The sequence below is a fragment of the Periplaneta americana genome, chromosome 1, assembly GCF_040183065.1.
Source record: "Periplaneta americana isolate PAMFEO1 chromosome 1, P.americana_PAMFEO1_priV1, whole genome shotgun sequence".
In the NCBI taxonomy this organism is placed as follows: domain Eukaryota; kingdom Metazoa; phylum Arthropoda; class Insecta; order Blattodea; family Blattidae; genus Periplaneta; species Periplaneta americana.
In genome coordinates, this window is record NC_091117.1 from 100988090 (window position 1) to 101060178 (window position 72089).

A 72089-nucleotide genomic window follows, 5' to 3' on the forward strand; every position below is an offset into this window, starting at 1 on the left:
CACCTCACTAATATCGTTCTTCATTTCTGCTTTTCACCTCACTAATATCGTTCTTCATTTCTGCTTTTACGTCACTTATGTCCTTTTTCAGTTCCTCGATGGCTTGCAGGATCTGCTGTAGGTTCTCCATTATGTCGATAATATCTCGCTTCCAACACCAATTGTAACTTTCAATTCAAACAATAATGTAACTTTTATTGTTACAACAATAATCACTTTCTATAATTGAATTTAAACACTCCCGTCAACAATGGGATTTGCACTCCACACTGCAACACAGTATTCGTTATTGCACTCCACAGACGACAATGGCAATTCACTTGGACTATTGAGAACAATGTACTGCTAATCTCAACTAATGTTCACAAAGCACTATTTCCAAAACAAAACTGTCAATTCCAGTGTTGCCAAGTCAGCGGTTTTGTAGCTAAATCTGGTGTTTTCAGGACTATGGTCAGCTACAAAATTTTACCGTCAGTGGCTAGCTATTTATTTCGCTTTTCTTGATGATTCCGACAGAAGGAGACGATATTTTTTAGTTTTTTTTTTTGTAAAGATATAATTGTTTTTATATGTACTTGCAGACAACAATATTAGTTAATCATAAACCAGAGTTTAATAAGGTAATATCACAATTTTTCATTGTGCGAGTATAATGTTTTATGTTAACTCGATTTGGTACAACCATGTCCATTTCCTGCCTCATCCATTGTTGTTGTACAAATAAGGTATGCCACATTTGTTAAACTCTTAGTCTAATCATGTATGCAGTGCTTTTGTAAATGAATTTATATATTTAATCATAAAGAGTAGATAAAGAACTGAATTATTATTTTCATTTTATCATTCCGCATTATAGTTTATGTAACACATACACTATTTAAAATTTAAAACCAAACTCATTGTTGGCAGACACATCTCCATCAGATTATGAACCGACAATCACACCAGTCGTGGTGTGATTGTGAATGTGATTGTTTCCGAAGTGTCCAGTATATTCTTGAGCTATTTCATTCAATTCTGAAGAAATGTGCCCTGTAAAACTCCAAACGTTCTAAAGTTTAGAGACGTGTGAAAAAGAAAAACATGTGTTGAAAGATAGGGTGAAAGAAGTTGCCGGTGATCGCTGGAAAGCTTGATGTAAATGGTGTAAGGTGATATTGAATGCAAAATATTCAGATTTAATATTGTCCATACCATTTTCCAAAGAGCCTACAAAGTGATACACACTTTCCATAATTTAGTCTACATTTTTATAAAGTCCTCCAGAATAGTTTGTATTTAAAATTTGGACGTAACGTGTTAAGAAAAATTTGGAGGTTTTCAACTACAGTTTAGCGGTTTTTTTAAGCTCGTGCAGCAGCAAATGATATTTTGAGTTGGCAACACTGGTCAGTTCTCAGTTCACAGTTCGTTGCCTTAGCTAGTGCTTCTAGCCCATTCACTCGAGTTCACAGTTTATCGAACCCAAGACTTCCCGAGACAGTCCACTGAACTTCGAACTTAGGTCCCCCATCTGTGGTCCACCACACGTCGAACCAAAGTCTCCGGATACGCCGCACTCGCCAGGACGTTCCCACAGTTGCGGACACACTCAAATCGAACTCCGGTCTCGAAGCTGGCTTCACTGCTTCACAAGACTGACTGGCTTGCTGTCCAAAACTGAACTAGCTGTCCAATACCAACCACAACTGACTTGCTCCTTGTTCGCGTCTCCTATTTATCACTAAACCATAGTTTCTAGAAACTACGATTTCGCGAACAATCTACAGATGGCGAGAGGATGGCGCTTCCTGAAACTTCTCTGGATTTCTCCCCTCAGTTGCAGTCACTTTACCTCCCCCTCTCTGCCGCAGCCCAGCGTGCATCTCGTCTCCCGCGCCCTGTCGGACGCGCGTTCGAATCCCAAGATAGCTGTCACAATATTTTTCCCTGGCAGGGAAGAAATTTTTCTTTGATGAGAAGGGGAAATTTTCCCCACATCCCTCTCATTAATTCGAACCCTGCTTCATACTCACTTTGACTTGAAGGTTCCTGTTGCTTTAGAGATGAAAGTCTTCCACTGCTGGAACAGTCAACTTCAGGTACAGACTCTGCCTGTCCTTCAAAAATCACTGTACCTATCCAGTGTATTGTCATGCATTTGTGTCATTGCCATTGTATTTTTTAATTATTATGCTATATAACATATTCGCGAACTTCATATCCTCAACTCTTAAGGTATATGTATACATTAGGGGGTGAAAATTTAAATTAGGCAATATTTAGGGCTCTCAATATTTTTAGCTACAAGAATACATTGTTATTAAGAGATTTAACTATTTTTAAACAATTGTTCTTTGAAATTGTTTATAATAATATTTTTTTTTGTTTAAAAAGTTTAATAAAACGGTAAACATGATATCCTCTTTTCTAATGAAGCTATTTTCAAAATTCCTTCACTGTTTTATAGGAAAAATGTTTGTCTAGTGCCTGAATAAACTTTGAATAACATTTTGCTGTAATTTACCATAAATATCTTAAATTTTGTAAAATATTAGACAAAAAAAGTATGCAACCTTGAAGAAAAAAATTTTTAATGGGACTGTGAACATGTAGATCAAATTGTTATTTGATTCATGCACTAGATTACATTCCAAGCTTCAAAATTATACCAGAATCATACCTCTATCTTTTTTCTTGGATGAGATATGATGTTTTCCTTAAGCCAATATGTCAAGAAACTGTACTTACGGGAAACGGCAGTTGAAAGTTAGGCTGTCAAAATCCTCCTGCTTCATACGTTATACCCTCAGCAGTAGTCTCGCGATCCACCTTCATTTTTTTTCTTCCTCTCAGGTATCTTCTTCTGCTTCTTGCTTCTGGTGTAGCCTGATTTCTCTTCATTATATCCTTTACAACCTTCGTAGCCCGTAGTTGTGTTCAGTCCAGGTTCAATTCCCATCTTCCTTAGGATGTCCAGCTCCACTTCAGGACCACGGTTGTAGTGGCACACTGCATCCATTACACACAAATTCAGTGTTGCATGTCCCACATAGGTTTCTTTTGGACACCTTTTCCAGATCATCCCATTGAAGGACTCGTTAATGTTCTGGGTCTTCCCATGCAGGCACTTCTGCAACATTTTATCGTCCGTCAGTCTTTCGTAGACCGGTTTCATTTGTCTAATCACTGCAATGGGAATACCAGGACCTTCATGCTTGTAAGGGATGCCTTTTGCTTTGGCCACTTGATAAGTGCACCAACTGTCTTCACCTAGTGGACACTTTGCATGAAGTGGCTGGCTGTCATTTGCTGCGACATGGAACAGAGAGGCCCAGATAGCTCTTTTCATTTTTTCTACACTTTCTGTGTTAGACCTGAGGGCAATACCAAAGTAATTTTGAAGTTTGTCTATGAGGGCTTGAGTCAGTTTCCCCTTTCCACCGATCTTTTTGGTCTTAACTAATTGCCTAAGACCTTTGCCTAAACGCTTTTGGTAATGCCCCACACATTCTAATTTCACAATCTCTTTCCCATCATATGGGTCAAGTTCAGATACAGTTTTGAAACTTTTTGAGTCGCCATCTCCTAAATATTGAGTATAAAGTAATCCTCTATTTTGGACTGACCTCAAAAAGACCCTACCTGCCCCAACAGGTTCCATGTTAGGTGAAGATCCCTTGTAGTTACAGGAGCATACTGGTACATGGTCTGCTAGCCAAGTCTGATATGAAGGTGATTTTTTGTCTTCCTTAGCATGCATTCTGCAAGACATGCAGCTTTTGGACATTACCTCCACATCGAGAACTTTACCAGTTTTTACTGACATGGCTGTCACAACACCCGACAAAGAAGAAAATCCCCTCCGTTGCCACGTTCCATCAACTGACACTGCACATTCATTGCTACCAGTATTTTCACATACTTCATTAGCAGCATCATTCATTGTATCATAAGCAAGCTGTGTTACCACTTTGTTTACATGCTTGATATGACCCTGATAAGAATTTTTACTGAGGCCACATGGCAAGCCCAGAAGGTAACATAACCTGTTCAGTTCACTATAGCCACAACCAATTTCTCAGCTCGCATAGACAATTCTCCTGTTTATTTCAAAATATTTTGAAACTTTGTGGCTTGAGAATAATTCATCAGAATTATACCCACAGGCTGAACAAGCTAGTTTCACACATACTGCCAAACCATTTCTCTTGCCACTATTCAAATGTAATGAAACTGAACCCACCATAAGACATTCTGGACAAGCCAGTAGTAAAATTAATTTTGTTAAATATCTAACATCAAAAAGAATAAAGCCATAATGTTCTGTGTGTTCACTTGATGGTGGACAATGTCTATCTGTAGTTACATTTGTTTCCTTCTTCTTCCCATAAAATTTCCTTTGCTTCTTCCTGCTTGTATTACGTTTGTTAGCCATCACTGCCACACAGCACTATAAAATAACACTAAACTAAACGCACTATAATAACTAACACTAAAATAAATATGTAAAGAGAACACTAAACTGAAACTAAAGGCACAAACAGCTGGAAATAATACTCATAACCTGTGTAACCACGTGTATGAAACTTGTACATAAACAACTTTTCTTTCTGCTGTTTTATTTATAATTTCTGTTCATAGATGGCAGGAAGGGCTAGAACTGTGCACTATCTCTATCTATGAGTTATTTGTGAACTATTAGAAATTCCAGAGTACTTTGAAATGGGTAAAAATGGCTTAGTATTTCAGGAAAAAAATCTGACATTTTGACAGATAAAAGGGGGTGTAACCATTTGTTACTATCATAGAAAAGTGCCATTATCTACAAAACTACCAGTCAGAATTAAATAAGCAAACCAGCAAATGAAAGAAGAAGAAATGCTGCATCCAAAACATACTGTTTCAAAAAATGCCATTTTTCATAATTTTTTGTGTTTCTAACGTATACATATACCTTAATTACATTTCCATATTTGGAATGTCACAACTTTGCCTCTAAATATTTTGACGATATTCATGGAATTAATGTGCTTCATGATCCAATGTACACTTTTTAGAGTCTGACTCAAAACCGAACACTCCAAGAGACGAACTTCTACTGCAGCTATACCATTCACGCAATTAGAGTGAGTTGTTAGTGCCACCATCAAATGGTGCTAGCAGCCAACTGCAGAGTTTGATGGGAAAGGCCATTATTTTTGTGATGAGCGATTTTTATTCTAAGCATGTTTTTGTGCAGCTCTCTGTGTTCGAAGTCTAGCACATCCCTTATAAGTTATTATAATCTAATTTGAGATTATTTTGTAACAAAGATATGCCATGAAGGTATTTGGAGAGCATGGAGGTAGAGCTCCATGCTGTGACTGCCTTTTACCCCTGGGAAAGACCTGGTCCCAATTTGATAGAAGGCTGAGTGAACTTCAGCCATTCTGAAAGTTTTGACGAGAAAAATTCTGGCACCACCTGGAGTTGAATCTGGGACCTTCCAGTCTGTAGCCAGTTGCTCTACCAATTTACATATTGTATCTTTCTGGAAGTTTAAATTATTACATCACTAGTGCTTCAGATTTCTCTTAACAAAAAAAAAAAAAAAATAAATAAATAAATAAATAAATAAACTTAATGGAATTTCTGTACTTAAAGGCATGGCCTGATAACAGAGATTAGATTAATAATTCACTTATCACGAGAACTGCACCTTACATCAACTCATGGCTCTCTGTGTATCATTATTATTTCATTATTCCACTATATACTCGGAATTCAGAGAGGATATCTATTTATCAGGGTGCAGATTGTATTTTCAGGTGTAATATTTAAATAGAGGGTTTTTTTAGTATAATATTGTGATAGAGTGTTTTTTCAAGACATAAAAATAATGAAACATTATCTAGTTACGTGAATTAATTGCTTTGTACTGAAAAGCATACTTCAACTTCGAATGTGGACAGAGGTAAGAAATCAGTTTAACCCCACTGCACATACTGTAATTAACATGCTTCTAAAATAGAACTAATATGGCAGAAAAACGAAGGCACAATGATGTAACAAATGAACTGGACAGGACAAAGTTATGTGAGCTGATATTGACAATTCCAGCTAGCAGTGCTTCAGTGGAACGTAATTTCTCAAAATTGGAAAGCATTAAAAACTATGAAAGCAGTACAGTACTCAATGATAGAAAAGATTTACAAATCTATTTTTGATAGTACTAAAGGAAGAGCTCCAGATAAATTTGTAATAGGACTCCCAATTGTATGACTGTGTCATAGAAAAAATCCACCTACACTTTAAGTAAGGTTAAGTAAACACTACATTTTAACCGCATCTTTGTTGTAGGTCTGTGTGTGGGTTGATGCTAACATCTGTATGTACAATTATTGCATCAGACTTGAGATTGCTTATTGTAACAGAATTCTTGCCTCCTATTACCAAAATTAGTTTGTTACATTAGATACCACTGGGACATTGGTGACTCCAAGTAAATTAAGTAAAATAAACATTATTTTTAGAACGAAATTATTATTTATTTATATGGGTAGGGGAGAGGCTGTACCTTGGACACTTTTTTTTTAAGTCAGTATTTCTCGGAGTTGTGTAGGTTTACACATATGATATACTTGTTAAATTATCATTGAGTATCTTGGGATTATTTTCCCAGGTAGTCAATAAGCACTCCAAATTATTTTCCAAGAAAACATACAAATGTCTTAAGGTACAAGACCATCTTGTAATGTATCTTGGAACCAGGGGCGTATTTTGCGGGCTACCGGCGGTAGCCCAAGGAAATTACAAAAGAAAAAGTTTATAATATAACATAATGTAATAATTTTGTATTATTAGTTTTACCATAGTAATTAAAATTAAAGTAATTGTTAGATATATTTTGTGTAATAATAGGGTCAGCGGTAGCCCAAACCCTTTAACCAGTATACGCCACTGCTTGGAACATGGGATGTAACTTAGCACTGATAATTGTTTTTCATAGGGTTTAAAAGCATTCTGACATAAAATTTTACTATTACAATATAACATTTCTTATTCAGCAATGCAATCATCAAAATTCACACTAAAGGGTAAAAATCTACTTTGTCTTGCGGTAGCACCAACATTAATAGGAGCAGGAAATTTATATAAAACATCATCAGTTGTCATTTCGTCGATTCTGTCACTGCTGTAAACAAATTTGTGCCCAGTTGGTTTTGAATCTTTTTCAGGTAGGTAGGCATACTTTACATGTAAATCACTATATTTCTTGATAATAATTTCAGCACTGTAGAAATGTTCCTTCTTTCCCTGAACACTTACTAATGCAAAATCCTCGTCACGAATTTCGCTATGTCTTGTTTCTTCACACCATTACATTCTTCTGAATCGCTACATTCCTCCACTGATTTATTGTTTGTGAGAGAAAGGTCTTCATCTTCTGAAGATCTAAATAATGCCAGATTTAATAATGTGAATAAATGCAACAAAACAGATAACAGTGCCACCAAACCAACAACAAGATAATGGTGCAATGTCCCAACAATATCTTGTTATTGTTTGGTTGGCAGCACTAATATCTGCTTTGTTATCTGTTTTTGTTGCATTTATTCACATTATTAAAACCGGCATTCTTATTGGGACTTCCTTTAGAATTGGTAATTATTATTTTGCACTTTACGGCTGACTTTGTTTGAGCTAGACTTTCTTCACCTTTGCCTTCTGAGCTCCTCTTCAACTTGAATTTTCTTAGGTGTGTCAGTCAATATGCGACATCTTCCTTTTTTTTTTTTTGGTCTCATGCTCCACCCTTTCCTCTTTGGAGCTTTGGGATAAGGTCTGATCTGCTGAGGAGAAAGTAGACCACGGTGCTGGGTCCTGACACAGTTGCTTCTTGACCACATTAATTTTGTCTGAGTGTTTTTGATATGCCTGGTCTAAGTTGAACACAGAGACTTCATCGATTTGTTACATAGGATGGTAAGAACTCATCATCTCTGAAAATATTTTCGTTCATAGCTAAGTCGATCTGTTACATAGGATGGTAAAAACTCATCATCTCTGAAAATATTTTCGTTCATAGCTAAGATGGCCATATTTTTTATACAAGAAAAGGGGACAGTTTAAAATGTTTTCTCAATGAAACAAGGGACAAACAAGGATGCTTAAAATTGTTTCGTCATGAATACGAAGTTCAGAAACTAATAATAAGTAAATAAATAAATACTGTGTAACTTACATCATACAGTAGCACTGAATTCACTCCAGCCAAACAATCCTGTAGAATTATTAATGCAGGAGTCATTTCTCATTAATATTTTCCTGATGAATAGATCTTCTTCAGTAAGTCCATTTTACCACACAATATTTTGTAAAAATTCACACAAGTGTGATTAAAGTTCACCTTATTAATCAACATAGCTTTCAAAGTCTGTACTGAAAGAGCGTTCTTGTCATTTATCCACAAATCATTCATATGAGAAAACACTAGTTCAATGGGGGCGTTAGTTCCAGGTAAACAAAGAAGAAATTCCAATATTTTAAGAAAATTGGTATAAGGCACATTGTTCATGTTAAAATGTAAAATAATTCTACCCAACAGTCGCAAGGTAATGTTTTTTTTCCAGTATTTTCGGTGATATGTATTGTTTAATATACACATACTCATTATACAGACCAGTATCATCTATTATAATTGAAGGAACCATTTCACGAATGAAATCTTAGTCTTTTGTATATCCTTCCTTGAGTGTTACCCAACTGCAGTCCTGCAAACCCTCAATGGGTTCAAGCTATTTATTTAAATATTCAGCTGCAGTTTGATAAAATGTATGGACATACTGTTTAAATTTTGAAATCTCTGATGATAAACCCTCATTTTCCAATTTACCAAGAATTGATCTGACATTGGATGTTATGAAACAATCTTCACCCTTGGAAACTAAATTAGCTTTTAAATCATTTACAGTAACACAGAAATTACTTCAAAAACTGTAATTGTTTGACCCTCTACTTTTTGAACTGCAGTATGAAAAGCCGATGCTTGGTTGTGAAGAAAGTACAATCAAGCTTCTGATAAAGGATTTTCAAAGAATGATTTGATAACAAATGGACATTTATTTTGAGAGTCAAAATATGATTTCAGAGGAACATAGTCAGAAGACATTTGACCGCAGGGAGTAAAGCAAGCCACCTTGCTTTGCTATACTCTAAAACTTGTTTGTACTCCTGGTCTACAAATTCACAAAATTCTTAAGATTTTCAACCCTTACAGTATACACATAGAAATAAGAATATATTTTAGAAACAATGCCTTCAATATCAATAGGAAGGACATGAGCAGGCATCTGGATAGTATTGTGAATTATATGAGCAGAATACCTAACCCCAAATAAGTTATGACTTAAATAAGGTTTGTGAAGACGTTATTGACGTTCTTTCTACCTCCAAAATTGCAGTTCGTATTATCTGCACAAAGAGCAATTGTTTTTTCTTTTAAGTTATTATTTTTCACACACTCACTCAAAAATATAGCAGTGATTTCTGAAGTTTCTCCAGGCAAAGATTTAAGATCCAATATTTTAACTTGAATCCCCTCATTAGGATTAAAGTACCTAACAAGCAATGGAAATATTTTTATGTCCTTATGGTTTGATGCATCCGTCATTATTGATATAAAATTAGCTTTCTGTAAATCAGATTCTAGTTGAAAAATGGCAAATGGGATTAAAACATTCAATATAATTGCCTCGGTTTTGCTACGGCCACAAGTAAATTTTGGTTCAAAAGTACATTGGATAACAGTCCATTGATCTGAAAGATTGATTGTGGTGGATAGTATGGTAAGCAAACGCTCCTTCAACAACTGCTAATTTCATATCTTTGTCACCAAAACTTTCACTTTTAAAAAAGTTAGTCAATACAGTGCTAGAAGCACTTGCACACACCATTCTTTTATGTTTTTCACTGTTTATATGTTGTGATATATCCGATTGGCCTCATGGCTTATACTGAAAGTAAATGCACACTTATTGCATCGAACATCTGAGTCAGAAATTGTTTTTTTTTTTTTTTAAATGTATGAATATTCCTTTTGTAGGTCACTATTAAAAACACACTTCCTTTTCGGTGGTGGCATATTATTAATTTCAAGTGGTTAGCACTCGCAGTGTACAAAAGTTCACTGTATTTTATTATTTCACAAATGCAGAACACAATACTGTCTTCTACCAAAGTCAACTGTAATGAATTTCTTTTGACTGAAGCATATGCGTTTACAGTTTTCGTTATTATTGGCAGCATTCACACCAAACAGAGTGATTACGATTGGTTAGTTGGCATTTCTTACCATAGTGAGCACAGAGTGCTACAGCTCAATTGTCGCCAACTGTACTTTCCCAAGCAAAGTCTCCACACGGTTTCAGGTGTATATGCATTGTATATCCAGAATATAAACAGCACTTTGCTTTGTCAGTTGTTAGTACTTTTAAATTTTTCATCAAACTGATGCCTGCAAAACAGTACATTTAAAATTTTTTAGAACTATAGTTAACAGCGTTTTATGCTGAGAGGAGAGATATTCGATCTGGTGCTATGGATGAACTTTGGTGTAGCTCAATATTAGAGCGCTTGGTATGTAGAACCAAGGACCCAGGTTCGATCCATGGTGCCGGAGCAAATTTTTTTCCTCTTAACATCAATTGTTACCGTAACAGATGTATTCTGTAGGACCAAAAAAATTAATCTTTACGTAGATTCTTCGAGCAACAGTGCATATTATTGTGGAATCCCGGCCACCGACTCATCCGAGTGCACTTCTTGTATAATGACAGTTGACATAATATAAAATGTCAACATACATGTCGAACTTGGAGTCAGACCACAAAGGGAAAAACACTGAAGGAGAGGGATTCTATCTGGTGCTGTGGATTAAACTTTGGCGTAGTTCAATGGTTAGAGTGCTTGGTATGTAGAACCAAGGACCTGGGTTTGATCCCCGGTGCCGGAGCGAATTTTTCTCCTCTAATATCAATTAGTAGGCTTTGTTCATGTGAAAATGCAGTAAATAGTTTGCATTTCTTTTTTCTCAGAATTGTCTTAATGGGATACGTTGATATGAGAAGTTACCAGAGACAGTTGCTCTTACAATCATATGATCGTAGTGTCTTGGTCGATTTATTTACAGAGTGGTTAGTAGCAACTAGGGCTGTCAGAATGCTGCTCCTTACTGTAAGAATTCAGACTTAATCATGAGGTGAAATAGACACTGAGTCATGCCAGTCATTTTGGTGTAGAGTTTGTTAGTGAGTTAATGTGTTACACAATTGTGTGTTAAATTTGCTATCATTGTGTGTTTGGTTTAGAATTCGTTAGTGACTTCTTCTTCTTCTTCTTCTTCTTCTTCTTCTTCTGCTGCTGCTGCTGCTGCTGCTGCTGATGATGATGATGATGATGATGATGAAAGGGTGTATATTTCACCTATATTACTTAGGCGCAAATGGCCCATTGTACACCCCATGAGGTGGAAATCAAGGTAGAAGACCACAATGCAACACCAGCCTTGCGATAATATTGGATTTAATTTCCTGAAATTCCTCAGGAAACAATACATGTTTCCCGAGATAATGATGAGTGATTTGGCTTAGACTGGGCAATCCAGCAGATTGCGAGGTGATGACTTAACCTCCATCCCACGTTTCCTACAAGTTGAGTCATCACCAAGGTCCAAAATGTGTAGGTGGACTTGACATGTTAGATCTGTGAAGGACAACAGTTATCTTTGTGTGTAAGTTACATTGTTCGTTGTTAATTATAGCATGACAGAAGTATATTGTAGAACAAAGAGCAGTATTATAAGTAAAATAGTGATATTGTTCATTGTGCTAAGTTGGACTTTGATGCAACAGTACATGACTTCCATGCCAGGGGTACACACACATCTAGATGGGACCAAGGGTGGCTTTAGGGCCAATTACAGGAAAAGCTGGCAAAAAGTCCAAAAATCAAATCGCGTAATTATTTTAAAGATTTTTAAAAATTCAAGAAAGCTAAAGACCACCTGCAACATATATTGATAAGGAAATTACATAAGAAGTAACCTACTCCTAACTGTGGAGGTCAGAACTTACATGTTGCACTGACGACTCATTGAGTAGCTGATAAGCAGAAAGAGCTCTCTGTTTTCAAGTTGATATCATTTTGCTGTGTGTTCATTTAATAAATAGTAATTGTCATGAGTCTTCACTTGGAGGTATGCAGTTTGCTGTTTTACTATTTCTAAAGTAATATATTGAGGAAAAGACTTCGAAATTACAAATAGAAACACCACATGTTGTATTGGAACAAAAATCCAGTTCATAGCTACAGTATATTGTTACGATTTCAGTTATGTTCCAGGCACGTCCGGGCTATAATTTGAACTTCTTCTGGTACACAAATTAGTCATGTTTTAAAAAACATTAATAACATTTTGCGGATATTGCGGAATTCTGCTGTACAATATAACACTTTCTTTCGAGCGTGTGTCAGCCAGTTATTTAAAATTATTAGCGAAATACATTCTTTTCTTTAATATTTTCTTCAGGATCTGGCTGTAATGATATTTTCTTAACAAGAACGGACCCTGTACGACATAATAAATTCTGGCAATAAAAAGTTGAAGATAAATTGTGATCTTTGAAGGAATTTATGCAGAAACACAGTAAATAACTGGAAAATCTGAATTCGGATTTAAATAAGAGGCTATTTTATTTTGTCTCTGATTTCAAAAAGAAGTGGCAGGAGTCCAGCGGAAAAGAGTAAATATTTCTTCAAAGTAATAGAAATTGTCTGAAAACTTCAATTAGATTCCTGAACTACTCAACTACTGAAAGAAAGAAAATTGGTCGACCACAAAAAATTTCGAAGTTATTAATGAAAGATTCAAACGTCAGAAAACTAGAAATATGCTGCTTCAACATTCTTTTGGGGAGATTTCGTATGCTGCTCAAATGAATCTTCGTTCTGTTGGTCATTTGGAAGCTTCCAAAGTCGTTAAAGATGTTATGATGATTTCATCAAAACGAGCTTCAAAATATGAAACTGCATACAAGCAGGTAAATAGTCAAAGGACCCGAAAACTCCCAGCAGCCGAAGCATTATCAATGTTTATTTAGGCTAATCTTACAAGAGAACAGTAAAACATAATTGGGAAAAAAGGTTTGTCTCGATTTCCTTCTTACAAAAGAATTCAGTCTGCCAAAAAAGAGTGTTATCCCGAAAAAGAAGCAATTATTATTGTCACTGAAACTTCTTCTGAAGTAAAACTACAAGTCCTGTTGGATCATCAGATTCACGAATTGTACAAACTCAAAAAGATGTTTTAATGAATCAAGGCAAATGCCAGGTAATCTAGGCAAATGCCAGGTAATTTAGGCAAATGCCGGGTAATCTTTTGGCAAATCCTCGGACCTCACCTCATCTCACTACATCTCGCCAAAATATTGTAAAAAATTGCAGAAAATTGTAAAAATTGTAGAAAATTACTAAATTGTAAAACTGTAAAAATTGTAAAATATTGCAAAAATTTGTAAAAATTTTAATTGTAATATTGTAAAATTTTGACTTGTTCCACATCTTAAAGCTTCATTGCTCATGTAAGATCTATGGAATATAATAAATGAAGGATTAGAAAGGATGGGGAAAATGTATTTGGTTAGTAAATGTGGATCTGATGTATCTAATCAATCAGTGTACAAGCAGAGATTATGACGAACCCCGAAGAAACTAATGCAAATATATTCATTTCATCTCAAGTGCCTTTGCGACTCACTGTAGATAAATCTGGGACGAATGAGGAAATTTTAATTTGGTAAAATAGAAGGTGTTCATTGACGAGATTCTGTAGACCCATCAGATTTCAGTTTCAGCAAAGAAGCACAAGAGGCCAGTAATAAAGTGTTCAAAAGATACAGAGAACGTTTCACGAGAAAAATTTCTCGAGAGAAGACTAATTAAGATGTGCCTAATAGGCTATTGATTGCATTTGATTTGTACATTTCAAGCATGGAAGAATTGCACATTACTAGAAAGTCATATTTTGATAAAAAAGTGTTAGATATGGTACTGCCACTAAACATTAACTATAGTTCCGAAAATTAATCAAGCAATGGTAATTTCAGATTCCACATGTAATCTTTGTTATTCCCTATTTTTGCATGTTTAAATGTATACCTATATGTTTAGTCCATTGTAATCGTTATTCTTAATTATTTTGTATAATTTAAATCCAGTAAGTTATAATTTTATTTTAAGATTTTTATAACTGTAATATTTTGCCAATAAATTTATCAGAAACTTGACTATTGATAGGTAATAAATGTTATGATTATTATTGTTATCATTATTATTTTGTTATACATATATATTTTTGCCCATTATCTTACCTAAAAAGCGCTGGCCTTCTATGCCCAAGGTTGCAGGTTCGATCCCGGCCAGGTCGATGGCATTTAAGTGTGCTTAAATGCGACAAGCTCATGTCAGTAGATTTACTGGCATGTAAAAGAACTCCTGCGGGACAAAATTCCGGCACATCCGGCGACGTCGTTAAATGAAACGTAACATTTCTTACCTAAAATCGACTAAAATAATTTTTGCCAACTTTACCCCCTCTTGGCCCCACTGTGCTGTGGTGCAAAGGGAAAGAGGAAAGGTCTTATCTGTGCCATTCAGTTGACAATTCGATTCGAAATGGCAGCACTAAATAACGAATATTTGTTCCATGTCAGGGCTAACTTTCTTGCTGGCAAATATGTTATTGAAAAGAGCGCGAGCATAAGGAAAACAGTGCGGTACCTGACATCATATATTATATGCATGTAATTGTGCTATGTTGATGAAAAACAATAAATTATGAATAAAATAAATACTCCAATATAAAATACACTTTCTTAATCATATGAAGATAAACAGAAAGTAAATACATATGGAAAGACTAATTCTAGGTTTGAACATAAATATCTAAATAAAAGGTGCTCAAATATTTATGCAGAAAACAAATGAATTTGTTTGATGCAATATTACAGATTCTTTCTTCTGTTTTCCTTGTGTTCTTTTTGGTCATATCTGGCATTGGTCTAAGAAAGGTGTGATGGATTTAGTTCACATCTGGTAGCAAGATCGCCAATTTTATACAGAAAGCTGTTGAACTCTTTACTGAAGTTATTATTATTATTATTATTATTATTATTATTATTATTATTATTATTATTATTATTATTATTTAATAGTCGCGTTGCTGTTATTTCTGGCGTGACTCCTCCTCTTTGTTTACGCCTTAGGAAGTGAAGAAGGCTCTATAAAATCTTGGTTGGTAGTAAGTATTGTACACCATTTTTGTTCTTTTGTTGTTGAGCTACCAGATGAGGAATCTATTTTCCGCACCGTTAAACATTATCATGTTGTAGCTCCTATGATAATAAATCAAAAGCACTGTAATTGAGTAAATAATTGAGTGTGTGCTTCCTGCAAGTGCCAACAAAAGAACAAAAATGGCGAGCGATTATATTAAGCATTTACCGAGCCTTAGGGAGTGCATGTCATCAGCAGCGAATGACAGGACCCACATGTTTAATGTAGCTGACCTGCAACGTGACTGGCTGCTGGAAATAAGAGGGACTTTAGCAGCAGCAGCGGAGGCAGATATTCACAATATAAAACAATTCATTATCGTTACTTTTTGTTTCTGACTTGAATGTTCTTACAAAGTGACTTCAGCCACTACTGGATGGGACTCCCCTATCTTTACTGCTCTGGCATAAAATGTAACTCTGTGATGGGAGACTTTTAATGTAGACTACATATTAGCCAGTCATGGTCAGTTAGAAGGTGGCAAGAGGCAACAACTGTTTTTCGTGGACCATCTAAGAATGAATTTTTTTTTTTTTTTGCAATGATACTATTGGTGTAGAGTTACCAGTTACCATACATGCCCTTTTTAAGTAAAAAAAAAGTGTCCGGGCAGATTTTAGGAAAAAGGGTGATATGTTCTCTTTTTTTTTTCACTCAAGGAAAAATAACTACTTTTAAGGGGAGAGTGTACGTCCGTAACTTACAATAAATAAATGTAGAAAAATAGGCATGTGTAACATACCTTTATGTATTCAACTGGTTCAATGAATTTAAAATTCCACTGAATGGTTAGAAAAAAAAATCACTGATTACTTTTTTGCATTAAGAATTACTACAAATTATTATTATTATTATTTTTTATTTTTGCTGAAGATAGAAATAATCTTAATTTTTTTTTTTACCTACTATGTAAAATGTCATCATATTGATATTGTATATTAATTTCAGCTTTCTGGGTACAATATTTTCTGAGAAAAATACACCAAACGCCCCACAGGGGAGTGTTTTGGGGCCTATTCTATTCCTGGCTTTTGTAAATGATCTGCCAGTTAATATTTTGTCTAGGGTTCGCTTATTCGCGGATGATTGTATGGTATACAGGGAAATAAAAAGTTATGAAGATACTACTCTTCTTCAGACTGACCTAAATAGAATAAATGATTGGGCAATAGCCAACAAAATGAAAATAAATTCTCTAAAGAGCAAAGCCATCAGCTTTACAAGGAAAAGAAATAAAATAGTCGCATTGTATATGTTAGGGAGTGAAACCATTCCGGAAGTTAACAAATGTAAATATCTCGGAATAACATTTAGCAGCAATCTCGGCTGGGGGGAACACGTTACGGACACAGTGGGAAAAGCATGGAGAGCGTTACACTTTGTGATGAGGGTATCACAGTCTACTATATACAGTCGCGAAGCTTGAGGTGTTTTTTTGCAAATCTCGTGATAAAGCGCTCCAAGCGGTTAGCAACTAGAAACAATAGACTGTCCATGGTCGACTTTGGACTGTGTCGTATTTCTATCGAGTGATAGCTCGTTGCGTATTTCACATTGATGCTTGTGAAATGTTTGTTATTGGTTGTAATGAAAAGGTTAATGGCTAAAATATAATAATTGGAATAATAATATGGGACAAGGAGGAGACGTTTGTAGTGCTATAAATTGAAGCAACAGTAAGAGAAAGAGGCAAGAGTTATCCTTTATCCGATTTCCGAAAGATACAGAAAAGTTCCAGGGTTTCCACAAGAATGCTGTGCAGAAACAAATCTCTTAATTTTGAAGTTCTTTGTGACTGTTAGAATACATTATATCCTTAAATTTCACAATGAAATGTTTCAGTCTAACCAAAAGGACATTAGATACTGGTTAAAGTTCTGTCACTTAGGCAGCTAAATTTCCAGAGAAATAAAGTTTAGGTCTACTTTTTTTTCAGAGGATATATTTTTAATTGTATTATTATTTTTATGTGTTATTTTACTAAAGACGTAGAAAAATTAAGTTTATTTTAATGAAATTTATTGATCACGTTTTATTTTCAATTCTGGTGGGATTATTATTGCTTAGGCCTACTTTATTTCAAAGGATATGTTTTTAATTATAGTTGTTAATTTTGTTGTTATTTTTATTTGTTGCTTTACTAGAGACGTAGAAAAGGTCTGTTACAATAAAATTTATTGATCACGTTTTATTTCCAATTCTGGTGTGATTATTATTGCTTAACCTCATCCCACTTTAACTACATAAGCCTACACTACAAGTACCGGTACACGTAAGTTACTCCATTAATTCATATTTCCATTATTATTATTGTTGTAAAGGAAAATGCAAATTAATATTTATTGGTTTCATAGTTAATTATCGCTATAATCTTGAATGAGTGAAGCCATTATAGTAAATTTCAGTTCGTTTTGCACAAACAAAAATTATATTAACTTATTTCTTGCAGGTATCTTCGAGTTTATGGTGGAATTTAATATACTTCATTAAAATAGTAAATTAACTTTATGCATTTAATATTTCAATAATGGAAGGAAGGTGTTAATTTTTCCAAAAGAACACAACGAAAGTGTAACATATTTTGTCGCCTACTAGGAGAGAGATCTGCGATGATGAGGCGATAGTAGCGATCCTAGTGGTGGGCAACTACCCATGTTTGCATTTTTACTACATATTGAGCTTCGCGACTGTATATAGTAGACTGTGAGGGTACTAAGAAAAGGGTCTGATAAATCCAAAGAGATTGCATATAAATCACTAGTACGTCCAGTAATGGAATATTGTGCTGCATGTTGGGATCCTTACAGATTAGAACATATTAAGACACTGAAAAAGATTCAAAAACGGGCTCTCAAGTGTTGTCGGAAAAATTCACCATTAAAATGGGACACACTCACGGACAGGAGAACGCGAATTCGATTATGCGCACTGTTCAAAACATACAGAGGTGAGCCTGCCTGGAGAGAAATAAAAAATAGGTTGCAACCGCCAAATTACTCTTCAAGGAACGACCACTCATTTAAATTGAGGGAAAGAAGACAGAGGACGGACACTGGAAAGTTTTCTTTTCTCAATCGTACTATCAGGGACTGGAATGCTTTACCTGCAGATTTACTAAAGGCTTTACCAACAACCAAAAACGTATTTAAAAATAGGCTTAAGGACTTTACTATTATACGATAATTGTACACAGTATGTAAAGGATGTAAATGATATTTTGTTATTGAAGTGTTGTATCAGTGAAGAATTATGTTGTGTCAGTGAAACGTGTTCCTGTCAGGGAAGCTTTATAGTTTATAGTGGCAGTGCAAAGTATTTGAACAGTGAAATGTTTTTGAAGTGTTAGTGAAATCAGGATAGAATCAGTGAAATGTGTCGTAGTTCCAATGCAGTGAGTGAGTTGACAGCGAAATGAGTGTAATGTGGAAAGGTACTTGTGCAGATATGAACATATCATACTCGTGGGTTTTAGTTCGAACTTAGATTTAAGATACAAATTAGATTTATTTTAAATGTTATTTTAAGTGATAGTGCTTCATTTAATTTAGGATATTCCCTATTATTATTATTATTATTATTATTATTATTATTATTATTATTATTATTATTATTATTATTATTATTATTATAAATTATTGTTAGTATTAATTATTGGTATTATTATTAAGTGTATTTTAATTAACAAGTTTATTATTGTCATTATTGAGTGTAATTAGTTACCACTGCCACCGGGTATATACCCATTGCAGTGTGAATAAATACATACATACATACAATGTCATAAAAATAAGAAAGTGCAGAAAAATGGTGTCGAAGTTTCCATATCTTGTAATTAGTGTTAAATTTCTCAATTTTGGGAGCACTTTTCTCAGAAGTGATGAAAGATACAAATGTGGAAAAAATGGGTATATGTACAGTAATATACTTTTATGTATAGAATCGACTGAATGAATTTAAAATTCCACTGAGTGGCTGACAAAAAAAAAAAAATTCATTGATAACATTTTTTGCATTAAGAATTAATACAATATTTTTGCTGAAGATAAGGCTAAAAACTGACAATTAGAAAAATAAAATCATATTATCATATTACACATATTAAACTACCGAAAAACGATAAAAACCAAAATTTCATTTTTTGACAAAATTCTGTGTACAGATTCCCCTTAAATGCAATTTTGCTGTGTTGCATACAGATTATTAAATATTCTGCGCTTTTGTTGGCAAATAGAGTTCCAAAACGTTATCAAAAAATTGTTTTATATTTCAACAAAGCTAAAGCATAGTTTCTTAATTATTATTAACCTAAATATCGATGATTTTTATTTTTAATAATTGTTGTCAACTGGTTAACCTGATAGTAATATGATGTGCATAATTTAGTTTTGTCTTTAAAAAAGATGATTATGTTAGAACTTTTGTCGATTGGAAGTGTTCTCTTTTTCCGTTATGGATGTATGGTAACCCTATATTGGTGTTAATATTTTCTTTTTTTTATCTGTACTTGGTTCTTAATATTTTGGAAAGATAACAGCTTTAATGTAGTATATTATACCCGTAATATCAACGTGAGAGGGGATCTAATCTGGAGAAAAACATTTTTCTCATTGTTATAAAATTCACAAATAATATTATAGTATGTAGAGCAGGGTCTTCACATTTTTTGGCCAACAGACAACTTGGAATGTTGCTTTGGAACCATAGAGTATATATAACATTCATTCATAACTGATGCTACAGCCCATTGAGGGCCTGGACCTCCTCCAATATTTGTAACCATTCTGTCCTATCCTGTGCCAGTCTCCTCCACTGCCTAACTCCAATCTTCCTTAAATTATCCCCCACATTTTGCAACCACCTAAGCCTGTGTATTCCTCTTCGTCTTGCTCCACCTGAATGTCCATACAATGGTTGCCTGGGTAACCTAGAGTCTGGCATCCGCTCAAATTAGCTCAACCATCCAAGCCTTCCTCTTTTAATAAATGATATTGGGTTTGATTCTTCAAACATCTCCGCAGAGTATAACAACTTCAGAGAATAAGAATTCTCTTATTTGGGGGTTTGAAGGGTTGTTTTTATGGCACACATTTCAGCATCCAACTTAGTTATTTGTAGTTCAACTTTGCAATAGAATGAAAAAAGTGTGAATGTCCAACCTGCTCCTGCTCCTTTCTCGAAACGTGTTAAAGATACTTCGCCAATCAGAAATTGGATATCTGGTATTGAGAGCCTCCATGGAGTAAGATAGATTATATCATCTTATATCATCATCATCATCATCATCAAGTGTATTTACAGTTTAGGAAATTTACTTGTTCTGAGATCAAGCATTTTATGGCTGATCACGCTATCTCTTCATTGGTTGTCCAGCACTTCTTTTCCCTTGGGGTTGATAATATACATTCTTCTTGATACCTATACGTGTTGGTCCATTTTTAATAGAAGTTCATGTCATTCATCCTCTGGCTGAGGTTCTGGCTGATATGTACAGCTGTCAAAAGAAAAAGTGGCCGCTCTCCTGGAACAAAGTTCCCTTCGGGTATCTTCGCTATAATTCGGAGACAGGCGATGTTACATGTTGTTGGACCACGTTGCCTGATATCTACAGTTATAATTGAAGTATTCTCTCTGTGATTCGATAGCGTAATGGTAGCGTTCAGGCCTCTTATTCATGAGGTCCTGCGTTCGACTACAACCTCGTGCTTTTTATGTTCTTTTTTGTTATGTTTTTGAGAGAGACAAACTATACATAATGGCTCCTTTCTCTTTTACGATTATTTTAGTAATTAACATCAGGTTCATTAATATATTATGCCATGACTTTATCATTATGATATTGTGGCTGCAAATGGAAAGAAAAAAGATTTTATTCTCAATAAAAATGTCTTTCGTGGCATAAACAAAACAAATTTACTGGCGTCGGCCTTAAAACATTCAAACAATTAAGCGTTCAAAAAACAAAACAAAAAAGCCACAATTCAATATTTAGTCTATCTTCCTCTTATCTCGATCATCTTGCAGTCGAGTGGACATGGAATCGACTAGTCTTTGCAAATAGCGACTGTTCTTAGACACGATATTCCAGGCATTCTGAACATACCCACATACATAAGTGTTCTGTCCATGGGCAGGTCTTTCATTGCAAACCCAGCAATCTCCAATCTTTCCTATTTTCTGCCTTCCTCTTAGTCTCCGCATATGATCCACATATCCTAATGTCTTCTATTATTCTTTTCAACCAGAGACCCAACCAATTCCTTTTTCTCTTTCTAATCAGTTTCAGCATCATTCTTTCTTCACTCACTTTTTCAAACACAATTTTATTTCTTATTCTGTCTGTCCACTTCACACGCACCGTTTTTCACCACATCCACATTTCAAATGCTTCAATTCGTTTCTCTTCATTTCGTCGTAATGTCCATGTTCCTTCCCCATACAGTGCCACACTCCACACAAAGCACTTCACTAGTCTCTTCCTTAGTTCTTTTTCCAGAGGTCCGCAGAATATCCTTCTTCTTCTATTAAAAGCTTCCTTTGTTCATGTTTGCAGTTTTTCTTGGGAAGGATAGACCTAAATGCGGTAACATCCCATTGCTTTCCGCACACCACTATCTCTTTCGCATCTTATTAAATTCCAGGGGACCCAAGCATGGAGATGAGGAGAGTGGATTTGACTAATTGGGCCCTCTGGACTTCACCGAAAGTCACGGCAAGGGTTAAATATTAATTCTATCAGGATGTTTGACCCGATCAGAGACCGGGAAATCTCAATTAGCCTTTGCCCCCCGCATCCTGGACTAGCTTCTACGAATCATCAGAAAATCTTAGAGTGTGATTGGGCTAATTTTTCCGAAAATGTTTCCACACTTTTGCCCTCGTAGCTCAGCGGACGAACATCGAAATTTAGATGTCAACGTCTCAGGTTCAATTCCTCGTTACTCCTTTTCATTTTATTGTGGTTCAAGATAGTATAATGTAATAATACAAAAAGAAAAACTAATACCAGTATTATGCAACTGGATTTTTCCAAACCTAATATTAAATTTATGTTATTTATATTGCTAAAAACGATTACAATATAAATAACTAGAATATTATTTATACAGTATCACTAAAGAACGATAACAGAATATAAATGATAAATATCGGTTTGTTTAATTAATATAAGATATTATATAATACTTATTTAATTATCTAAATAAAATAACCTATTTTACAAAGAAGGATGGTTATTTGTGTTATAATAATTACTTACATAAAATACAGATTATTTATATTGCGAAAGAACAATAACAATATAAATAACTTGAATATTATTTTATAATGCTAATGAAGGAAAACAGAATATAAATGATAACTTGAATATTATCTATATCGCTAAAGAACGATAACAATATAAAAAACGTGAATATTATTCATATCGGAATTTCACAGATTTATTACAGATATATTTAAGAAATTGTAGAAGAATAGTAATTAGTAACAGTGTCCTATTTATTCTTCTTGGAGCCAAATTTGTAACTTTTAAAAGTGTGGTTACTATGTTGAAGTGTATGTGTTGTAACGGATGCTTGATTTGTTATGTATGTGAGTCAGTTATGTGATGCTTGATGTCGTCGCAATGTCGTAATTATAGTTTGATTGTGTTTGTATGACTATTGTGTATTAATTTATGATGTATGGTACGGAAGGCTGCGTATTTGTGTTATAGAAGTGTTACGTATGTGTGTTGTTAATGTTTTTGTATGTTTCAAATTGATACCTGATATTTATTTTGCAATCGCAATGCCTAATTTACGGTTTGTTTATGTTTTGTTTACATCGCGTAAGCTAATTTAATTTTCTTTTCTATTTCTCTTTATGCTTATCTTTTTTGTGTATGAAACTATAGCTCTAACATACATATGTAAAATAGGGCTAACCACTATTGGAGATACAATAATAAAAATTGTTATTCATATCGTTATAAAACGATAACAGAATACAAATGATGACTTGAATTTTATTCATATCTCTAAAGAACGATAACAAAATATAAATAACGTGATATCCATAAAGAATGATAACTGAATATAAATGATAATTTGAATAGCATTTACATCGCTAAAGAACGATTAAAAAATAAAATGAAAACTTGAAGAAGGCCCGAACCCACAACCTTTGAATCACTAAACAAGCACTCTACCGCTGGCCTACGAGGCGCAGACATGGAACACTTTCATAGTTCGGGAACTGCTTGTACAAGCACATGCATCGTGTAACATCGCCGCGACCCGAAATGGACTTTGAAAATATTCGCTGTTCACGAGTGTGGCCACTTTTTTTTTTTGACAGCTGTACATCTATTATCAGACAGGACATCTCACTTGATATGTGTCAGAGGAAGAGCAATTGTTTGTAATATGTAGCTAGTGAGCGATGTATGCAATGGAGGGGTAAAGGAACTGGCCACCCTACTCCATTATATCATGGCCTAGTTGCCTCATAAGTGGTGCCTTCTTGGTATCACTTGTGAGGTTCAGACCTGCCTTCGGACAGTTGACTAAACAACAACATGCCATTCTCGTCTGTACTGTTGTACTGTTGTAATTTATCCTGTGTTCCTGTAACTTTAAGCTCCTCTAGGATTTCCTGATTTCTCTTATGATGTAGTAACTGATATTCTTTTATATACTTTCAATTAATTCTAATTGGATGGGATGTAGTGGAATTCAATTCAATTTATTTGATCAGAAAATGTTTCTCTATTGGTAGGAATTTTCTTTATAAACTTTGTCGTTCTTCCACTTTTTTAATAAAAGTACTTTGAATAGGCTACTCAGTTTTGTAGGTTGAGGCTATATATTGGTTTGGTACATAAGTTCGTAGCGTTTTTTTTTACTTTCATTCTCTTGAATTACAATAGTGGTACAGCTACCATAGCAATGAAAAATGCTACGAACTTATGCACCAACCCATTATTTTGCCATTTGACTTTAGGAAGTCTAATTAATTTTTCATACTGTGGTGTTATGGACAGTGGCTAATTCTGTGTTATATGCATAGCTTCTATTGAAGTTGCCTTCACAGCTTCTGTAATGATCCTCAGTGCATAGGTCTATAATACTAATTGAGGCATTCCCTGGGATAACAACTTAATGTACATTACGTCGATTTTCCATTTCCAGCACACATTGAATTCTTAATAACACATCTCCCTTCTGACAAAATATTTCCCTGAAATAAACACACCGTCCTCTAGAAACATTTGAATGTCGTTCTGTGCAATGTTGTAATACGAGATCTAAAATATTTGCTGTTCTCTATTTCTAATTAAAGATTTTGTAGTTAAGTTCTTGTTCCAGAGAACGCCTTAATCCCAGCTTCTCTGTAACTTTAGGGAAATTGTAAGGACTTCACCACAATAATGGAGTATTATAAAGTATCATTTACAAAAAAGAACTATTCCAGAAAATGTCCTAAGTTAATTTTCGTTAATTCGAATTGGCACTTAGAGCATTTAAAACATAAGAACCATATTTTAAGCCAGGGCAAGTTGTGATCTTGTGAAATGTAATGGGATTTTTTTTCTGAGTTGCTAGAAACGTTGAAAACGAATATCAAACTTTCAGTGTCTTCTTTAAAATAAAAATGGTTATTTGAAACATTTGTATGCACTGTGCAGCAGATGTCCATATAAGGGAATGCTTTGAAATGGTAAGAATGTAAATTAATGCATTCAAACCAGCTTTAAGCATATGATGTCTCATTTACCACGAAAAAATAAATAATCATGATCCTGTGTGTACTTTTTTATTTTTTTAGTAATTTATACGGATAATGCCTTATGAAGTGGATCTTCAGCCTACTGTAGCTGTAAGTCCAGTGCAACACCAAGCTGAACTATTAGCAGCTTTGCAAGCACGAGATATAGACAGCTTCTCACAATTACTGCAGGCATCATCTACAAATACAGACAGTTCATGCTTGGAGGCAGCCTGCAGACAAGCTGATGGCACACCATTTGTCAGTCTGCTGCTGCAGCATGGGACAGACCCCAACACCGTAAACCCGGTCCTCCTAGAAACTCCCCTTCACATCACGGCTGAGCTCGGGAACTCTGAGACTTTGGAAGTGCTACTGAGTGACGCCAGGGTTGATGTGAATGTGCTGAATGGGAGCGAGCAGACTGCACTTCATGTGGCAGTCAAGAAGAGTGGGGAAGTAGATGAAAAGGAGAGAGGCGCCTTCAGACATTGCATATCTCTGCTGCTGGAATGGTCAGCCAACAACCACGAAGGGACGCTGTACTCCATCAACGTAAATGCTTCAGATTGGCTCGGGAACACTGCCTTACACTATGCTGCTCAGAATGGAGACCAAGACATCACTCTATGTCTTCTGAATCATGGTGCGTATCTTGGTGCTCGAAACCATGCAGGGATGATGCCTGTCTCAGGCATTGAGTCGCATACACTCAAGAATTTCCTCGATTCGTGCCTGAAAATGCCACGTGACGATGCCGTGTTGTTTAAGTATGATTTCCTCGTACCACCTGTAGATCTCAAGTCTGTAGTTCATGACGAGACGGATGCTGTGATGATGAAATTGCACACTCCTAGTCCAGAAATGGACCCCCTGATTCATATCAGTCTCTCATCAAAACTTCAGAATCTTCTTTTACATCCTGTGCTATCCAGTTTCATTCATCTCAAATGGCAACATACACGAAAATTTTACTATTATGATCTCTCATTTTATGTAGTTTTAGTCAGCATCTTGACTTTCACTATCCTCCAGCAATACATGACACCCTATCATGAACGCAGTTCATTATGTACGAAGCTTTCAACTAAATGTTTCTTTAAGATTGCCATTCACGTTCTGTTGGGTCTCTGCATCTTGTGTTTGTTAATGAAGTTGCTGTTCCATCTCTCTCTATCTCCAGTCAGATACTTGCGCACGTGGAGAAGCTATCTGCAGATCCTGTTGACATTCCTGGCTGCTGTCATCTTGTTCAAGGGCTGGATTGCTGAAGATAGCATTCTCGATACCGTGACATTGCTCTTGGCGTGGACGTGGCTGCTCCTTTTTACAGGGAAACACCCAGCTATGTACCTACACTTTCACCTGTTCAAGAAAGTTTGTTGCTCTTTTCTCAAGTACATGATTTGGTGTCTGCTCCTCATCATTGCATTCACTCTGAGTTTCTACACATTGTTCCATAACAAGAAGACATACATTCCGGAAAGAAGCACTTTCGTCAAATTCTTTCAAAATCCCTTAGTGTCACTGTTCACAACAATCGTCATGCTTCTTGGAGGATATGACACCAAGCTCCTGCCTCTAGAATCTGCCTCTGTTGCAAGTCACTTCATTGTCATCCTGTTCTTGTTTCTCCTATCTCTTGTATTCCTGAATATTTTGACTGGGTTAGCCGTAAGTCTCACCCTGAATATCCAAAGTCAAGTTGAAATGGTTCATCTCATAGCAAGAGTGGATGTGACGTCAGATATAGAGAGGCTCCTGCTGGGTAACCCCCTTCACATTCACCTCCGCATGAGGCAGTTATATTTGAACCGCACTCCTCTCCTAAAGTGGATTATCAGATCCTCGATGTATCTGTGGCTTCTGTGCAACTGGCTGCGGTGCTTCAAGAACTTGCACCGGAGTGTGATTCTGTTTCCAAACTCTGGCTTTGATCATGCCAATATCCTGTTCCCGTTTGGAAGCAATTCAAAGGTATCATGCAACTACAACATTGACTGTGGGATCCTCAAAATTGCAGCCAGTATTGCACAGAATGATTCTGGAGCAAATAGGCAATTGGAGTCACTAGACGAACGACTGAGTAATATTGAGAAATATCTGAGGAGGACCGAAGTCCTGCAGCAAGATATTTTGCAACTTCTGCAAAGAGTTACTCCCAGTTTCGCCCATGATGAAAGAAGTATTGTATCATGAGGAAGACAGTGTTACAACAAACATTATATAGCCTACAAGAGTGAAAATACAAAGCAATAAATTCTTTTAAAAATATTATGAAGAAAATCGAGAGAAAACTCTTATTATGTACATTTTACTGTTTTTACATAAACCATTGTTATGATATACGAATATTTTATTCTCGTTATAATTTTTAAAGGGAAGCAGCAATGACAGCTTATCAGTACAATGAATTATTATCATTTCTGAGGAAGTATTTGTCATTTGTCATTCTTAGAACAGATTTCTTTGTTCTGTATTTTTCAAAGTGATGACTTTGTCTCATGAGCATCATCATCCAGATTAAGCATTGTGTTTGCATTATCCTTTATTGATGATAAATTTCGTTGCTTCTTCCCAATGTGTGTGTCCCAAACATACCAATTAAATGAAAGGTATCTGGATATCCAAAAGTGGAAAAAATACATCGACAATAAAACTAAAGTACATAATTAGCAATGTTAATGGGCTACTTAAAAATAAGAATAGATCAGTGTCAATAATTTAAGATGCATAAATATAACAAATTTCATTATACAATTTTTATTGTTTTCATACAATACAATGTCACAAAAGTTGGGAAAATTATATTTGGGTAGAAATTGCTGTAGCAGACTGTTGTGACAGTGTTTCTTTGAATCGAAGGAACACATTAAGAATCTGACTCACTTTCAATTTATGGTTTACTCTTTGACCACTACTTCAATACACGTTAAGTCCAAAGATCTGCTCCTCAACATAATAATAATAATTAATCTCATAATTGGCACAGTCTCATTAAATGAACAATATGTAACAATAGAGAAATTATAAAGTTGGCCACCATTTAGTCATCATTCTGTTTCTTCGTTTCTCTTATCTGTAGATTTAGCTGCATTCTGAAAATATAAGTACACAAAATAAAAATTCAGTCAATCTTCACATACGAGGCGTGTTCTTAAAGTAAGTTCCAAAAGGGTGTAGAAAGTAAACGGGAAAATATTTACAAACCATTTTTGTAGCATTGTATTCCCCACACTTCAATTACTTCTCACCATAATCTCCACCATTATTGAGGCATTTATCGAGTCATGGCACAAGTCTTTCTATCCTCACATTGCAGAATTCACCCACCTGCGAACCACTCCGCAACATTTGTGGAAAATTCAAGGAAAGCGAAGAAATTGTGAACCTCCTGTTCTCATGAATTTTTTCATCGACAGCACGCACCAAATCAAAGATTGCCGATCGGTATGCTGCTCGTCATGCACAGAGATGCGGCCCTCGTTGAACTTTCTAACCCATCTCCTGACCATTCCATCACTAATGGCATCATCACCATACACCTCACAAAGTTGATGATGAATGTCAGCTGGTTTGATGTTTCTCGCATTCAAAAAACGGATAACAGACTGCATCTCACAGTCGGCGGGGTGCTCGATCACTTTAAACATTTCAACTGATCACAACTAACCACACACACGGACTGAAGCTCTGAAACTGTATGCAGAGCTTGCCTGAGGACTGAAGAAGAAAACACGCATGCGCAAAATAACGATTGCAGCGATGCGACAGCTATAATTGAAAATGGAACTTACTTTAAGAACACGCCTCGTACAATATTGCAATTTAAAATGAATAAAAACATTTTTTTCTATTGGTATGAAATACTTATGTTCTATATATGTATCTGCTTTTGTACGAAGTAAGTAAAAAATCCTGATTTCAATAATTTATTACTTATGTTCAATATAAAACCAGGTACGGGTACAGTACATACAATTTAGTACCAGTACTGCTGAAAAGGAAAACTCAGCAAGTTTTTTTTTTCAGACACATTACAAATGCTCAATGTGTAGGCCTACTCCATGTCCATGCATAACACAGTACACACAGAGTTCTTACCAAGTTATTTTAGCATGTTGTGGGTTAATCTTTGTGATGCAGAGGCATAGAGTTCATCATAGAGACTAAGGAAGCATAGCTTCTCTTTCAATTTGTACAAGTAATAAATATTTAGTTTTTGTCATTTCACATTGCTACTGTCGTTAAAAATTAGCTGGCCAACTTTAGGATTAACTCTCATCTCCTTAATTAGAAGGCTTCATTATCGACAATTGGCTGGCTTAGCTTATTTCATCATCTTATTGTGTTCCCCAAGGAAATCGTTCTATGGTCCAGACCTGAGTAGTTGAATCCAGAATATGTTATTCATAACTAAGACTATTGTAGTTCCATGCATATTGCGAAATTCCTGTTGTGTACTATTTCATCAGAGTAACCTATAAAATAGGAAATTTAAAACCGTATTTTATTACTAGATTCTGGATTTATGGCAAAATGCCTTTTTTATTGGTGACCTTCAGGGAAGATTTAAATGTACAGACATTACATTCTTGTTTATCAGACATTACGGGAAGGTTTTTTATTTTTGCCTTTTTTGTATTTTGCTGCCTATTTTGTACTATTCTGCCTTTTTCTGTCTTTTTTGTAATTATTTTCTTACTTTTACAATTTTTCTGTTATTGTAGTTTAGTGTTTGTTTGGCATGAATTAGAAGTAATTGTTCGTTCAAACGCAGCTACTGTAAAGAATGTCTTGCAGCGGATTCCATTTTATAAAGAAAATGCACTAACAATGTGTTCAAGTTTAAGTAGGTCTGAAACTGATCGTCGTAAATTTTCACCGAGATGCTGTTAAAACATGATTGAGGAATTTATGTTGGCATCCTTTAGTGGACTCGACAAGGTATAGGCTCCCCTTTCACAATATGCCCATTGTTCACACAAAAATATTGATAGGAAAGTCAGTTTAGTAAATATTTTGCAGTTATACTTAAGTTCACACTTTGACATGTCGAAGACAAGTGAGCATCTAAGTGAGAACTGAACTGAACAAATTTATTAAAGAGTTTGGAAGTTATATTTTTTTAACAGATGGAACAATTTTACTGTATAAAGTGTGTGAAAAGTCTATAAACCACGAGAAGAAGTATTTTGTGACACAATATATTGCAACAGCTAAACATGTTTCTGCTGTAGCAAAGATGGCCAATCAGAAGAAAGTGTGTACTCTATCATCATCTTCAACAAATAAGCAGTCAGTTTGTTTCAGTGGGTTTGTGTAAAGCATTCCTAAAGGCAAGAACTCCTTCATGCAAATTGTAAAACAAACAAGTGAATCCACACTCAGACAAAAATTATGTGCATGACTGTTATGAAGAAATGATGAAAAACTTTCAACAACGGGTTAGAGGAAGGATAATATGGATCTCCTTCGATGTGATAACGGATCTAGTTTGTAAGCATTTAGTCAATGTAAGCATCGGAACTATGGACAGTATAGATGATGAAGAGGACTGTATCTTCTGAAGAACTGAAAAACTCCAATAATGTTAACAATTTCTGAGTTACTTACTGCAGCCTTGAATATGCTATGGCCAGAGGGAATTCGGTATTATGATGTTCTTCTACTTTTCACAAATGGCGCATCATACATGAAAAAAGCTGATAGAAATTAAAAAAAAAAAAACAAAAAAAAAACATTTTCCAATAATGTCCCATATAAATTGTCTTGCACATTGTTGTCATCATATTGCTGAGGAGATGTGCTGTTTCTTTTCCAATGTTGATTGTTTGATCTCCAATACCAAGAAATTTTTCCTTAGAACTCCAACCCATGTCTGAACATTCAGCGCTCACACCTGATCTTGCCCTAACTCCACAACCAATTCTAGCAAGATGGGGAACGTGGTGGATTACTACTTTAAGTATTATGCAACCAACTTCATGATAGTGAGCAAAGTGATCAATTCATTTTCTGACGATGATACTTTTCTATTCATGGTACAAAACAGCTTCAACAAAATTAATGTTTATAAATCACCAAAAGTCTTAGCAGCGAAGAGAACAACACATATTGGACAGCTGACTTAAGCAGAGAGGGGTGGACTCTTGTAACTATGGCAACAATCGGAGGGTCCACACCTGTGGAGTAGAGGCAGCTCTACAATAAGAACTGCAGAGCTGCAGAACCGCCAATTATATGGACCTGTAAAATAAAAAAATGTAAAACATGCCTTTATGTGTACTCTACTTCGTTTCATTTATATTTCCAATTAACTCTCCTTTGATTCGTGATTTTACTGTCTGTAGGAGCCTTGAACTGTTAGAGAATTTTGTCTGTAGTGTACTTTTCGGATCTGTGCTCGGAAATTCCTGGACCTCAACATAGGGTAGTCGCTGGCATAAAACAGGTTTTCTTCGCCACTCTGTAAGACAGCATTAGAGCTGCAAGTGACGCAGCTAACCCTCCCAATAGTATACAAAAAAAAAAAAACCGCCACTACCCCCATCTCCTTATGGCCTATTTTAGGAGAAAGCGTACACTGGGCACTGAGCTTACTTTCAGTACATATGTAAGTACAGTTCCAGTGTCGAAGTAGATTGTGTTACAGTGCTGTGTATAGTGTGTTTTGTCGGTTTTGTCAATGCTTCAAAGTGTAAGTTTTGCTTTAAAATGAATGAAGTGAAGAAGCTTATCCATCAACCATTTTCGAAATTAACACATGAAGAGAAATTGCATGTTAAAGAATTAGGACGTCCTACACCAAATTTGCATATTGAAATTTCTGGAAAAAGTCGAGGCAAATCATATATTAGGCATTTTAATACCGAAATTTATAATAGAAACGATTGGATTTGTGGTTGTGCTCATGAAAACGCTCTTTTCTGTTTCCCATGCCTTCTGTTTGGAGGAGAAAATTCATGGACAAAAACCGGAGTGAAGGATTTAGTTCATTTGTCAGAAGAAATAAAGAAGCATGAAAATTCTAAAACTCATTTGAACAATCAAACAGATTTGTCTCTGTTAGGGACATTAAATATTCAAACACAACTGGATTCTGCGTATTGGGCTAATATTCAGAAGCACAATGAAAATGTTTCTAAGAATAGATATGTTCTATCTAAAATAATTAATTGTGTGAAATTCTGTGGCGCATTTGAGTTAGCAATGTGAGGACATGACGAATCGGAAGATTCAACAAACCGTGGTATATATCGGGGTTTGATTGACTTTACCGCAGATTTAGATCAAACTTTGAAAGATCATTTACAGGGCTCGTCGCAATTCAAAGGTACTTCAAAAACAATTCAAAATGAATTGCTGGATAGCATGTTAGCAGTTATTCATGAAGAATTGTCCAAGGAAATTAAAGAAGCTCGTTATATTGCGATAATGGCAGATGAAACAACGGACACTGCCGCAAAATCACAAATGGTTTTAGTCCTTCGTTATGTTAAAGATGGAGTACCAGTGGAAAGGTTTTGGAAATTTCTCTTACCACCAGGACATGACGCGGAAAGTTTGGCGCAAACCATCTTAACTGAAATTCAACCAGTTATTGAACCACAAAAATTAATTGCGCAGTGTTATGACGGGGCTAACGTAATGAGTGGGAAACATGGAGGGGTACAGCAAAAGATTAAAAACGTGTATCCTGCAGCTCATTTCTTGCACTGTTATGCCCATCAAATAAATTTAATAATGCAACAAGCATGCTCACAAAATAGTCAAGTTAGGATATTTTTTGCAAATCTGCAAGAAATCCCAGCTTTTTTTTCACATTCTCCTCAAAGACTTGACGTCCTTGACAAAAAAGTGAAAAAAAGAGTGCCGCAATCCGCACCCACCCGTTGGAAATTTAACAGTCGGACAGTCAACGTGGTTTATGAGCATCAGGAAGATCTTCTAGAATGCATGATAGAAATACAGGAAGAGTTCACTCAGCCGGCTGTCATAAATCAAGCTTCCTCTATAGAAAGAATGCTGCACAACCAGACCTTCATTTTCTGGCTTACCTTTTTCCACCACCTAATGCCTCATGTTGATATTTTGTATAATCAGCTGCAAACAAGACAGATTGATCCTCAGTTTGTAGAACAAGCCATACAGTCATTTGAAGATAGCGTTGGCAAAGTGAGGGAAAATGTAAACAAGATAATTGAAGAGGTGAGAGCATATCCTTCCAATTCCGAATCAAAACGAAGACGGAAAGATGACACGGAAGACAGTCGCCGTATTGCGGCAATAGAAGTATGCGATGTAATTACTGTCAGTGCGAAAAGCCGGTTTAAATTCACAGGTCATTTGGTAGCATCTTCTTTGCTTTCATCATCCCATTTCGAAATTTATTCTAAAGAATTTCCTTCGAAACAACTGACCACAACTATCCAACAATATCCAGGCTTAGAAAAAGATCGTCTGCAAACGGAATTGTCAATAGCGTATATGAGGCCAGATTTTAGAAACATTCAGGGTGCTACACCGCTTCTGAATTTCTTTCTAAGAAATAATTTGAAGGAGAGCTTCAGAGAGACAATTAAGTTGTTGGAAATCCTCATAACAACCCCCATGAGCACAGCCGAAGCAGAACGCTGCTTCTCTACGTTAAAGAGAGTTAAGACATTTTTGCGAAGTGTTATGTGCCAGGACAGACTGAATGCGCTAGCAATACTATCCATTGAACGTGACTACATTGCAAGTATTCCCAACTTCAATGACAGGGTAATTGAGAACTTCGCACATCAGAAGGAAAGACGAATGGAGTTTATATACAAAAGATAAGGTAAGAAATGCATGGCTTTCAAAATTATTATGTTCTTACTCAACATTGTTATTCAAAAGCTTTTCTTTTAATATAGATTGTGTTTATCACACAAAATTAGAGATTTAGGCTATATCAATGTCATTCTAATTCTTAAAAAATTGGTATATAAACTTTGCTGCTAAACTCCAAACTACGATGCACTTATCTATAGCTGTAAATTATTTCATGCAGAACTGCCAACTATTTTAACTGCGGGCCGCTACTGCTGTGGAGTAACGGTTAGCATGTCTGGCCACGAAACCAGATGGCCTGGGTTCGAATCCTGGTCGGGACAAGTTATCTGGTTGAGGTTTTTTCCGGGGTTTTCCCTCAACCCAATATGAGCAAATGCTGGGTAACTATCTGTGCTGGACCCTGGACTCATTTCACCGGCATTATCACCATCTCATTCAGATGCTAAATAACCTAAGATGTTGATATAGCATCGTAAAATAACCTACTAAAAAAAACAATCGGAAAAGTTATATCTCCTTTCTAATGTTTTCTAGGGTTAATTTTAAGGACCACATGCTTACCAACGCTCCTACAGGAAGTAGGCCTAATGGAGCAGCAACAAAATCAGGATGGTTAGTGATTTATTTTTGCCAATTTTACAGCATTTTTGTAAACATGAGAAGCCAACGCAAGAACAACCAAAGCCCATAATTCTGGACAATCATGACCATCTCAGCATTGCAACTTTATCTTTTGTTAAATAAAATGGCATCATTCTATTAACATTGCCTCGTCATTGCAGCCATAAGATGCAACCACTTGATTTAGGTGACCTTTCTTCTTTCAAGAAAACATTCTAATAATGCTTGCAGAAACTGGATGAACAACAATTCAGGAAGATTTACGATATTAGTGGTCTGATTCAGAAGCTGTTCTGTTAGAATTTACTCCAAAAAATATTTTTATTGGATTTAAGGTCATATATTTTAAGGACATTTTTTGTTTTCATATGTAACCAATAGGTCAGTTCCATATCAGTCTAATGGCACATTTGTTACAGAATCTGAGACTGAAGTCCACACCTGTGGCCGCGAAACCAGGTGGCCCGGGTTCGATTCCCGGTCGGGGCAAGTTACCTGGTTGAGGTTTTTTCCGGGGTTTTCCCTCAACCCAATATGAACAATGCTGGGTAACTTTCGGTGCTGGACCCCGGACCCATTTCACTGGCATTATCACCTTCACCTCATTCAGACGCTAAATAACCTAAGCTGTTGATAAAGCGTCGTAAAATAACCTACTAAAAAAAAAAAGAGACTGAATTTTTCAGAATACTATCAGTTTGTTGAACCTGCAAATTCATCACTCTGATATGTCTACAGATACCATGGCCTGGAAGATCTTAGATTCAATCCCAGGTGGTGGCGAGATTTTTCTGTTGCCAAAACTTCCAGAACAGTCCCGAGATTCACTCAGTATCCTATAAAATTGAGTACTCGGTTTTTTCCAGGGATAAAAGGCGGTTGGAGCATGGTGCCAAACACACCACCTCATTCTAATGACGAGGTCTTGCCTCCAAGTGCCTTCATGACTTTTAAAGAGGATACAGTATCTTTACTTTAACTCTAATATTGCTTCAGAATGGACAGTACAAACTTCTTTTAAAAATCTAACTTGAGAATGCTGTTATAGAGGAGGACAGAACAAAATTAGCAGTTAAAGATGAATATCAAGAACAACAAGAAGTGGCATCACATACCCTATTACAATCCAGCGTTGTGGAGTAATAGATAGCACACTTGACCATGAAACGATCTGGCCTGGATTCAAATCCTGGTTGGAACAAGTTACCTGGTTGAGGGTTTTCCGGGGTTTTCCCTTAACCCATTAAGAGAAAATGCTGGATAACATTCGTTGCTGGACCCTGGACTCATTTCACTGTCATTATCACTTTCATCTCATTCGGACACTAGATGACCATAACAGCTGATAAAGCATTGTAAAATAACCGATTAAAAAAACCCAGATAGTAGGGGAAACTGTCCTAAAATGACATACTCAGGTAAAATGGCATACCTTAGGTTTCTCAATACTTGTGCACGAGACAGAATTCCTTTGAACTGGGTTATGTTCATATATTGGTTACAGAGAACCTCCATAAATTGCGTTGATTTTTCGTGAAAAATCTTACTTGTGTGCTTAAATCAGTGAAAATCTTGTTGTCGAACTTTGGAGTGACATTGCTTTGGTGGCATTTTACATAGACTTAAAGAAATCAAACACATTTTTTTATACAAGAGGCATGTAACTACTTTCGTTCTGATTATTTTTGACGTATTTTGTAACCTTCAAATCCATGTGAGCGTTGCCTTTACCTCCATATGTTGAAAGCTACCAGTCAGGGTAAAATGACATACCATCTATGAGGATAAAATGACACACTATGTCATTTTACCCAAATTGAAAGTTTATGCGGTTTTAGGTGAAAAACACATCCATCCTACATGAACGTGGAAAGTTGATGAATCGGCACTATTCCTAGCTGTTCAAACATCAAATAAAATCCTTCCAGCTCGAGGAAAAAAGGAAGTAGGGACTATAAAATGCACCAAGCGAGGTCAACAAGCAACAGTGTTGTCATATGAGCTCTCCTGGAAATTTTGTTCTTCCTGCTTTGATATTTGGAATGAAGAAGAGAAAACAATAATTTTTTTGATGAAATTTCATATGGAACATTAAGACTAGTTAATGAACTGGGATGGATGACCGTGGAGTTGTTTACACAATGGCTGAAGTGCTGAATATGCCAACATATCCAAAAACAAAGTACCGTACTTCTTCTGGTTGATGCTCATTTGAACCACAAACATATTGATATGTTGACAAATGCTAGAGATAATGGTTTTATTCTCTGCACACATCATGCATCAACTTCACCTCTTAGATGAGAAATTATTTGGGTCTCTCAAATCGTATCAGAACCAGGAAGACTTCAAATAGTTGAGGATTTATCTTAGGAGAGCTGAGTGACCCTATACCAGATTGGTAGTTTATTTTCATTGGGCTACAGGAAAGCAGCCACCAGCCACAATGCTATTATTTGATTTGCACAAACAAGAATTTGGCCTTTGAATCAATCCTCATACATTTCCTGATCATGTTTTAGTGTTGCAGGAATAACTGAATGGCTTATCATAAGAAGAAAGCCCAAAACCGGAAACTGCAAATGCCGAAGGCAATGCCCAACTGGAAGTACCTGCACTAATTCCTATAACTGCAGCTGGATCAGCTACAGCAGTTAGTATCTTCAACAGCTGAATCATGTTCTTTGTGATGTTCTGTAAAGTATCTGCTGTAAATCTTTAAAGGAAACTACATCAAGCTTATTCGTGAGACCATATTACGTATTTCGACTTCCGTTTCTTCACAAATTGGGCATATCTATAAGAAAAGAGGCACAACGAGCACAAACTTTTACTAGCAGCCCATACGAGGGGGAGTTATAAAGTTTTAATTATCACCTCGAAAAAATGAAGCTGCGACCATGAAACTTGGTGATGGTCTTAGTCCTTTTCTACATATTCGTCCTTCAATGCGACACATTTTTCCCGATGGATGACTTGACGGAGGCCTTGGTTGTAGAAGTCTGCATTTTGGCTGTTCAGGAAACGTTCCACCTCAAAAATCACCTCGTCGTCATTCTGGAAATGTCTCCCAAGCAATAGTTTCTTCATCTGAGGAAAGAGGAAGAAGTCACTGGGTGCCATATCAGGAGAACACACATCAGGAGGCAAAATTTGATAGCCTAAAGAAGCAGCATGTGTGACTGGAGAAGACCCAACCATCATCGAGCAAGGTGATGCTGAGTGTTTTTTGAGACATTCAAGGTGTGGTGCTGACAGATTATGCTCAGAAGGGGCAAACCATCACAGGATCATACTACCGAAATCTCCTGACGAGGTTACAGGAGGCTATCAAGACGAAGCGTCGCGGGAAGCTGTCCAAGGGGGTCCTTTTGCTTCATGACAACGCCCCAGCTCATTCTGCACAGGACACAGTCCTGTTCGTGTCACCAAGTGAAGAAAAGACTTCCTTTGGATCAAGAAGTGGACAGTGATGATCTGGAATGCAACTCAGATGACGATGATGATATGTCATACCTTTATTGAAATGACTTATTCTGTCATTCAAGACAAAAAGAGACTTGGTTCAATTGTACTAAGTGCAAGGAGACTTGGCTCAATTGTACTAAGTACAATTTGCGTGCACAGCGAGTCTGCTAACCTCTCCAAGAGAGCAAAGTCATTTTCATGCCATATATTCAAGTAAAAGTATTCGATATCTCACTTTGAGATGAGTATGTCATTTTACCCGAGTACTGTCGATAAAATGACATAGTGATACAATTTTTTTAAAAGCTTTATAGGGGACACCTAATGTAAAATATCCTGCTTTTAACTGTGCCATAGTAAAAGTAATATAGTTTAATATCTGTATGTGTAAAAAAATCTTTTATTAATGCAGAAACACACCACCAACAGCAGTTTTTTCTTATGGTATGTCATTTTAGGACAGGTTCCCCTACATCCCCTGCCGCATATTCATTGAGACATCAGCCAACATGTCTATGGGTCTTATGATATCACGGAGGCCACTAATGTATAATTCTTCTATTGAGAAAAGTTCTGGATTGGCTTCTCTGACGAATATTCTCAGGCATCCATGAGTGCAGCACATTTTTCTCTACAGAGTCATGAGATACAATGTCATAATCAAATAATAATTAGCAAAATAAGTTTTGTTTTATATCCTGGAAAGTCCCAATGTGAGCTCTTTCGTTGCTCTACAGTCATGAAGGAGATACACGATTTCCCTCAGAGCCATCATGTGAAACAGTTTGTTACCTTAATTCCAAAACCTCATAACTCGCTCACACGTCAATTTTCACTTTTTGCACGTTATTGAAATTTCCTATATTCACAGACCCATCTACTGACAAAGCAGTGAAGATTAATTCAGAATACTAGCACTAATATTGGGCTATTACAATACCCCTTAACTTCTCTCTCTCTGCAGATATATTTTCAAAATCGCGCAAAATGTGAAAATCTACATCCAAGTGAGTTACGAGGTTTTGGAATTAAGGTAACATTTTATTACTGGATTGGTATTGCTGTCATTCACGTCTTGCAAGTTGCCAATATGCTCGGAGTAAACAATGCCTTTCATAAATCGTTCCACATAAAGATACCAATTGGAGTAAATGGTCCTAACACATGATCATACATTAATCCGCACCATACACAATTTTTTTAACTTCAGTGTAACTGCAACATTTAACACAGCCATTGACGCAGAACATGGTTTCGTCAGTGAAAGTTGGTTGTCCTAAATACTCGTAGTATTCATTATTATCAATTTCATATAACATTTAATTCGCCAATTCGACACATCTATGAAAATCTTAAACTTTTATTTCATGTTTCACTTCAATCTTGTAAGCATATGACTGCTGTACAAGCATATTCCTTCTCAGGTTTCCAAAAAGCTTTGTTCTTACACCTATGGATTTATTCATATGAGAATATGTAAATAAAGAAAGCATTGTTTGCTCGGATAGAATTCTCAACTTGCATCACCTGAAAGATAGAATCTTTAATAATAGCAACCACCATGTCTCACATTTTTCAGTGTAGGGCCTACTTTGAGGGAAATCGAGTATCATCTCCATGTTTCCAAAGCTACGATTGATACTTGCTGAAGGAGGGAACAAAACTTGGAGAGTTTCTACAGATTTTAGAAAAAAAAAAAAATAACTTAATATCCTCCATAATTTTACTAGTTATTTTGGTATGAAATCGCAAAAATTTTACTTCATAAACCTGTATGTTAAAGCAGTTGCATGTGTTCATGTCAGGTTCTACAGTGCATATTTTAATAATCTGTAATAGTACTGTACATAAGAAATTTCTTAGTATTCAGCCGGAAATGATTGTTAATTCCAAAGTCGGCAAAGTAGTGGAACTAAAGACTTTTAAGTGATAGCTGACATCGGATTCTAGGGCAAATGCCTATTTTGTTTCTTTAGGAGAAAAGTAAAAATAATGATTAATATTTATGTTTCATGGAAATTGAAAGGTACGGTATTCAAAGAGTTTTACAGTGCCCTAAAATGCCCTAAAACGGTTATTAGAGCCTAATTTGTTAATATTCGCCTAAAAATGCCTAACTCACTGTAAAGTTTCGCATTTTACTCTTACTTTTTATAATTTATACATGTATTCACTGCGAAATTTAAGGCATTTAAAAAGTGGAAAGTTTGCTTCACACCGGCCATGAAACCATTGATAAAGGAAACAAAATGTTTTGAATCTCACGACACTCACAATAGATTTCACCGAATTTAACATGTTTGGAGGCATAAATGTCGACAAAGAACCAACCTTAGTTTTGAAGCAGGCAACAATCACAACATGTGCTGCTACCGATTTAGAGATATACTATACTATAAAAATAACTGTTTTCGGTCTGAAACCGATTAGCTGTACTGCCCTTCAGAGTGTCATAAAATCACAATTTTTGGAGAAAGAGTGTTTTTGAAATATTTATGAAAAGTCGTAAAACTGCGAATTAGTAGGGTAAACCGTTACAAAATATTTAAAAGAATGGCCCTCCTAGTGTTAACACTACCAGGAAATGCAACAATAAGTGGAACTTTGTATTTTTGTCCAATTGAATCTCAATAACAACGGTTCATTTGAATGCTCGTTAACAGTTGCTCTTTCCCTCACCTTATTTGTGTTGAGAAGTTTTGAGCGGTAGGACGTTTTCCTGTGAAGTTTAACGCGACAATGCCGAAAAATATAAGTGCAAAATCTACATTGATCCGGCAATGGCTAACAGAATATTCAGAATTAACTTATGATGGAAAAATAATATTCTGCAAAATTTGTAGCAACAGGTATGTAACAATAGTTCAAATATATAAATTCTATTAATTTTAATGAGTAGGCCTATAATATTTATACATTGACTGAGCTATCCTGAGGTATAATTCTTTTTAAGACCACTACACTTTAACCTTTTAAATTCCGATAGTTAAAGTATTTGCAGGTCATTAAAATTTTGATTGTTCGAACCCACTAACTTTGTGATAGAAATACGGCAATACAACAATTAGGATTTTATTTTAATTCAGTTTACTTTACATTTTTAGATTTCGCAAGAAAAGAAGTGCCACCTAAAGCAGCATGTGCAAGGAGCGGCTCATAAGGCTAAAGCTCAGCAGAAAAATCAACTGCAACAAACTTTACTAACACAGCCTACTTCATACAATCTCAGCAGCAATTTCTATGCTGATTTAACCAGAGCGTTTGTTGCTGCTAACATTCCCTGGAATGCAATTGAAAATCCGGTTTTAAGACAGTTTTTACAAAAATACTGCAAACAAAATATCCCATCTGAGTCGACCCAAAGAAAAAATTACTTAGACAGAATATACAATGAAACTTTAGCTTCCATTCGGGAGGATATAGGTGATTCTTACATATGGGTCTCTGTGGATGAAACCTCAGATCCTATGAATAGGTATATAGCAAATATGGTAGTAGGAAAACTTAGTCCTGTTGGACCTTCGATTCCACACCTCGTATGTGTTAAGGAACTTTCGAAAGTGAATAGCCTAGCCATTGCTTATTTTGTAAATAAAGGCCTACAGTCTTTATACTCAGGTAATATAGACGATTCTAAAGTAGGTAATATAGACGATTCTAAAGTTCTGTTGTTTTGTACTGATGCTGCCTCATACATGGTTGCTGCAGCTCCACTTCTTAAAACATTTTATCCTAACCTCACGCATGTAACCTGTCTAGCACATGGCCTTCACAGGGTTTCTGAAACAATCCGGAATGAATTTCCTCTTGTCAATTCGTTTATTTCTAACACAAAAAAATGTTTTTGTAAAGCCCCATCCAGGATTTCAATATTCAGAGAGAACTTTCCAGATATCCCACTCCCACCTCAGCCGGTTGTTACACGATGGGGAACCTGGATTCAGTCAGTGGTGTATTATTCTAAGTATTTTAAAGAAGTGGTCACAGTTATTGATAAATTACCTGAAACTGATAGTGCAGCGTGTGTGAAAGCAGTGAAAGATTGTCTGAATGACTCACGAGTGAAAAACGATATTGCCTACATAACATCAAACTTTTCTTTCATACCTGTAAGCATTGAACAATTAGAACGTGAAAAACAATCTCTTTGTAGCCAAATAGCAATAGTAAAGGAAGCTCAAGTGAACATACATTCTGCTTTGGGCGAAACTGGGAAAAAAGTTAAAAATAAGTGGGACAACGTATTAAATAAGAATGTAGGATTTTCATTGTTGGAAAAAGTATCAAGAGTGATATCGGGGGAAAGTGTAAATGTTCCAGTAAGTATTGATGTTTCTATTGTATCTAATTTAAAATTTGCGCCTCTCACATCAGTTTCGGTTGAAAGAAGTTTCTCTGCTTTCAAAATGATTCTCAGTGACAAAAGGCAAAGGTTAACTGTGGAGAATTTAGAAAAAATTCTGGTGGTGTACTGTGCAGATAATTATAATAAAGTCTTAGCATGGAACTGAATTTCAATAACTTAAAATGAGTAATCTTGATATCAATAATCATTATTTCGTTAGTTTCAATATATTAAATTTGTGCAGCTCTGTTTATAAATATAATATAGTATTCTTTTTTAATGTTTAAACATACTTTTTTGTGCGTATTTTAGTGTATAACTAAAAATTTCAGTGAAAGAAATAAGTATGATACCTTGATGTGCCTAAAATGCCTATTTTCATTAAAATAGAGCCTACTTTCACAAATTTTGAGCTTATTTTAGGCGCCTAAAACTGCAATTTTTAGTGCCTAAAAATCCGATGTCTAGTGATAAGTATAGTTACATAGGACCTTTCAGCACTCCGCATGTGAAAATAACTTTCTTGTGTTAGTGACAATGGTTTCTGTTGACAACAGTAAGAATTAAAGAATGCTTAAGGTTTGATACAAATAAATTGTTTAATATTTTCATTATTAATCTGATAGAACATAGAACATAGTTGTTTCAAATCAACACATACTTAATACAGGATAATGGTACAATTAAAATTAAAGTGGAATTTTGTATGTGGCCCTCTGTACTTTATCATGATCAGCACAACCCCCTGAACTATCTCCTTTTCTCTGCCATTGAGTTGCACATACAGTTTACATCATGTGACAATAAAGAAGTGACATAAGAAGCAGAAAATCTGCAATTCAAGTGGACCTGTACAGTGAGGGGGCCCGTAAAATATTTGTGATTCACAAGTTTTTCTAAGGTGTCCCCAATTGGTTTTTGTGACTGAGTATGTATCATAGGTGGAGAGAGTACCGTTTCCTTGGGAGGGCAAAACAAAACCATAGAATCCCGATATAACAAGGTAATGGGTGACATTATTTACTTTCTCGTCCTGTTATAGCTTGACCGTGATACAGTATATCGGAATATAATCATTTAATAAAGGTATTTTCGGGGAGCATATTTCTTACAGTGTTACATCCATATCCACAATGTTTCGGACTGAGTTATATAGGTCTACTGCAAATTATAATAGCACATAACTCAAAACAATCTCCCTATTTTTCTCTCTCATACACAAACACATGTATACATAAATAACACTACGTAACAGTGCTAACAGAAACTTTTTTAACCGAAGCTTACCTTGCTGAACAATCATATGAAAAGTAAATTCTAATTATTTTACTTAATCTCTCGTCTTTAAGTTTACGCATTATAACGGGATCACTTTTCTTTTTTCTGCATTGTTGTGCAGTATGTTATTAATATTTCTCCAAGTGGCGGCCTGAACACCTGCAGACTTCTAACACATGAGTACAGGCTGTTACAAAAGAAACATTACAGTGCTTCCATTCCTCAAATGTGGTATAGAACTTCTTATACATTCAGAAATTTAAATTAAATTAATATTATATTCCAGATACATGATCTGAAAACATTAATTCATCAATTTAAGCACAGAAACTTAATCATAAACAAAAGCAAGAAAAATTTTTGAATTCAATATTTTCTAACGTTAATAGAAAAAAAAAAAAAAAGAGTTCATACAAGTTTGGGGGGCAGTGGTCCCCCATGCCCCTCATAACTCCGCCCATGGTATGTATACATTTTGTTACTTTTCTATGGATAACAATGATCCTAGCATAGTATGACCAAGGTTTACTGTACAGACCATTCAGTCTAAAAAGAAATGCATAGTCACATGACTTGATGAATTTCGGTTAAATGGTAGGTTGCAGGTGTTTTTCTCACAACAACTAATTTCATGGCTAGCTTGAAGTGAAGATCATATTATAATGTGACCATCATCCCTGTAACATAATTATCTGTCTCTGCATAGTAGGAGACTTAGTTCATCCCACCTAGAATGCAGGCAACAATGCTAGTGAAAATGTGCTACAGAACTGAAATATTTAGTAATTCAAATTGAATTTCACAATAAAATTCATAATACTGATATAAAAAAAATAGCGAATATTAAATAAATTGTCGCCCTCGGTAGCATAGTTGGTATAGTGCTGGCCTTCTATGCTCGAGGTTGCGGGTTCGATCCCGGCTGAGGTCGATGGCATTTAAGTGTGTTTAAATGCGACAGGCTCATGTCAGTAGATTTACTGGCATGTAAAAGAACTCCTGTGGGATAAAATTCCGGCACACCGGCGACACTGATATAACCTTCGCAGTTTCAAGCATCGTTAAATAAACCATAATTAAACCATTTTTTTAATAAATTGAAGTAAAGTAATAGACCTAAATTGCTAGAAAATCGTGAAATCTCCATCTTCCCTGATGCTATGCTAAGTAGTGAGATTGAGATGTGTTACCTTGAGCAGTTGCAGGTGTCTGCTGAGTCGGTTTTGCAGAATAATTCGTCTCCCTGCTTGAATGAACTTAGAAAGTGTCTGGTACCTCAAAAACCAAATGTCATTGGGTGTCTTAGTGAAGTTTTCATCTAATATCTGCATAAACCAAGGTAATATTTGAATTCAATTATAGTGTTACATAGAAATACTTTGTTAGAAATACAGTATAATCCCGTTAATGTGCTCGTCAAGGGACTATGGCCTTCGAGAGTAATAAGCAGGACAGCACTATAGATTGGAAATGATTTATGAAGTGGGGAATACAATTTAGACAGCACTTCATAGGGAAGTGCAAATAAGAGTTCATTTCATATGAAAAAAAAATTGTTGTTTGTGTGAGTTTGTACTACTATTATGAATAACATTTTATATGCAGTTCAAGGAAATACAGATAACTTCATTTGATACAACTTTAGGAGCAACACTAATGTAGGCCTATTTTTAAGCACATTTATTGCTCTGAGGGTTTCGTTTGATGTGGGGACACTTTCCTCTGCAGATTCAATTTCCTCATCAGGTCATTCCATGTCAATTTATCCAGAAAATTCTGAAAATGTCATCCTATACCAGAGATTTTTATAAAAACGTGTTGAATCTGGATACCGTAGTTTTACAATTTGAATGGATTTTGCAGATTGGTTGCAGAGTAGTGACTATAGAAAATTATAGATTTAGAATTGAAAATTGTTACATGTTAACACACAAAATGTTTTGTACGTTCTACAGTTTTTGAGCTAGGCATTTGATCTTTCGAAATGAAACTGTAGCATGACCATCTTCTGAATTAGATATGTAGTTTGCTAATTTGAGTTTGTGATTTATGCAGTCAGTCTCTGTAAAATTTAATTGCGAAAGTTCACAATTTTTTTTTTCATATTGCCACACATATTGCAAATACCATGAAACATTTATGGAATAATTATGAACTTATAAGGTTTTAACAGGAAAAAAATTATTTTGGAGAAACGATGGATAGTATTGGAATACATGTTTTCAGTAGAAGGGAAAATGATAGTTGCGATCGTCATAGGTTCATGTACCAGTATGTTGTCATTCTCGTCAATTTGAAGGTCATTGAAGCAGTTGGCAAAACAGCCACTTTCGCTCTTGGTTGGCAGGATTACCAATTTATCTCTCATATTATTTAGAAGTCAAGATGTCAAATGATGAGTGTAAATATATGAAGTAAAAATTTAATATAACAGGTTGAAAGTGTATAGCCTATTATGTATCTCTAAAAACCTATATTTTACAACATATAACAATACATGGTTATTCTGTCAGTAAATACAAAATCACAAGTCAATTGAGCAGATTACAATATCCGTTTGTTTGTTCACTTCTAGGTAAATAAGCATTCTGGAAAGCTTTCTTGGGGAAAAATGCAGTGATGGTTTGAAGATATTGAATACATAAACACACAAAGAACAGGAACTTATACTCTGGCGTAGTCAAATCCACTCTATACGATACCTCTAGGTGACTCCACTATTTGTTCAAAACACATAGACAATATCTACGCCAATTCGTACTCCATCAAAGGTTATGCTGTGACATTTTCAACATTAAATGAACCCTACTAAATAACGTTGGAAGAAGCTAAGGAATTAAGAAACAGTGGACTAGCTTTGGCTCCTGGGGAGAAGCTTTTCCAATGTGTAGGAAACACTTGTGTGAAGTTCGTAGCACACTCACAACTCAAAACACAACATCGTCTTCTTCTGATGAAGAAGTTACTGAGTCTACAGTTTTGATTCAAGAATCACCAAGTAGACTGAATACCTGTTTACTTCAGTTGGACATATCCCCTATACATTTTCACTCAGTTCCTAGGCATAGCTGATCGGTTGCAGCTTAGCGAAAGTTTCAATCAGCAGCACAAACACTTCAAACTAAATCAGTCAAATTTATGATACTGAATTAGCAACCGAACCAGAACTTGAGACAACAGAAGAGAACGTGCAAGAGAAAGTACAACATTTTGATGAGTTAATGGGGCTTAAAGATAAAATTAAACATGTCAACATCCATGACGAATCCAACTACTTACACTGGTATCACTGTCGTGGCCTAGAAATAAAGTTAGTGAAATGCACTTGTGACTGAGAAAGGTATTCTAGCATTGCCCGAACCAAGGAAAGGGAAGAAGCTATCAGAAGAGACAATCAAGTGATTGATTTTTACTTGGATGATGACAATTCAAGAATATGCCCGGAATGAAAGACAAAGTAAGCATAAGTAAAAATGTTTATAAACAAAAATGACTTGTTAAAAAGCAATATGTCAGAGCTGCATTCTTTGTTGAAGACAACATTCTCTCACAACAAGATAGTTTATCTAAATTTGCAATCCTCGGACCTAAAGAGTGTGTGCTTGCAGGATCCTCAGATGCTGTCTACAATATGTACAATCCACCAGAATGTTCAGTTGCTTCTGGAAAGTATTCATATGAAAAGAACTTACCATGATCTGATTAAACTAATAATAACTTGTGACATACCATAACAGAATTTGCTATGTCTTTGTGAAAAGTGACCTAGTAATCTTGTCCTGAAAAAACATATCCAACAACAATTTCCAAATGATTTTGATCATGATGATCCAATCCAGTACAGACAATGGATAATAACAGACAGAGTAAATATGGTTGTTGAAGTAAGCACTTTCTCTGAATTTTGTCCGGTCGAGTTGGGTTCCACCAAGTTGGTGACCGGGGGATGCAATGGTGGCTCTCGTGCTTTTCTTTTCGAACATTAATTGCCTTATCACCACCCAGCCCTTTTCGTTCTCTCATCTTTTTCATCACTGTATTTCTCCTCGCCGGCCACCATTGCATGCGGAACGCCCACCACATCATCACAGCCATTTTCACCTCTCCATCCCCGCTGTTAGTTTTTGCCACTTCCGTTACCATGACGGGATTTGTTAAGAATGCCTGATGAGGCTTCATTCTTCTTCCCCTTCTAATTCTTATATCTGTTATTAGGTTAAGTTTCTTAGGTTTATAACTCCCGTCTCACCAGCAGGGATCTTTCCTATCTCCGTGGTCCTGTCCCACGGTTTCGAGCGCGACTTCCGACTTGTGTGGCCCAACAGGGCACCCAGCAACGAAGCAATAGTGGACCCTTCATACTGCCCCTATATGCAAGTCTAGGTGCGGAGCCCGGACCAGTAGTCATGTACACTCACGTAGAGCCCCAATGGGGGCCCGGAGCGACTTAAACGTCCTGGTGACCGACTCTGCTCGCTGGGGCGGATATATCGCTCCGACGTGTTACCGCTGACGTATGGGTGTCACAATATAATCAACCACAAATCCCCTGAAGCTACGTGCGATCTCGGATTGCTCCGGCTTTGGGAGGTGGGTCGGAGTTAGCCGAAGTAGTCTGGCAGTTGTGTTCAGTGTAGAGTGGGGAGCCATGGGCGCTTATTCCCGTGGTAGGGGCATAAAACTGCGACACGCCTCTGGTGTAAGACTTGCCATTAGGTGTGTAATGACCAGTTTGAAGGGTAACTTGCGTGAAGTGGGTTGCTTGGGATCGGGCTGTGGGGGGGTCCCCACGGTCGGCACAGACCGAGAAGACTTTTTTGGTGTCTTTTTCTTCCGCTCCCCCCCCCCTGGTGGCAGGCTGACGCCGACGGTTCCGTAGGGGGGACCAGTTTCAAAATGGCTTCTTCGAGCTCTCCTTCTCCCTCCATTAAGAAACAGAGAACAGAAGAACCAAAAAAGGTACAGTGACTGGTGGTCTTATGACGAACATGGCTATGGATCTGGTCCCCGATAATGTGAAAGTATATGTGCCGCCTCCAAAGCTTATTTGTATTACATTGACAGGAACTGAAAAAACCATGAAGAACATCAGCCCATTTTACATTAGACGTGCACTCGATGGACTCGTGGGGAAAGTCAAGAATGCCACTAGACTCTGCAACGGTAGCCTTCTTGTCCGCCAAACAAAGTGAGACATTGCTGAAGGCGAAGTTGCTGGGGTCATATCTTATAAAGGCAGAACAGCACTCCTCGCTTAACACCACGCGGCGAGTGGTTCATACGGATGCTCTGGATGGATTGAGTGACGAGGAAATACAGCTAGAACTCGCAGACCAGTCCGTGTCCAAGGCCTACCGTTTATTGCGTAAGCGGGACGGACGGACTTATCCATTGAGCACCGTTTTCTTGACTTTCGAGAAACCCCTCCTACCTGAGTACATATTTGTCGGCTATGAGCGTGTCCCTGTACGTGCATATGTGCCGAACCCAATGCGCTGCTTTAGGTGCCAACGGTTCGGACATACGCAGAAACGTTGCACGAACGAATTCACATGTGCAAAGTGCGGCGGTGGTGACCATGGGGATTCCCCATGTCCCAACACCGCGCACTGTGTGAATTGTGAAAGGGACCATGCAGCAAATTCTAAGGACTGCTCGAAGTACCAGGTAGAGAAGGCAATACAAGAGCTCCGAGTCAGGGACAATGTTACATTCTTCGAGGCACGTAAACGATATTTTGAATCAGAAAAGAAACAGAAAGAAAAATCTTATGTGGCTGTTTTACAAAACGCAACGGAGGGAATCGATGTATGGACTTAAACGCCATCTCTTGAATGTATTCCTGGGAAGCGAGTTGAGATCGCAACCCAGATATATGTGGACTCTGGTACCCAGACCGACGAGACAGATGGCAGCTGTGGGCTCGATATCAGGCCATATATACCTAAAAAGACAGGTGCGGCGACGTCACAGACAAATTCTCAACCTGAGAGAAAATCACGACGTCGCACTCCTGGTACGGAAGAGAAATCGAGAACTCGTTCTCGACCCCGTACCCGCTCAAGGTCACGGTCAGGAGCGCGACGTACTACAAGTGAGTCGCCACCGTCGAAAACTAAGCTGTCACAGTCGAAGGTTCAGAATCATAGGAAGGAACAGAAGAGAAAATCCCCCGTAAAGCCACCTTCATGATTTAACTCCTCGTGATGACTAATATTATACAATGGAACGTGAACGATGTACGCAGCAGATACACAGTACTACAACAATTGATCTATCATGAGAACCCTGCTATTTTATGTCTTCAGGAGACACACCTCCGACCTGAGCATTCCCTGAAAATCTCGGGATATAATGTTTACCGGTATGACCATCTTACCAGTATTCGTGCTAACGGAGGTTGTGCCCTTCTTCTCCATCAAAGCATCTTTTCCTCTGTTCTCAACATTAACAGTCCTCATCAATGCATAGCTGCCAGAGTAACTTTACCTTCCATACAGTTTTCAATAGTCTCCGTTTATATGCCCCTGGATACACCTTTTACAGTGCTTGAAATTCAACATATTCTTTCACAGGTACCTGCACCATATCTCTTAGTGGAGGATTTCAATGCATCCCACCACTCTTGGGGCTCAAATTCCGATGACGACAGAGGAAATAAAATACCAGAGGTATGTACCCGTCTAAATCTTGTTACCCTAAATTCAGGGGAAGCAACACACCTCTCCTTGGCTTATGGTATATACTCAATGATAGATATCTCCATTTGTAGCCCAGTTTTGTCCACGCATTTCGAATGGTCTGTGATTCACGACCTACATGGTAGTGACCACTACCCCATCCAAATGCGTATGTCCGCTTTACGTCCTGCGGAATCTCGCTCTCCAAACTGGGTTATTAAAAAGGCGGACTGGGTCGGATTTTAGGAGTCCATATCATTCGATGATAACAGACATGAAAGTGTGGACTCCGTAGTAGACCATTTCTCAAACGTGGTTGTAAAGTCTGCGGAATTATATATCCCCTGGTCGTCCTGCAGGCCAAAACTCTTCTCTGTCCCCTGGTGGTCGGATGCCTGCAGAGATGCAATCCGAGACCGCAGACGTGCCTTGCGCCAATTTGAGCGCCATCCGACCCAAGAAAATTTTGTCAAGTTTAAACGTCTTCGAGTCAAAGCTCGTCTCACTGTATGCGATGCTAAGAAGACGTCCTGGGCAAACTACGTTAATTCAATGAAAAGGAATGTCCCATCAAACATTGTATGGGACAAAGTCCGTCGAATAATGGGGAAACGTAGTTCTGTAATTCCGGGAATATTAAACAATGGAGTAACGACCACCAGTCCAATAGAAATTGCAGAAATATTCGCTACCTTGTTCACACAGATTAGCATCTCAAATAATTATGACCCGGAATTTCTAAACATCAAAGATGCTGCGGAAAAACGAAACCTCAATTTTATATCAGATAACACGGAGTATTACAATACACCGTTCACATCCGAGGAGTTGGAGGCGGCACTAGACACATCCCCTGACACCTCCCCTGGCCCTGATAACATCCATAACCGTATGCTTCGCCATCTTCCGCCAGCTGGAAAATCTTTTCTTCTGGCAATGTACAACAGAATCTGGACTGAGGAGGTCTTTCCATCTGCTTGGCGTTCCGCCATTGTAATCCCCGTCCAGAAACCGGGAAAGGATCCTTCTTTGTCTGGAAGCTACAGACCAATTTCTCTGACCAGCTGCGTATGCAAGGTTATGGAAAGAATGATAAGCAAACGCCTGATGTGGGTATTCGAATCGGAAAACCGATTATCTAACATCCAATGTGATTTTCGTAAGCACAGATCCACTGCAGACCATCTTGTTCGGCTAGAGACCGCCATTAGAGATGCTTTCCTCAAGAAGGAACATCTTGTGGCGGTCTTCTTTGATCTAGAAAAGGCTTACGATACCACATGGCGGTATGGCATTCTGCAAACTCTGCATGATTGGGACTTCGTGGTAGTCTACCAACGTTTATTTCCAAGTTCATGGCAGAGTGGTATTTCCGTGTTCGAGTAGGCGCCACACTTTCTAACGAAATCTCAAGAAAACGGCGTTCCGCAGGGGTCTGTATTAAGCGTTCTTCTTTTCTGCATTGCGATTAATGGAATTGCCCACTGTGTGGGTAACCGAGTATCTTCTCTCTTGTACGTTGATGACTTCAGTTATATTACAGCTCCCGATATCTTCCATCCATCGGTCGACATTTGCAGCTGGTCATCAACGTACTATCAGAATGGACTGTTCGCAATGGCTTTAAATTCTCCACTCAGAAGACGCAGTGTGTCCACTTCTATAACCATCGTGGACTACATCCACATCCTGAACTGCGTCTTAATGGAGTGGAGTTGCAATATACAGACACTGCGAGATTTTTGGGCCTTATCTTTGATTATAAAGTAACGTGGGAGGCGCATATACGTGATTTGAGAAGGCGTTGCGAGAAATACTTAAACATTTTACGCCTTCTGTCAGGGGTTCGCTGGGGTGCAGACCGTACAGTGCTTTTACGCCTTTACCGAGCTCTTATACGATCAAAGCTGGATTATGGCTGTTTTATTTATGGCTCAGCAAATAAATCGAAATTACGTCTTTTAGATACTATCCATCACCATGGGATACGACTTTCTACAGGGGCCTTCCGAACCAGTCAGATAGCGAGTCTTTATTATGAAGCGGGAGAACCATCACTGTATCGGCGACGTAATGTCTTGTTGTGCTCATATGCTGTTAAGCTCCACTCGCAGCCTGAGCACAATTCTTACGACTCATTCCATCATTCGTCTCTTTACGGTCGATACAGTGAAAATCCACGGAGGCTTCGTCCAGCAGGTGTGCGATTTCGTGAACTGCTCTCTGAGCTGGATATACAGCTACCATCAGTTCGCACACTGGAGTACACCACCACTCCACCGTGGATTATGCGACGTCCCATGTTTGATGTAAGTCTGAGCCGATGTTTTAAGAATTTTACACCAGCTTTTGTTTATAGACTTCGTTTTAGTGAACTTTTATCACGATATCCAAATTATTCATTAGTTTTTACTGACGGATCCCGGATAAATGATTGTGTTGGTTGTTCCTTTGTTACAAATGGAGAGATATTTAAATACAGACTAAGCCAATATACTAGTGTTTTTACTGCTGAACTCTATGCTTTTTACAGAGTTTTATTGTTTTTAATTAGCCAACCTCGGGGCAGATTCCTTATGTGTTCCGACTCTTTAAGTGCCATCCAGTCCTTGCAGTCTTTTAATGGTAATGATCCGCTTGTCTTAAGAACTCAGGAGCTGTTCCACACTCTCCTTAGCTCTGATTATGAGATTGGAGTAGTGTGGATTCCTGGTCATGTAGGGATTCCAGGAAATGAGGCCGCAGATGCTGCAGCTAGGGCTGGTGCACTGAATGGCTCTCTGGTATATTGGCGCGAGAGGTGGCAGGACATTCGAAACTACTTGAAATATAAAATATAGTGGCAATGGGAAGGAGAATGGTTTGCACAAGAGGGAAACAAATTACGAAATATAAAGGATACTGTTCGAGTTTGGGATTCGTCCACAAGAGCGTCACGACACGAGGAGGTTTTACTCACCCAGTTGAGGATTGGCCACTGTCATCTAACACATGGCCATCTCCTACGTGGCGAGCCTCAGCCCGAGTGTTATATGTGCTGTGTTCCACACTACGTGACGCTCTTGGAAATGATTTTAATTGTACAAATGCAGTTCTGAGATTTTTATCGAACACAGGTTTGGATAAGGTGATTTAGTTTTTTATTGACCCTTTTTACCTATCGTCCGGACCCTTTACATCCGGAGGTTATATTTGTTGTTTTATATTTGATTTTACATTGTTGACATTTCGGACTTTATACATCCAAATATTTTATATAATTTTATTGTTTTTAAAATATGATTCTCAATTTATCTCTGGTGGCATTAGTTTTATTGTTTTATTTGTTCGTCTTGAATACCACCTAGGGTCGTAGAATTGCTCACTTTTATGATTGTGTAGAAATCACCTTATGTAGACTGCATTTGTGTGCCTCGTTTTACCGTGACAATGCTTTTTAGTTCCTTTAGCACTGATTATTTTATTATTTATTTCTTTGTTATATTAAGAATTTTAGATAAGGGCGCAAATAGCCATAGTAGCTGACGCGCCCTTCTTAAACCCTACTACTACTACTACTGAATTTTGTGATTTTTAATACAGAAAATTGAGAAACTCATTCCACATTCATTTATAGCAGAAGGACAGCCTCCTTACTTGGAAATGTTAAAAGAGAACGTAGATAATGAATCAACTATCATTTTATTGGCTTTCAGTGAAAACTACAGTTTTATCATTCAAGATGAGGCCCAAGGGCTTCATTGGAACACAGGTAGCTGTACACTTCATGCTGCAGTGCCCTATCAGGGAAGACTTTATTCAAAGTTGGTTGGTTGGTTGGTAGCCAATGCTCTGGTATCATGGCAGTGAAGCCATCAGCCATCTTGCGGTTTTTCTGTGATGTTGAGATGAGCTGGCAAAGCTTCGCAATTTTCCAGGTGGTACTTATACATGATTACGTACTTTCCACATAACACACAATTGTATGAGAGGGAGATGCCGATTCTATATAAATGAGCTGCCAAACAATCATGCCAAGGCAGAAGGCTGCCACTGCTGAATTTCTTGGTTCTTCAGGGATGATGTTTAAATTTTGGAGAAGGGGTTCCCATGATTTATCTTTAGCTGATTCCTCTATTCTGTTCAAAAATTTTTGTTTGTATTGGAATTTTTTATTGAATTTAACAGAAATAAATGATTTTTGAGTACCAGTAATATGTTTTTGTATTAGGGTGCAGCTTTTCTTAGCCAGTTGATCCGCCAATTCATTACCTGCAATGCCGCAGTGTGCTGAAACCCATTGCAGAACTATTTTCTTGCCTAGTTTTTGGAGCTGCTTGATCAGGGTACAGCACTGAGAAGTTTTGTCAGTTTTCTGTGAATTATTATTAGCTATAGCTTGTATAGCTATTCTTGAATCAATGAGGATTACAGCTTTGGAAAATTTATTTATTATTTGAAATAGACTGGTTAGAATAGTGAATACAGCTTCAACTTCTCCATCAAAGTTTGTGGAGCCCTTCCTGACTGCTTTATAGAAAAAGAAAAATTTACAGGTTCCTCCAGCTCCTGCACCATCAAAATCGTTTTGTAAAGCTCCATCACTGTAAATGTGTAGTCAGGTTTCAAAGTTCTTGTCCTTAATTTCTGATGACATGGATCATGATGTATCTTTTGTTTACCAGATTCAAAAGATCATAATCAATTTGTTGAAAACTGAGCTCTTTCTTTCACATGTTATAACTAGAAAAACTGTAGACTACTTCTCAGATGGTTGAGCTGCTCATTATGAGAACTGCAAGAATTTCATTAATATATGTAATCATGAAGCAGACTTTGGTATGAAATGTAAATGGTCATATTTTGTTACTAGCCTTGGAACATCTTCTTGTGATGGAATTGGGGGTATTTTGAAAGGGATGGTTACCAAAGCCAGTTCACAACGACCATTTAATGAACAAATAACCACTGCATCACAAGTGTTCAACTTTTGTAAGGAAAATCTCAAGATTACTGTGTTCTTTGTAACAAAAGAGGAAATGGTTCAAGTCCAAAATGATCTCACTGAACGATTTGAAAATGTAAAAATCATTCTTGGGACACGCTGCATGCATCAATTTGTGTCTTTGTCTACACGTGAAATTGGAGCAAAGCGATTAAGTTCTGTTATGGACTACAGTGTGATATTTGACATACCGGTATTTAAACCTGTTGTGAATCCAGATTTCAAGGCAAATTCTTATGTTACTTGTGTGTATGACTCTTTGTAGTATGTGTGTTTTATTGAAAACGTTAATTATGAAGAAGGTGATGCTACAGTGTAATTCATGCATCCACATGGACCCTCTCCATTATTTTATTGGGCTGACAATGACAGTTGTAAGTTCCATTTTCAAACAATTTTGCCAAATTGATGTCATCACTGCCACAGGATGTACCTATAATTTAAATCAAGATTCTTACAAGAGAATTGAAGCCAAACTGTCACAGTTGTAAAAAGTTACATTTTGTTCACATTTTAAGAAATGTTGTGCCTTTCACTTATATTTTTCTCTGCCAAAATGAAAGTTGTTATCATTTCCCCATTACAAATACAGATATAGCACTGTGTTCTCATTACTATACATAATTTTCAGCATAACTTTGAAAAAAAATTAATTTCCAATAAACGCAAAAAAAAAAAATGCTAAAGATGGTAAAAGTTTCATTGTAATTTAAATGTGCAATTTTTATAATCTCCAATATAAATCTCGGTTACAGAGAAAGTTTTATAAAAATCCAATGATTAGATTTGAAACTGTGGCGTTATTTGTAATTTTTTCAACTGCTGATATGCGACTATATTCATAACAATATTACTATTTTCTGTTTCAACGACTTCACGGATATCAATACAATTTTAAAGGAATTCATTCACTGAGGTATGTAACACATATGCAAAGTCTTAGCAAAATTGGAAACAGTGGGTGACATGGTCTGGATGAATTGACATGGAATGCCCCTCATCACTGTTTTCATCTTGGGGAGCAGTGGCAGCATGATCCGCAATCATGTCGTCAACACCAGGTCACTAGACCATTGTCAATTGACACAAAATCCTCCATGTTAGTTTCCCCAACTTCTCCTGTACAGGACCTCAATCCTCGTCATCATCCATTATGAAAGGTGCATTCATTTCACAGGTTGTTATGCCATTCTGCACTGCTAACTTACTGCATACTTCACAAAATTCAAAGGATGACTAAATTTTACAGGAATTTATCGACAAGGAGACTTTTGGGTGTTAAAATCCTTTCATGCAAAGGAAAGTATCGGTAAGTGCAACTTCCAACAGTGCCGGCCAGAGGATTTTTTCAGGTAGAGTGTGAAATTTTTTTCTTGCACTCGTGGTGCAGTGAACCTCAGTACAGTCACAGCAACTTATTTCTTCACCATGCTTTTTAAATATTACAAGTTTCGCAATTTATACGGAATTTTTTACTCATGTCCAATCCAGAAAAAGCTCTACAAACAGGATTTGGAAGGATTACAAGAGGGTAAAATTATGCAGAATTATATAGGCTATGAAATATCCAGGGTCCATATAAAAAATACATACCAGTAGCTAATTAAGTGGATAGTGTTATAAGTGGGAGCGTATTAACGAGGTTATACCACATTTTACTATCCATATTATGTCCCAGTGTAATTTCTAAAAACAAAATTAGGTCGCACATAAAATAATAAACCATAGCTATACCTTAGGCACCACTTTATAGGAAATATACTTTATTGTGCATTAGTTCCAGTGCAAAATGCAAGTAAGAACTCATTTCATGTAAAAAAAAAAAAAAAAGAAACATTTGTTGTTTGCGTGGGTTTGTACTAACTACTATTATGAATGATAACAGGTCACTAGATTCAAGGAACTACAGATAACTTCACCTCATACACCACTAGGAGCAACATTCTAGAGTTACATAGGAAAGTGACAAACACGTATAGTAATAAAAATGTAGCTATCGAGATGATATCCTGGCCTCACTTCATCAATGTTAAAAATGCTGAGTTACAAGGAGGATATAATGATGAATTGTGATTCATATGGTGCGCTGTTTGAATTAGTGCATTGCTGCAAATGCTTAAAAAAATAAGGTATTTCAAAAAGTGCATCTAATATCACTGAATCATTAGAAATGGTCAGTTGTAATAAGCTCAACAAACAGGTTAATGTAGTGAACTTCTCATAGCCTATATAGGCTTAGCGCAATAAGAAGTTAAATTTGTTCTGGCAGTGATAAAATTATGGAAAATTCATTAACAGCGGCGCGAACATATTCAATCTTCAATGATTTCGACATTTTCATGGAAATACCGTACCTACGAATAATATACATTTGCACTATCCCTAATAACAATAAGATGTTTCTAACATCTAGCATGCTATATGTAACATGTAGGCCTACCAGTACACTTCCCGCCTGGGATCTGCAAGCATGAGTGATGTCACACAGTGTGTAGAAGCAGTACAGGTCTGTGTGTTATCTGTGTTGCAGGTAGCATATGCTCGCGCATGCGCACTCTCTGTTTTACAGACGAAGCTAATGGCCGCTATGCTTTCAGGTTCCAGGCGACTGATGTACATTTCTTTATTCTGTTAATGTGATACTTGTACAAGTTTTATTAATATTTAATGTAGGCTATTTCAGTCAGTTAAATAAGAAAATAAGCACATGCGGAAGGGAAAATCCGCCATTACACTACCTTATTACCGACAACATCAGAAAATAAAGAATCACCGGCCTTTGTTCAGCATTAAATGCATGGCATAATAAAAGCCTAAACTAACCTAACCTGTCACAAATTCGTATATGCAAGACATACCGGTAGCACAGTCAAGTATATACAGGCACGAAGCTTGAGTTTATGAGGGTACTAGGAACAATAGACTGTGCAGATACTATTTCGCATTGTCTGTGATGAGGTGATAGTAGCAATCCTAGTAGTTAGCAACTATCTATGGATGCATATTTACTATGTATTGAGCTTCGTGACTGTATATGCTAGACTGTGCCTGTAGCTTGAGTGTACACTAGTGTGAAACTTTCCTAATGTCACCAAAGTTATGTTGATATTACCACAGTCTAGTACATACAGTCAAGAAGCTTGAGGTGATTTTTTGCATTTCTCGCAATACAATACTCCAAGCAGTTAGCAACTGAGAGTACTATTAACAATAGACTGTGCAATAGTAGCGATCCTAGTGGCTAGCAACTAAAGTTCAACTAGCATTGGATGAATATTCCCTACGTCGTGAGCTTCGTGACTGTATGTATTCTCGCCGTGCGAGCCAGAGTAACGACCAGCAGATCAAAGAAAAGGTTAACAACAATAACAGACCTGTCGATTGCATACTGTTCTAAAGCGATGTTGTCGCGTCTTTTTCAAACTGCAGGGCGTACAAACGAGAAACACGACTACTTTATAACTAATAATAATAATAATAATAATAATAATAATAATAATAATAATAATAATAATAATAATACTTCCATGCTATCTAACTACATTAATTAAATAAATATGTAAATTACAGTTATTAATTACCTGACATCCTAGCTCTCATCTGAACTGATTCCTTCACTGTCACTGTCACCTACGCTTATAATGAACGAGTCTCTGTCATTTTCAGAATCGCGAACAATTTATTGGCGTTCTGTTTCTCTTGTCCTGTTAACACACTTTATCCACAATTCCGAATTTATAAGTTCAACACATTCTCGTATAGTTCTGCATACACTGTCACTGCGTGATGGAGTCACATTTCGTTTTCGAACTTAATGTTTTAAGTGTGCCCAAATAAGTTCAATAGCATTTAAATTACAGTGATATGGGGGCAACCGCAGAACCTCATGGCCGAAATCTCTTGCAATTTTGTCAATGACAAACTCTCTACTGATATTAGCTTCTTTTATAAGTTCAAGCAATACAGATATAGTGGGGAGTGAATTGAGTACTTCTAGAGTGTGTTGTACCATGAAGCTAATAATATCATCTTTTCTTGTGGATTTATTGGTAGCCTAAACTGTAGCCTGGAATGATAAGCAGCATTATCCGTTACAATTATACACGGAGGGCTTGTTGGAAGATTTTTCATGAATTTGTTTGTATACCAGTCCTCGAAAATTTCAGAATTCATTTCATCATGTGAATCTGCTTTGGAATCACCTATATTTCTAGCTGAAAGGAACAAACAATTTGGAACCCAGCCGTCACTACTACCTGCGTGCAAAACCATAATTCGTTTCCCGCGAGATACAGGGGCATTGAAGGCACATGAGCAACTCCCATCATCCCAACCTTTTTTGGGGACATCATAGGTGTCATACCATGTCTCGTCCAAAAATATAATTTTATGGCCTGCCGATCTTTTAGAACGAAGTGTGTTCAAATATTTGTACCTCCACGTTACTATTCTCGACGACTCCATTATCACGCGTCTTTTGTTAAGAATTCGGGACCTGAATCCTAACTTTTTCAATAATTCTCTCAGTATTGTTTCTTTGTAGGGGAATTCACACTTTTTTTGAAGTTCTATTAATATTTCACTAACTGTTGGCGACTGTCCATTTAAAAAAAATCATACACCGTTCAACGAATCAGATCGCAGGTGAAGTTATCAACTTTTTCAAATTTCTGTTTTTTATTTTTACATTTTTTGGGTGTTTTAGGACCTCTTTCTACAACTCTGCTTACGGCTTGCCTACTTAATCCAACAGCTTTTGCGGTCTCTGTAATCGGTCCCTTGCCCATTTTATTACTTTTGACATAGGCATACACATTACAAATTATTTTCTGAGACTGTTTATTCAATGTCCCCATACATTTGCTACCTGTAATTGTCTTACTTCTACTAGTTGAAGGAACACACGCATTTACATTACTTTCAATTTCATCATCGCCTTCCCACGGCCTCCACATCTTAAATATTAACACCAACTTATAACTACCACTTGAAATGCTTTACTAAACTGAACGAACATTTGTTATTAAAAATGGCAACCTTGGTTCTTACTCCACGTGGACTTGATATGTACACGTCAAAATTCAATCCTGGATTGCCATTGGCGGCAATCGTTTTTTGTAGAATATGATTGGAGTGGTGGGATTAAAAGAACCACAATCACAAGTGACAAACAATGACTTATAAATATCAAAGACTCGCCGGTTGTTATTCTGGCTAGTGCGGCGATAATACAAGACCAGACCTGCAGAACTGTAACTCCTCAAAGCGACTGTCTTCGTTCCCCTTCTACCCCACCCACCTTTTCTACCAGTACAGTCATAGCATTCTAGTTATGCTTGGCTGCATCAACATTCAATCTTGTGGCGGCAGGCACACAATACGCTATCAAGAATTACAAATGAACAGATAATAAAATCCTTAGGAACATACCTTTTGAAAGTAAGAGAAAAACGTATGAGGGAAATAAATAAGTTAAAAGACATGTAAAATAAATTTTAAAATGTGTGTGTGTGCGTATAATGTAAGAAGGTCTACCTATGTATATATCGTCCTATTAGGCTACTAGTAAAATCGATTAATTCCACTTTTTATGTAAAATAAGTTAAATACAGTCCCCGACTTGACTTTTCGTGCTCTGTATTCTACTAAAGTGGAATAAGTCCGAAATGTTGTAGGCAACAAACAATTACTTTATTTGAAGAATTTATTATGATTTTTCGTGCATTAAATTCCTGTTTTTACAAAACTTGCATTACTGGACTGGTTTTACTAGTAATAGAACGATATATAAATTTTATGTTAAAAAGTGAGTGATAGCTATATGACAGGAGGTCAATGCTGTCATTCAACATTGCAACGCACTGCAGCGAAATAAATGAATGAATGAATAAATAAATAAATAAATAAAGAATGAATAAATAAACGCACTGCAGTTTGAAAAGAACTGGAACATGGCAAAATCTAAACCCGTAAAGAGATACTATTTCAAAAGGAAATGGGAATATGATTATTTTGTTATTGAAGAAGACGAATGAATTTTTTGTTTACTGTGTCTCATCCAATTTATTTCTACCCGTCATTTCAATATTAAACCACATTTCAACAAAGCCTATATTAAGATTTATGGAATAGACGAACTTTCGGGTAAGTTCATTATTACGAACTGTATATTGATTATTTATTTATATAGGCTACTGTTAAATTAAGGACGTCACTCATTGTATTCATTTTGTATTGAAATTAATAGTGACTTTCAAGGTTCATTACTTAAATACTATAAATTTATGTTTCCGTAGGTGATGATAGGAGGAAAGTTTTCGAAAATCTAAAGCAGGCTAGGTGCAAAGAAATCTCGAAGAAACTACAGACAGGAAATCTAGCATAATTGTAAACTTTGAAACGAGATAACGCATTATAAATACAATGACTTTATTACAATCCTTTTTGAAAATTAAAGTGCCGCCACTGATGGACCTTGCAATTCAAACAACTGTATGCAGAAGTCGATCATCCCCAATAGAAGTGGAGTGAGGCTGACGTCATATTTCCCCTACTTACGGGTTCTGCAGGCCTGTACTAGACTGTGTTATTACAGAGGAGATAGTTGAAGGTGTGGAAGCGGAGTATGAGGAACAAACTCAGCGCTAGTTTAATCTTTTTGCCCTTTCAAAAATGGGGTGCGCTGCTTATTGAAGGGCTGGTATTCGAGAAAATACGGTAATAATAATAATAATAATAATAATAATAATAATAATAATAATAATATCTAATCTTCCTCAACTTCGTGAGGTTGCCAAAGACAAAGAATGTTAAACAGTAACATCTAAGGTGTGACATTAAAAATGTCTTACAAGAAATTTGTTTACAATAAACTGAAATTTACAGTAGATAATATTTTAAAATAATAAAAATTTGCAGTAAAATAAGAAATACAGGTAAAAAAATAAAATAGAATGAGAAAATTCAACTGTAATTTGAATAGAAGTACAAGTGTCGCAGTAAAATCTGCAGAGAACCCTTCAAGGCTATTATAGAAATTTCCTTAATTGTTGTTGGGATTCTAAATTTATGACAGAATGACACGAATTGTTTTGTTATGGTCCCTCTAGCGCCCACCATTAATCTGATGACTTTTATGTCCCTGAGTTTACATGATGTTTTGTAATAAGGGATAGTTGGCATAATAAAACAAACTAGTTGGTTCACAAATTGATTATGATAAAGATAATCATGATGATTTGATGATAACAGTGACAGTTTAATTATCTATCTTCAAATGCTTGTACAACTTACCTCATTAATGTCCCTCAGAGTTCTCTTCAGTGTGCAATATTTTGCTGCACTTTCACGCTGATGACTCAATCTCTGGAGCTCCAATAGACTCTGAACAAATTACCACAAAAAATTACTCATTTTTTTAACGAAACTATTATACTTCACAAATATCAAATGTCGTACTGTTCCCATTATTTGCTAAAATCAGTTAAGAACATTATCGTATTTGTCTCATTTGAATAGATCTACACTTTCCTGTTAATAAATGACATTGTTCCATGCATGTATTAAGATGTGTATATTATTCACAGCACATTAGAAATGGCCCATCTCTGCAATAAGATTATTTTTATGGAGATGTGATTACTCTTGTAATTTCAGAATAATGTATGTATGTATGTAATTTTAATTTATTGAACTGACCCAATATTTTGGGTTTGCTCACAATAAAATTTAAAATGAAAAATTATATAAACAGGTTTCAGACAGAAGTGATTAAGACATAAGAAAAGAAAAATAGAACTAAGTATAATTTAAATTGAATGTACGCCATAAAGATGCTGACGAAATATCGCTACAGAAAATTTTATAATGGTGGTGCTCTGAATTTGACAATAAATTCATTCTTCTTCTCGCCTCTCAATATTTAGAGATGGGGTCCTTAAATGTTGAAAGTGCATCACATATTAATAAATGTCTCTCATCCATTTCTTCTTCCTTTGAACACAAAAGACAATTTGGTGATGCAAATACTCCGATTTTATACAAGTGTTTCCCTAGGAAATCATGACCAGTAACAAGTCTGAACATTGCTACAGATAATTTTCAGGGAAAGTCTGGAATCAATTATTATCGGTTTACGTTCAATTATTATCAGTTTTTCATTATTGCTTTTAATTTGGAACTGACAGGTTTGATTGATCTTTTGATTTTTTGCTTCTTTTTCACCAACATATCTGCTGTCTTGTTGCCAATCACTCCACAATGAGCCGGGATCCATTGTAATATGATGCTTGCTTTTCTTCAGATTTTGAATTATCGAATTATGGTACAGCATTTTTGTATTTTAGGGTAGCTGATGCATGCTATAGCTTGCATAGCAGCTTTGGAGTCTAACAATATTACAAAATTATTGCATTTGTTTATCCAGTTAAAGATATTCTGTATTGATGTGTATATTGCTTCAATCTCACCATCAAAATTTGTGGTATTAGTTCCAACACTTTTGTAGAAAGAAAGGAATTTACATGTTCCTCCTGCTCCAGTCCCTTCTTCGTCATCAAAGAGGGATCCATCTGTATAAACATGAGTTCAGTCATTTACTCGGTATTTCGGAATAAAGCCGCTTTAGAAATGACTGATTCAAATGTAATGTGACCAGAGGTCCCATTTTGAACGGGACAGTCCCGTTTTTAGACATTCCATCTATTAGTTTTTGTGGAAAATGGAAGAAGATAATCTTGCTGAACAATGTCCCAAAATGAAAATATGTTGAAATGTATCATTGCAAATGTTTCTGGCTATTCCAACTTTGATGACAAAGCCATGTTCTGTGAATTTCTTTATGTGAACCAATTTTCTAGTGCAAAGTTACTCAATGGGATAAAGAGGAGAAAGAAGTCACGTCAGATAGGTAGAAATGTTCCAGTATTTCTCCTATCGACAACTGTCACTCAGAAACATTGCTAACATTGTAGAATTTGGCTTGTTTTCGTCTGAAACCAATGCTCCTGTAGAAAGGGTTTTTGCCAGAATGAACGAAATATGGACATCAGACAAAATATAATTCATGGTTGACACACTGAAGGCACTGTTAATTTCGAAAGTTAATTTCAAATACAGTTTTCTTGACTTCTTCAATTTCTTGAAGGAGAATAAGAAACTTCTTACAGAAATTCTTTCACCAAGATCGTATTTATGTCCAATAGAAGTGTTATAAATATATATAAGATAGCCTGTATATAACAAATCTTAGACAGTTAAAGCCTACATTGTGTACCGGTACACATTATTTTAAAATTACACAATTAAATTTATATTTCTGGTGCTCAATATTGTACGACTAGGAGAGTTAGTTTTCTGCGAAGCCATAGCATTAGTAAGTGTCCTGCTTAGAGCTTCAGAAATTCTGGTTACATTACCAAATGGAACAGACGAAAGAACCCAAACCCTAAAAGCAGATGGTATTTTGTTGTTGCTGTTGTTGATGATGATGATGATGATGATGATGATGATGATGGTGATAGTGACAGGAATGACGAAGATAATAGTGATAATAATAGTGACAATGAGGAAAAAGAAAACGAATATGAGGAGGAAGAGGATGTGGACAAGGATAAGCGTATAAGATAGAGGGAGATGATTATGATGCTCTGGTGATGACAGTAATCATGCAGGTTGTTGTTGTTGTGGTGGTGGTGGTGGTGGTGGTGATGGTAGTGGTGTTGATGACGGCGAGGAACAGGAGGGAGAAGAGAAGTAAGAAAGTCATACAATAATGATGGTTTTATTAATTTATGTTGGAGAAAAGGAAGAAGAAGAAAGAGGAGGAATTAATGATGGTGGGTAGTAACAGTGATGGTGACCATAATAATAATGATGGTGATAATGAAGACGATGGCATAATGAGCACTACAATAAAGACAAGTTGAAATTAGAGGAAGGAAAGATAATGGCACTTACTTAAGCAGAAAGTGTACAACTGATATTAAAGGTAAAGCCAACCCCATTACAGGCCAAATCGACCCAAACAGTAGCGAGAGGTTAGGGCTCCCACCTTTACAGACAATCGGCATTAATGACTTAGGGATGTCAGTCCAACATGTCTTTCACCTTTAGTTTCAAGGAAATGCTCTAGTTACTCATTTCTGTTAGAGGCTGAGTAAACCCCAGGGCCATAGTGTGGCTGGAAGAATTAGATCAGTGGTCGGCATTTCTTGACTCGCGAGTCAACCCCTTAATACACAAGCAGGGCGGAGGGGTAAGCATGATCTCCCTTCCCTCAGCCATCACTTGTTAACGTTAAGCAGTTTGGGTATCCTCCCTCTCATACGTTTCCCATTGCTGTGTATTGCGGGCTGCATTTTACATGAAGTAATCTTTCCGGACCACTGGATTAGACCATTGGAGAAATCCATGACCTCATCAGGAATCGAATCTGCGACTTCGGGTTTTGCAGTGTTACACCTTACAAAAATGTATTGCTAGAATGGAAGTTCAGAAATATAATACAATGAAACCTCTCATTTACGAACATTGAAGGTACGTAACAATCTGTCTGCATCTGGGAGGTGTCCTTTATTGGGAGAGAGGCTCCCCAATCTAATAGTATATTTATAATTATGCATTATGTATCCCTTCATGCTTTAAATGAAATGTATCACTGTAGTTTAATTCTAAATACAGTATACTACGGTAAATTCTTTGCAACTTTGAATTACAGTAGATAAGACCGAAAAAGGAAAATACAATACTCTGTCATGCAATTTTATTCTAGGTCTACAGTTATGCAGTAGGCCTACTGTAATTTACAGTTTTCAACTTAACCTTTACATTCAGGTGCCATGTCTTTCGAAACAGAAAAACTGATTGAAGTGAAGAGAATAATCTTATTAACCCTATCATGTGTCGAATACAATTTCACGATCTCGGAAACCTTGGACCCATCAGACAGGTTAAATTTTATGACTCTATATTTTATCCACTCGCTTCCATCTAACAAGGAGTAGCCGGCTGGGCTAGTGGTAGCCTACGAGACTCTTATTGTCTTCTTTCATGTTAAGGAATTTCTGTACAGTTCTCAAAACTAAATTTTTCCATTTTTGTAACACATTAGGTCTTGAAAACCAAGTTCTGTCCGCAGTCAGGAGATAAAGCAAGCTTTAGGACTGTGAAACAGCTGTCCGTGTTCGTGTCTGAGAGTGTCCATAAACGAGAGTTAAATTGATAATTATTTCTGTATTATTTCAGTTGGGACATAAAAATCTGTCTGTATTTGAGGAGTGTCCGTATCTTGGGGGTGTCCGTAAGGAGAGGTTTCGCTGTAATGTGAATCCGTAACAACACTTGTGTTTTGTCTACTTAGTAATGAGTAAGCTATGTTTTTATACTGACGTAAGATTTCTGCTAAGTTTTCATTCTATTGACACTTTCACAAATTATTTGACTTACTTTTTCATAGTTTGAAACTTTGAAAAGAGCTATAGGCCTATATTTCTATATTTCATATTTTAATTCACACTTTAAGTAGGCTACTATCCAGCAGTGACTCACATACCACCAGTGGTACGCGCAGTGCTGTCATGGAGGCCATACGGGCCCATACATTGTATGGGAACCTAAAATTTTTTTAATTAATCGTATGGGGAAAAGAAAATTTTATCTGTATGGAGCCATACAACATATGGGTGCCTAAGTTTTGTACGCGGAGATCTGTTCAGATCTTAGATCATCTCTTCTTGTTCCTAATGTATTTTGTTTGATGTTCATAAACAAAAATTGTCCACCTCTGCAGCACTGGAATCCAGAATTATATAAAATAATGGTTGAAAAACAAGAAGTGCTGCAAGTACACCCTATGTCGTTACCAATATTCTTTTTAGTTCTTTCGTCCATAGATTTTTTTTTAAATGATGGAGTTGAATGTTTTTTTTTTTTTTTTTTTTTTTTGCCAAAACAACAGATTTCTTTGCCATGTTTGAACTTCATTTATTTCTTGTTTGAAAACAAATCTACGAAATTTACTTCAGTCTCAGGTGAGTTCCCGTTGAGTGGTTAATCAATGCACGCACGCACGCACACACAGATATATATATATATATATATATATATATATATATATATATATATATATATATATATTACGTATATTGTATATTTTCAAACATTTATTATTGTAGGTCCACAATATTTTAAAACTTGAAGTGTTTAAAAAAAGTGTTATAGTGCAGCCAATAAGAGTAAGCATATACAGTAATAGTTTTTTTTAACTTGGTTATTTAACAACGTCGTATCAACTACTGGATTATTTAGCGTCGATGAAATTAGTGATAACGAGATGGTATTTGGCGAGATGAGGCCGAGGATTCGCCACAGATTATCTAACATTCGCGTTACAGTTGAGGAAAACCTCGGAAAAACCCAACCAGGTAATTTCCAAGCAGGAACCGAACCCGAGCTCGAGAGCAACTCCGAATTACCAGGCAAACTAGCTATTAGTATCTGATCTTGAGGGACCAAAGCTGTAGAAAAAATTACAGGAGAATGGAGAAAGTTACACACGCAGAACTGCACGCATTGTATTCTTCACCTGACATAATTAGAAACATTAAGTCCAGAGTTTGAGATGGGCAGGGCATGTAGCACGTATCGGCGAATCCAGTAATGCATATAGACTATGGAGTGTAGTTGAAGTTGGAAGACCTGAGGGAAAAAGACCTTTGGGAAGGCCGCGATGTAGATGGAAGGATAGGCTAATATTAATGGATTTGAGGGAGGTGAGATATGATTGTAGAGACTGGATTAATCTTGCTCAGGATAGAGACCGATGGCGGGCTTATGTGAGGGCGACAATGGACGTCCGGGTTCCTTAAAAGCCATAAGTAAGTATATAAGATGGAAGCATATTAATAGTATCGCAATCTGAGAAATGCAAATAAAATATGTAAAATAAATATAGGGTTATTCAAAAGTAAGATCCGATTTTGAAATAACTGTATCTTCTGTACATATCAGCAGTTCGGTTTCATATTAGGTACCATTATAGTTTAGAAGGTTTGGGTTTTTTAATCGATGCGTGTTTCGTTACTATGATAACTTTGTCACGCTTGTATAAACAATAGGCCTACTCGTTGTTCAGAATACAGACGGCAGTTGTAGAAGAGTAATTTTAATAATAATTCTTACAATTTACGAGTTCGAATTGACCTCCTTCAGTGCTATTACGAATGCAATAGACAATATGCATATGCATTGAAAAGATATCGAACGTTACATGGATTGAGAAATGAATAGATGAGACACATTTCGAATTGAACGGAGGTGCTAACACTCATAATTGCAGGATATGGGCAGACGATAATTCGAACACAATATCGAGGTCACTGTCTGATGTGATTTTATGTCACATTTCATAATAGGACAGTATTTCTATGAAGAAACTGAAAATGGACAAACAAAAACAGGACGGTAAGTGGGCAGCGATATTTTCAAATGTTGCAAGACTTTGCAATACCAGCGTTACAGAATCATGAAATCAAAACATTGTTTTCATGCAAGACGGCGCGCCACCTCACAATAATAATGTAAAAACATTATTGCGCAACACATTTGGTTATCGTGTAATTAGTAAGCATTTTCCGAACATTTGGCCTTCTAGATCACCAGACATAAATCCAGCTGACTACTGGTTATAGGGTTATCTGAAAGAAAAGGCATTTCTTAGTAGACCTACTACACATGAGGAACTGAAACAGTCAATATCGAATGTAATTGAAAACAACCCTAGGAATGTGCTTACTAATGCCGTTTATAGTATAGACTATAGAAGAAAGACTATTTCTTAATTGAACAACACGGTGGTGGTCATATTTAATTTTTTCGTGCTCTAATAAAATCCGATTTCTTTACGAACAAATTGGTGTTTTTATTTTTGTGGAATCTAAAAATTTCACAAACTTATTACCATTTCAAAATGGAAACTTACTTTTGAATAACCTTATAGGCTATATTAATGTCATTAGTTGATTTAGAGAATAACTGTGAACAGTTGTACAGATCCAGAAACAAAATTCAGTGGCTCATATTTTGTTTCTGGGCTTGTACATACAAGAATGTGTGTATTACATTTACTGAAAATTAAAAAATCCGCCACTGACAGAGGACGTTCTTGCTGTAGCTTTCTTCTTCCCTCCTTGAGCACCCCAGTCTGCTGCTTACAGGTTGTGTTCGAGTGAATCGAGCTTTGTTTCATTTTCGTCACCGTTGAATTAAAGTAATGAAACTTTTTCACGCACCTTAGTCTGGTCTCTTTTTATAAGAAAAAGTTCCAAAACTGTTAGGCATACCAGAACTGCTTACACACTCACATGACAAGTATGTGATTCTTGCGTGCTTACAGTATATAGCTATCCAGTGGCGGTTCTAGATGCTTAAAACTGAGGAGGCCCGGATTGGAACAAAAAGGCAAAGGATATCGAAGTGCAAGAAAAATTTAAAGGCTGGCCAAAATGCATGCACAATAAAAAAATCATAAAATTATAATTTCGCACTTATTCGCAGAAACTCCTATATTTAGCATTTTGTACTCAATTCGCACTTTATCGCGGATTAGGAAACCACCGTAAGGTATGGAATTCCCTCTCTAAGGCAGAATTACGTGATTACGTAGCATTTGGAAATTTTACGCATTTATCGCGACTGCGAAAATCTACCATCTGATTATTAACGACAAATATTCTTGGGTCAAAAAGACCCTAGATAAGTAGCATAAAATTCTAGAGCAGCTAAGTTGTGAGGGTTAATAAGTTATAAAATTTCAACAAAATTCCCTTTATTGTTGTATCATTATCGGCATCCCAGATTCTCGATGACCTCTAAGCCAAATGTCTTGCCGAGCACAAAGTAACGCGACCCCGGCCATTGTTGCCACAGCTGAGCGGTTACGCAATATGTCATCTTTGTGTGTCTCGTCGCTACGTTCACTTTCCAGAAAACTTTCCCATTTTACTATTGAAGATTTATGACATTCACTATCAACGTGCTTTGCAAGTTTTTCTCCTATTTTTTTCCAATTGCAAAATCCAGATTTAGTGAAAACATGTTCAACATTGCTTGAATCAGATTGAACGAAATGACAGCAAGGAAAACAAAACTGCATGTATCTGCTCAGAGTATTCAATGAATTTATACCTATCAAATCATTTACTGTTAAAACGTCTGTTCTTATTAGTATACAATAACGTTTGTTTGTAAACTGACTTACGTGGTTTGCATGGACCATCGTAGATCGATACACTTATATCAGGTGGTTCGTCTAACTTATATTAGAAATATTTGCACTCACCTTTACGTCATGGAAATGGGGAGATATCGATGCATTTATACCACATAGAGGTTTGCCTACATTAGAAACATTTGAACTTGCATTTAAGTCGCTAAGTTTGGGAGAGAGTTTAAGACATTTCGGTTCACTGGGTTCACAAACACTTTCATCACACTTGCGCTTATCACGGAAAAAAAAAACTTCAAAATATTACATTGTTTAGACAAAACGCAACTAATATAAGAACACTACTAACATCAGCGACTAATCATTTGCTACTGAAAACTGTTGCGGAACGACGAATTCTTTCTGTGATTGTTAGAGTAACCGACAGTCGACACTGTCAGCCTATACCAAATTTTGAATTCAGACAGCATTGTTGGTTGTACAGAACTATCTAAAAATGTTGATTGTGGTGTGCATGTACTGGATGCACTATGCATGTTAAAATATTACGTTTAAACTCTATTTCATTTGTTATATTTTTAAACTATATGTTAAAAACAGCATATCGTTATCTTAATTCAGCGTTGTCAGACACAGCCTAAACGTTGCGTGCTCCGGTGTTTCCACCGAGCCCTACAGCTGAGGCTGCGCAGAAGTTTAGAGTAGGGACAAATTTAAGCTTGCGTTCGCCGCCATGCTTTGGGAGAAGCACCGGCTAGCAGACGGCTGCACTATACAATGCTGAATGTTTAATATATATGTCTGGTGTCTCTTATAAATCAATCTGAATGGATAAATGAAAAAAAAAATCTTAAAAACATTTAAAGCGACCACGTTAAAGACATAATCTGGCTTAGTTACCATTAGTTTGACATGAAATGAAAGAAAGCTGTAACAATTTGATAACGTAACTAAAGATGTTGTATAGTTATTTGACAACATATAGAGCGAACAGAAATACAAATGCATATTGTAGTAATAGTTCAGATGAAAAGAAAATTATTAATATTAACTATTAACAAAACACTGCCTGTGTAAGACGTTAAATTAGGCCTTTATTGTAAACACGTTTGCTTTGATGTATACGAGAAATGAACAGTTATTATTTATTCGCTTCCATATCACATAATATAGGCCTACACCTGTAAAATAGAAACATGTACCTAATGTTTTAGTTAGAAATATAAGTAGGCCTACCGTGCAATAGCTTATTATCACAGATGTAGTATGAAATAAACGTCACATGCATGAATTAGTCAATTAGTCATGTAATAGAACTCAGGCCTAGTGTACAGAACATCTTGCCTATTATTATTATTATTATTATTATTATTATTATTATTATTATTATTATTATTATTATTATTATTGACTCCATTAAATATTGTCTTACAACATTTTTATGTAAAGTCGTGTTGTACTGGTAACCTTAAGCTGTGTGCTGACATCTGCTCTTTATGTAGTACTTTCTTTTATTTGGTTATTTAATGACGCTGTATCAGTTACTAGATTATTTAGCATCGATGG

The 72089-nt window shown here is 36.4% G+C and overlaps 1 protein-coding gene across 1 annotated transcript; it reads left to right on the forward strand.

Moving 5' to 3' along the window:
• Window positions 1–5705: 5705 nt before the first annotated feature.
• Window positions 5706–27455, forward strand: LOC138698799 (transient receptor potential cation channel protein painless-like). The gene is made up of 2 exons (XM_069825027.1): window positions 5706–5938; window positions 25162–27455. The coding sequence occupies exon 2, from the start codon at window positions 25177–25179 to the stop codon at window positions 27298–27300; it is 2124 nt and encodes a 707-aa protein (XP_069681128.1). The 5' UTR covers window positions 5706–5938; window positions 25162–25176; the 3' UTR covers window positions 27301–27455.
• Window positions 27456–72089: the final 44634 nt, after the last annotated feature.

What these genes read in the sequence shown, in the direction of transcription:
- LOC138698799 (XM_069825027.1), top strand. Translation starts at nt 25,177, where the DNA reads ATGCCTTATGAAGTGGATCTTCAGCCTACTGTAGCTGTAAGTCCAGTG.